The following is a 72089-nucleotide window of genomic DNA, read 5'->3' on the forward strand; positions in this document are numbered from 1 at the left end:
TAAAAACCGAAAACCGAATTACAAACCGAATTTCGACCGATTACGTTAAGCCCATATTTTTTTTCAAAGTATCCAACCACTTTCCCCTTTCATATATAAACTTTAAAAAAAAAACCTAATTTTCAATTTTCCTTTCACAATATCTTACTCTCTCACAAAGAATATTGTTAACAATAAATGATTGTAGGAATTTTCTGGGTGAAGTTCGGGTTTTGGATTTGAATGTTGCAAAAGAAGGGAACAAATTTCGGTTTGGATTGGATTCTAATTTGAAAATTCGAATTAATTCGGTTTGTTTTGGATTGGGTTGATCGAATCTTAAATCGGTTTGGATTTGAATTGAGATTTCCGAAACCGAATTAATTTGGATTGAATTTGGTTTTGGCTATAATCCAAACCGCAAACCAAACTTTCACCACTACTTATTTGTTGACTTAAGAAAATAGCATTATGGGTTTTCCATAACCTAATTAATAGACAATTAGACAAAATATCCGTACAAACTTTGATTTGGAATCAGCTAAGGATCTAGCTGTTTTAAGGTGTAACAATTAAAGACACAACTAGGATTTAATCAAGAGTAACAAAGTACGGAGTAACAAAGACACAACAAATCTTATCAATTTAAAGTAAGATAGATACTCCACCCCTCACATTTTCAAAATAAATACCTCATTCTCTCCCCTTTGCACCTAAAAGCCAATTAACTTTCTAAAAAACATTAGACTTCATTTTCGGCCCTAATGATGCTATGAACCTAGTAATTGTATCATTAATATGAGTAATTGCATTTACATATATTATATTCTCTCATACGTACACCAAACTCATGATTGAATCTCACTTTAATTTTTCTTTATCATCTTATCTTTTACTAAATTATTTTTGCGAAAGAATACCTTATAACATGTAAAATGAGATTACGAGTTTAAATCTTATAGATACCGTATGATCTTTTGTAAATAATATCAAAAATCAAAATATGTCGTATAATTTGAAACGGATAAATATCGTACAATTTACAACTAAATAAACCATTTGCAAAAAGCCAATAACTTCGCTATACTCTATTAGATAATTACTACTAATTTTGTTGAGTCCATCAAAATATTATCTTGATTTTCCAACACTAAGTTATGTATCGATCATTTATTGTACCACGTGTAGTGACAAGAGTCACACGATCAAATTTTGGGTGCGCCAACTGTAGTATTGAGTTATAACAATTGATATGTTTGACGTAACCATATCTCATCCTATGACAAAAGAATTGATAAAGGAGGAATTAGATAGATCGCATTAACATGTTCTTATATTAAGGTTATTATTTCTCATGTTTTAATTAGTGGATTTTAACCTACTTTAAATTTGATTAAGAAGCTAATTTGGCTTTCCGAAGGGTTCGAAGGCTCTATGAACTTTGCCTTGTTTAATTACGTACGTTGAATAAAATTATATTACTTGAAATATCTTGCATGGTAATAGGGTACTCGTTTATTGGGGACCAATGAACATGGTTTGTTTGACCAACTCACTATATTTTCCCTCGTTTTTAAGTAACTTCTTAGTGCTTTACTTTTCACTATTCGTTTTACTTAGTTTATTACAAGAATTTGATTACTTTTTACCTCAAAATAAAGTAAAAGAGGTAATTGTTTTTAAAACTATTCAACACCACAAGTCAGATAAGACTAAATCAAATTTCGAAAAATTGAATAATCAAGATCTGAAGACTGACCTGTTCTAATAGACTGAAATCAGCTGAACTGAAATGAGCTGAACTGAGCTGAATTGAAATGAATATTTTATAAGATAAGGAAATTAGGAGTTGAACTGAACTGAACTGAAAATACACGTATGAGAACAGACCCTTAGACTATTCATTCTAGGATTAACAAACTGATAAAGACAATCCAAAACTCAAGCCAAACTCGTTTGGATTAACTTTAATTTTTCCCAAATTTTAAATTTTTAACTAGTATAAAAAGAAAAATTAAAGACAAATAATTGGTCAAGCCTTTCCTAATTTTTTTTTATAAAATAATTCATAATATTAAAAAAAAAATGGTCATTTAAAAGTTTACTATGCATTATATGACAATAATTCGATTCGTTCTAAAAACGTTGTTTAAGGGATCTTAGATCAAATTGAACTGGAGACCTGACTATTACAAGATATTTACTGGCAGGGATAAATTCAGTTGCAGGTGACCGATTTTTGACACCCCTAATTAACCTCAGTATTAGATATATATATATTGTCCAATAAAAATGTTTAATGAAAAAATAAGTTTTTTTGAAAACATAATTGATTTTTTAATAGTTGCAATTTTGGCATTAGATATATGAGTGTTGTTTTATGCCCTATAGCGGATAGCCTAGACACCCCCCCCCCCCAACTCCCACATCCCTTTATTATTATTTTTTTTAAAAAAAAGAATCTGTAAAGGATGAAAAGATATACCTACCTTTTCACTACCTCTAAATCACATAGGGCATTTTACTTTTAGTCTTCAACAAATTTGATTATTAATTTGTATAGAGTATAGACATATAGTTGTTCAATTACCATTGAGAAATTGAATCACACATATTTAGGTAAACAATTATACGATAAAAATAAATAAATAAATAAATTATACTAAGGATAAAATGACAAGGTGCAAAGGAAAGTGTATAGAACATAACATTATAATTGATATTAAAAATATAGATGTCTAAATGTAAAAAAACACAAATAAGTGATCTATTAAACATGCGACCAGGATGAAGCATCTTACATAATTACTTAAACGAGTAACTAAATCACGAGAATAAAATTATAAATAAGTCATTTATTTTATTATTATTATGAGATGGAAGGAGTATCAATAAAGATTATAAGTTATGTGGATAGAGTTAGGAGGTAACGAAGCTAGACAATGAGTAGTAGGTATCCAACTAAGACATTAAATAAGGCATGTAATCATAAATGAATAATTCAGAAAACAAAACTATTGGGACCTCTGATTAATTTAGCAAAATATGTGGATCTTACTTTACGAAAATACCAACAGGGGGGTTTCCAAAACCCGATTCATCAGTCACATTAACGTTGATGAATCATAGTCAATATTCTGTCATTTATATGATAATGACTCTTACTTATTTTTCATAGGTTTATTTAGCGCCAAAATTACTTTTACTCTTTACTGGGGCCTATGGGTGTCTATTTTATAATTCGGATTAAAACTGAAATTCAATCCAATCTATAACTATAGATTACGTGTAATAAATAGCATAACCTTGATTAAAATACACTCTACATCACAAACTATTAAGTTTGGTGCAAAAATTATCATAAAAGACATCGAAGACCAGAGATTTGTCAGAAAGCATGCATATTATTATTATTTTAATATACTCCGTATTTAACAAATTTTCACCTTTTAATTTAAAAAAAATTTCTCTCACGTATATAATTACTTTATTATTCACCCATTAGCCCAATTAGTAAATCTTATACTACCCCTTGAAATGTAAAAGAGGAAGAAGACGAAGACCAAGCAATCAATCGGTGCAAGACATTCTTTAAATTGTACTTTGGTAAATTTTGAAATTCAACTTCCATCTTTGTGTTTACATGTATTTGGTTATTTGTCTTTTTTTATTCATAATTTTATGAGTTTTCAAAAAAAAAAATTTCATAATTTTATGAAATTAGGATATTAGTTGGTGTTATGATAATTTGTTAAAACCGATGTGTTGTTTAGATGAATTTTTAATTTGTATTGTTAGATTTTGATTTATTTTGTCAAACATAATCCGTTCGTTACAATTTATCATGAACGTCATTGCAAAATAAGTTAGTAAAAGTAATTAGGGACACGTGCTAGGTATATTAAAGTAATTGAATAAGTTAGAGAAGATTAAAAAAATGGTGAAAATTGGTTTAAAATATTAAAATAATAAAAATACATTTATTCTGTACTGTAGAATCTCTGTCCTTCGATATCATTTATGCCATTTTCTGCACTAAACTTAATAGTTTGTGATGAAGAGTGCACCCGATTAAGATTGTGCTATTCTCTTCACCCAACATATAGTTGGTGCTATCGAGGCCAATTTTGCCTTTAAAATGAATTATTGCAAATTTTAATTTGGATTGGATTTGGTGATAAATTCAGATCAAAATTAATGAATTGAAAAAAATATAAAATGGATTTGGTTTTGGATCGGGTTGGCCTAAATCCAAACCGAAAAACCGATTGGACGCCCATCCTTACCTACTCCTTTATTCTTCTCCCACTCTCTTTTAGTGGTAATAACATGTTTACTATCATCATTGTCATTTGTCAATACAATTTCAATATTATCAACCAATGAATGAATTTCACAATGAGGGAGAATAAACTAAACAAACAAGGGAGAATTTACCACAATTTACTTCAAGTAGTGAGCTTTGTTTGAAAGTATTTGACTTTCATTTGATTTATTTTTAGTTGTGCTTGCATTTGTTTCATGATCAATGTATAGTCGTAAAAATAATAAAATTTGATTGATCCTCAAGATTGACAAATTTGCAAGACGAGTCTTTCTAATTTGCAACGCTATACCAAACTACCAACAAGCACACAATTCCTTAATTGTGGAAGATGAATCTTTAAAATTTGTACCCCACGTACACGAAAAACGAACACACAAAACTAAAATACAGAATATTTTGAAGAGAGTATAAAAAGAAATTTTTAGGGTTAGGGTTTTAAGTAGCTAGACGTTTATGTTTCGCATACAAAATAAGTTCACTTTGAAGAGTCACATTAAGGCAAGGAAGAAGATTAGAAAATAGATAATAATACATCTCAAATGGTTAATTGAATTTTATAATATTAACTTCTTTTTTAAGGAGAGAATCAAGCCGCAAATAATACTCCGTACTAGTAATTGATAGGGCTAGTTATGAAGTAAGTGGAGCTATCCAATGAAAGAGTATATATGTTGGTTATAATTAATTAATTAGAGTTGAAATATCTCATGGTTCACAAATTAATTCTGCAAGTTGCACAATATTGATATGATCGCCACGCATTTCAAAATTAATGCTCAATGTAGACAGTTGGGAATATAAGGTGGATCATCAAGGTTAACACTTCACCATTGTGAATTCGATTTGTGGTGTTGATTTAAATTACAATAATAAAATAAACTAAATAGATTTTTGGTAAGTATTGGATGTGGAAAAATAGCATGGAGATTTTGTTTTGATCTTATAATTTGGTATTAATTTGTATAACTTTTCCTTTTTACAATTAAACCTGATCATATATATTTTTCTAAAACCAGATCATATGTGTATAAGAATTATTGAATAGATAAAGTAGATAAAATTTTATTAAGTACACGTATATGCTTGCGTTTGCTTATTGTAATACTCGTAAATCTACTTTCATATTGTACTCGTATTAATTAAAATTATGAGTATATAAAATAATATAAAATGATTAATAATATAACAAGTTTTCCTAGATGATGTTACACCATATCAAATAATGCCAAAAAAACATCCTTATTTCTTGTTATCTATTTATATTTCTTACAACAAAGAAACCTATTATTTCATGTGAAGAAAATATAGTCCAAGTGATTAGCTTATACATGGAAAATCCAACTAAATTATATTGCTTTTAGGGCTTGTTCTCTTCAGCTTAATTTCTGGTCAATTCAGTTTCTAGTTTCTTTCTCTCATAAACAATTCATTTCAGTTCAGTTTTTCAGCTCCAATCAGTTCAATTCAGTTCAGTTTAATAAATCGAATAGGCTCTAATCGTGTACAAACTTAATATTTTGTATTTTAAATTGTTACCTTCCACTAGACTAAATCGCTTAACTTAAAAATGTGAGTGTGAACTATTGAATTATGTTGTGTATGTTGAATCATTATTAGTTGTGTATATATATACTGAGGGTTTCTTGCTATTTTACTAATTATCATTTTCTTTTTATAATACTCGATCATAACATTTACGGAGTAAAAGATAAAAACATGAATGGTATAATCTGGAAGTTTCTAGTAACAAAGTAGCAATAGAAGGTCTGGTAAGTTTAGGACCAGCTTAGCCTTTTCTGGATAACGCGTATGTCTAAATAAGCAAGTTTTATGGCCGACGATAACAGACAAAATATTCTGATTCGGTAGTCCTGTCCTCTTAGATCGCCTCACGCTATCCATCGATTTATTAACTACACCATCTCATAAATTCGCCAATAATGTTTTTGTCACACAAAAACAAAAATATATTAATACTATATTCTCGTACTGTATATGGCCGTATGGGTACTTCTTATTTCAATGTTCTTTCAATTTTTATTTTCATTTTTATTTTCATTTTTTTTTATTTTTTTATTTTTATGAATAGAAGAGTAAGGCCCTGTTTGATTCACCTTAATTTTACTGAACTGAAATTATTTTTACTGAACTGAACTTATTTTTACTGAACTGAACTTAATTTTACTGAACTGAAATTATTTTTACTGAACTTAAATTATTTTTACTGAACTGAAATTATTTTTACTGATTTTCTATTATAATTCTTCTTTAAGAAAACTGAATTTTACTGAACTGAACTTATTTTTACTGAACTGAAATTATTTTTACTAAACTAAACTTATTTTTACTGAACTGAAATTATTTTTACTTAATATTATTTTTTTAAGGTGAAGAGAACAGGGCCTAAATAAATAATTAGTCAAGTTCATTCTTTCAAAAAAAAATAAATAAATAATAATTATTCAAGCACTTTCTCAAAAAGTCAAAATTAAACCCTAAGTCTATAACTGGTCCGAAATAGAAAATACTACATAAGAAAAGTCACCGTTGTCTTTACATCGGTCATTTGAAACGTGACAACTAAATTATTTTAATGATAAGTAATTTGATCCGTTCCTTTTATCACATTACAATATGGACACAGTTTTAATCTTTTAATATCTACAATACAAAGTAAGTATAATTTTTGAAAATTTTAGTCCAAAATAAAGTGTGAGTACATAGTTAAAAAGAAACTATAAAATAAAATAAAAATTACATAAATGAAACTAGAAATGTAATAAATTAAAAAAATATTGATGATAGTATTTCATACCAAAATTATTTTTCTTTCTATTTCTCTCTTCTATAATAATTGTCTAGGAGATAGTGAAAATAAAAGTGTAACAACTGGTAAAAGAAAATGAAGGAAGTACTACCTATGATTTTATAACTAGCAACTAGATCCTGTCATCATATCCAATAATAACAATGTCTAATAAAAGTTCTTTAAATCTAACTATAATCGTACACCCATTAGATTACGTACTCTGTACATAAGCTAAGCATGTAACAACACACGTTTGTATGAGCTAGAGTTGATCTTGTAGCTTACTTCGTGGCAATGTGGCAAGTTAATTCCTTGGCAATGATGATAGAAAAAGAACAATTAAAAAATGGGTAAAAGGAGGAAAAATTAGTAGTGTTCGTACCATGCGTTGGACCAATGCAATGAAGTCTTTTAATTAATATTCTATCACTCGGCAATAAAATGGAAATAGTACGTGTACATAGTTGCACATTACAATAACATACCACAGTCAAATGAGTTTTTATGTAAGCCAAAATCATACGGGTAAATTTATTTGCATCTAGAAAAAATTGAGCCAAATTGTATCGTAAATCAAAAATAGAATTTTACAAATAATGTAGTGTTCTTAATGAATATTAGAATTCTTAAAGTTCATAAGACTCTATATGCATAAATGTATGCGTGAAATAACAAAATTATAGTTTTTGTAGAACAAATGATTTGATAGTTTAATTTTTGATCAAAAGATTGTCAATTTTATGATGATCATATGGAAACAAAGAGAATACTAGCTATATATAATTAGTGTAACTCCTTAGTAATTAAAAAAAACATATTCATTTTTTATATTTCAAATACAATTCTAATTAATTAGTTTCAAAGGATACTTTAAAAGGCCAACCTTTCATAAATTGTTACAACAATAAGAGATATTAGTGATGGAAAACACGTATGTTAATTCCAGTGTGTAGTAATTCATACGCAGCTATTAATTGTATTAAGATAATTAATTAATGAGAATTTATTACATAATTGACCTAATTATGAAAGTTGATGGAAGGAGGCTGGTCCTAAATTCGACGTGTCTTTTAGACTTTCAAAATTACAAGCTTACAACTAATAGAAACACCAAATTTGTTGGAGTTTTTATTAGTACTCCTTGATCCGTTTCGATATCATTACACTTTGATCTTCTTTGTCTTCAATGCACATTTTTGACCATATATATTCATATGATCTGAGTAAAACTTTGAAAAAATAGAAATTTTGAAATCATTTCAATAAAACGAATCCAACAGCAATCCACATGATATAGTTTTAATCTTTATAATCGTAAATATTTATATTTAAAGTTTTTAAGCACTTACTACCAAAGTCAAAATGTAATCATAGAAAAGTAACACAGGAACTAGGGCGCAAGTATGCCTATGTATTTTGGAAAGAATATAAAAGTTTTGAATTCATGAGAAAGAAAAAATCCGGGTATAAAAATTTTAAGAAAATGTTATGAATAAGGAAATAGAAATTATTACGTTACCGAAAAATGTCAATTGTTTTGATTATCAATAATTAAAGTTATTATAATGCTATCGAAGATAGGGGTGTCCATGATTCGAATAAAAATCGAAATCCAATCCAATTCAAATTGGATCCAAACTTTAATTCGGATTGGATCCAAACTTTAATTCGGATAGGATCAGATTGTATTTTTGTAAAAAATTGGATTTTCAGATCGGATCATCGGGTTGACCTTATTTGGATCCTAAAAAATGGGATTAACTGAAATATGAAATCATACTTTTACAAATAATGGTTTGTTTATATTAATCATGTAAGATTATGTTGATAATTACATTAATATAATTATGCAAAACTATGTTTTCAATACTTGCATTAATAATTTACAACTTTATAATTGCATTTTTATTTTTATAATAACTTTAGGCCCTAAAAATTTGCAATTTATTTTAATTCCGATTTTCGGATCGAATTCAAATAATCGAATTGTAATTCAAATTGGATCGAATTGGATTTGAGAATTAAAAACCGAATTTTATTTCGGAACGGATTGGATTTGACCAAAATTCAAACTGAAAACCAAATAGACACCCTAGTCCAAGATAATTAAGATCATGTAGTGCAAAATTAAAACTAGGATCATCATCTTGGAACCGACAGAGTATTTCTTATTATGATTTTTAACTATAGTAACAAATGCATAAAGGTTCTAATCCACCAAGATTTTAAATACACAATAAACAAAATTTTAAGTTTTTGGTATATTGGGATCTCCAAATGAATGCTCTCGGGCATTAGATATAGCTATTCAAAATATTTCTAAAAATGATATTAATCTTGGCATGCATGTCAAATTTACGTGTCAATCGATGTTAATCATGTATATTTCTTTTTGATAAGTATATTTTTGCTCTCGTATCTAACACAAATGCAGGGCTTTCATTAGTTTTTGTCTTTTTCTTTCTCTAATTACTAAAATATCTCAAGTCATCTTCCTCAATTTATAGTAGTAGTGAACAAATTTTATAGAAAATATCAATGATATTTATGAATATTTGACAGTTATATAATTGAAATATTATGTGAAATTTATTTGTATAATTGCAATATTATATGAATATCAATGACATTTATGAATATTTGATAGTTATATAATTGCAATATTATATGAATTTATTTGTATATTTGCAATATTATATGAATATCAATGACATTTATGAATATTTGATAGTTATATAATTGCAACAACTTTAACATGATATTTAATTTTTCTAAATATTTTGAGATGATGACTCGAACCAAAAAAATAAAACATATATATGAATTTATTTGTATTTTAATAGGTGTATTTTTTTGTAAGAACTCAATTTCAGAATTTTAATACAACTCATACAAGGCCCCAAAATATTTGAGACCGTCACAAAATAATCTATAAAGTTCTCATCAAATAGTAAAATTAGTAATATTTTGGAAGCTTTGAGGCAAGAGAGAAAGACAGAGTGATGATATTGACAACATAATAAAATTGATCCTATCGATTCATCCTTCCACAATTGCATGCCAAACGCATGGACGAGCTCAAATATATAAATAACTTAATTATTTGTTGATGGGTCCTTTTTCCCCCTATATAAACACTTTCATTCACTCTCCTTATTTCCTCACATAAATTACAAACCAAAAAAGAAATCAAGTGTTCTTTTCTAATACACTAAAACTTCTCTCACTTTCCAAATTATTGGGAAAAAAAAGGAGAGAACTAAGTGTAAGAAATTACACTAAAAGAAGAAAGAAAGGAATAAAAAGAGATTTTTTTGTTTAACTACCAAATATTAAACCATGCTTACCATTCACCACCCTTGGGTTTTTGCCTTTGGTATACTAGGTATGTACACCATGCATATCTTATCATTTTTACTTACTTTCATTTTTGTTACAAAATTATTTCATATCTATTCATATGTGTATATTTATTTTCTTAAAATTCATCTTCAAAAGACATTTCTTTTGAAACATTACTAGGTTATATTTTTCGGGTTTTCAAATTTCTTTGATATCTATTGCTCTTGTTTAAATTCGTAACTAGTTGCTTCACCATGCATTCACTTACATACTTCTTTTGCTTTTAATTAATTCTGATCTTTAAGCAAAATTTTTTTATACATTTTTGCATTATTTTCACTAGTTTTCTATAAGTTTTGTAAAAATTAGGTTAATTATTTATTACCTTTTTTTATTCTGATTTTGAGATTTTCTTATTGCACTATATCCATCCTTCCCCTTTTCAATTTACATATTTATCCATCAATCTTGTAGCAACGTATAATATAAAATTATACACCCCAAAAAAAAAAAAAAAAAAAAAAGAAAGAAAGAAAAGCCTAGTATTATACAAGGTACTTCATGAAGTATTATACAAGGTTATGACTCATGAAAAATGGTTTTCATGTGAATAACTACCATTAATAATTTTTATACTAATTTAATTTTGTTACTTTATCTTTTTACTATACAACTTTCTATACACAAATCAAATTGCATGAACATTATTCACCTGAAAATCAAAAAAAATTTTAACCTATCATTTTAGTTTAGTCAATCATTTAGCATTTGGACAAGGACTAATCATTTTTGTCACTTTGTGTGACTCAATTTTATTACAGGAAATGTCATCTCTTTCATGGTGTTTCTTGCACCACTGTAAGTACTTTAATCATGCTTATTTCGATTAATCTATGCGTTAAACACTCGCTTTTCCCTAATGATATGCTTAATTTTCTCTGTTGGTTCGACCTAAGATATATTATTATAAGCATAACTAGCACAACTGTAAAGTTTGATGATCTAATTATGTTATTAATTACTTTTTTGATTATTTTACAGGCCAACTTTTATAAGGGTGTACAAGAAAAAATCAACAGAAGGTTTCCAATCACTTCCTTATGTAGTTGCTATCTTTAGTGCTATGCTATGGATCTACTATGCTTTGCTAAAGGGCAATTCCATCCTTTTGATCACTATCAATGTTGCTGGAGTTATTATTGAGACTATTTACGTTGCCATATACATTACCTATGCACCAAGGCAAGCAAGGGTATGTACTTTACGACTATACATCAAATTCTTATTTGAATTGTCTCATAAATAATTCTTGTGTCATACGGTTAAAGGTTTTAGTGAAATACGTGGTTACTGACTAGGTTTGTCGTTTTCCCATCAAAACCTCAACAAATCAAAAAATTTTATGAATAATTTTGTTCAATAAGATCTTTTTTACCAACCTCGTAATATAAAATAACCTGATTTAATAATCTCTACTTTATTATAGTGATAAGATCCGTATAGTATACAAAAATCAAATAGTTTTCGCTTGGGATAAAAGTGAACACTCTAATTTCTTTATTTTTATTTTTTTTTGTTTTTTACTTGTGTCGACGCTACTTGCTAAAAACATAGAAAGTAGCCGTACAAGTTTACATAACCTGAAAATATCATACGCGTAAATATGTTCTCATATATGTGGATACCTTGTTTTTGCAGTTATCAACTTTGAAGCTACTATTGTTGATGAATTTTGGAGGGTTTTGTGCAATTGCCCTCTTTTGTCACTACTTATTTCACGGAGCAGTTCGACTTCAAGTTTATGGATGGATCTGTGTAGCAATCTCTATTAGTGTATTCGCGGCACCCCTTAGTGTCATGGTCAGTACACAATAATACACGATTTCTAATCAAGTGAAAATGATAAGTTATATTTAAACATAAACTAAAAATACGTGACTTAATCCGAAAGGCATTAACAATTAGTGTTTAATTAGTTATTTTTTCCACCTTAAAGTACCATGTTAAAATTAATTTACGTAGGTTAATTAAATAAATTCATTTTCTATTCTCTTTTGATGATCACCATAAATTCAGTGACTAATTATTATTGTCTGAACCTTAAACCTTTTACAGAGGACGATGATCCGAACCAAGAGCGTGGAGTACTTGCCAATCAACTTGTCATTGTGTCTAACATTAACGGCTACCGTATGGTTCTTTTATGGATTTGTCCAGAAAGATCTATACATAACAGTAAGTCAAATTTATAGATCAATATCAACTTAATTAATATCAATAAATATATATAGTACATATACAAGTATGTATTTCTTTCTTTCAAAAAAAAAAAAAAAGTATATATTTCTTGTATAATATGATTACTTAATTATGTTATGATATTATTGGCAGCTTCCAAACGTTGTGGGGTTCGTATTTGGCGTGGCACAAATGGCACTCTATGCATTTTATAGGAAATATGACAAACAAGCTGAAAAACAGAAGATACCAGAATTTGTAAGCCCAATTAAGCAAGAAACAGTTGAGATACAATCAATTGATAATAATGTTACAAACAAAACTGAGGATATTATTCTTCCACATGAAGACCCTCAAGAAATTGAGGGTGTAATTGGTGACAAAGATAATGTTATTATTGATGATGAGGAGGTGGGTAATTTATACGGGCCGCCACACGGCCCATCGACATGCAACGTGGACGAGAAGATCGTTGGTGGGCCCGGAGGCCCGGCATGGGTTCAATGTGCCGTTTGAGCTAGGGCAATTGGTACCATGACCAAAAGTTTTGGGTTTCTTAATTAATTCTTGTTTATTTTAATTTCCCTTTGCCAATCATCCCTTCAAAATAAATTAAGAGTAGGGTAAGAAAAAAAAATGGGGTTATTAGATTTTGTAAATTTGATGTAAATTTTTAAGGCCTTTAGTGGGGTCCACTTTTGGTGATGAAGGGCACCTTATTAAGGTTGATTGGAGGGTCACTCTCCCTAATGTTCCTCCTCTTATAATCCACAAAGGCACCCATTATTGTACTATTGTCTATTTTCTCTCATTTAATTGAGTTTTTGGCTCTTTTACAAATATTCTTCCAATTGTTTGGTTAAGATGCTTTATTATCTTATTTTCTCTATTATGGTTTTGTAGTATTTTGCTTGATTATTATATTTGTGAGTTAAATTTCAAAAGAAGATAATTGTATGAACGGAAAATTGTTGATACTTCGTGTAACGAATCGATAATCGTAAACACATTTGATTGTAACAATTAAAATAAACTTATGCACACTGCCAATAGTATTTCATGAAATTTCAAAGTCTATAATTGGTGTAACGAACTAATATTTTTTTCTTGCTTGTTGGTAATATCACTTATTAGTCGTCTCTATCGACTACTCAGACAAACTAATATTCTCTCAAAAAAAATCCTTCATTTTGAAATTAAAATATTAATTAATTTGTTTTACCACAACTTTAGTTCATTTTTAACAGTTTCTACAAATATACATGATTAATTCAAAAATTTACCATTTGTACAATACATGATTTAAATAGTACTATTATTTTAAAAAATTTACCATTTGTCCTATACATAAAAATTAATTCAAAAAAGATGTGCATGAATATATTTTTTTAATCATATAAAAGCAAAAGGAGTAAATTATTAGCTTAAAACTTTGTATAAGATAGTCTAAGAACCTAAGGGCATAGGTTAAGACTCCAAACAATCATACGTCTCACCTTGTTATTGTTACTAGGTACGTTTTCTTTTTTCTTATTTGTTCACATGTGACATGTTTATGTACTAGAGAGTAGATATATGCTCAAACGAAACACTTTGTCACTAAGAAGCTTAACTTACGTGAATCGTTATTTGCATATACGTTGAATTAATGTGAAAAAGTTATAATACAAGAAGGTTACATGTTGAATTCTACTACGTACGTCATTACTTTCAAGGGTTGGACTTATTATCTTATAGAATTGACCCTAACATTTCATATGCACCAAAAAAATTTAAGTCAAATATGCACCTGTCAGTTTGTCTTTTGCTTCTTTATCTCCCCTCGTACCCCAGCGGCTCACCCCACCAAAATAAATAAATAAATAAACATAACATGAAGGCATGAAGCCAATAGACAACCTATTTTTTTTTTTAAAAAAAAATTGTACAAAATTTAATTGAATAATATTTTTAAACAAATTATTTTAAGAATAGTTGCAATTAACAGGTGAGAATTATTTGCTTCAAAAAAAAAAAAAAAAAGGTGAGAATTATAAATTTAACTAGTTATTTGTCCGAACAACAATTTTTTTATTTTTATTAGTTACACCAAGTTTGTATATATATATATATATATATATATATATATAAACAGATTACCAAAGGTGAGAGAAAACGCAAAAGGATTCTGTCCCTCGTCTAGGGTTCCTCGTTGACTTGAGCTTTTTCGCAATTAAGGTAGTGTAATCTGTTTGTTCTCTTTGTTTTCTTGCCCTTTTGCTGTATCATGGAGTCGGATTTACTCAAAGATTGGGAGAAATTGAGTTTGACAGAGGAGGAGAACGAAGTTATAGGTAGCACGAATGATTCTTTGAACGATAACGATGTTGATACCCAAAGTTCCCTTACTCTGGTTGGAAAATTACTAACTAATAAACCTTTCAATGTTGAGGCATTGAAACGAACCCTAATCTCTGTGTGGAGGGCAAAAGATGATGTTGCGATTCGAATGGTCGAAATTAATCTCTTTGTCTTTCAATTTTTCAATGTTGAATCAAAGGATAGAGTTATACAGGGCAGCCCGTGGTTTTTCGACAACAAGCTCGTTGTTCTCAAGGAGATGTCTGGAGATGAACAACCTTCGGAGGTCACCTTCTTGCATTCCCCGTTCTGGATTCACCTTGAGGATGTTCCTTTCAATAAGCGCACTGCTGCTATTGCCGAGGAGGTTGGGAATTGCTTGGGAGGGTTTTTAGAATATGACGATACAAACCCTATTGGCTGGGATAAGGTAATGCGAATTAAGGCGCTTCTTGACATTGCCAAACCCTTGCGTCGAGGATTAAGGATTGCTACTGGAACATCTTCTTCGAAGTGGGTGGGTTTGAAGTATGAAAGGCTGACTGACTATTGTTTCTACTGTGGCAGATTAGATCACACCAAGAAGGAGTGTCAATTTCTTGACAGTAATGAAGGTGCTACAGAGGAAATTGTTTTTCAATATGGACCTTTTCTTCGTGGATCTCCCCATAAAAGGTCACGCAGCTCTGATTCTGAACGTGCTAGAGGCATCCCGGCCTAGTCAAGAAGATTAGAGAGCAGCATGCTTCTAGACGCCCAAGTTACAATGATCCCAGTGCTATTAAGTTAGGCCTCCAAGGGCTGCTAGAAAGTTGCTCTTCGAGTCCCCTCAACCACTCAAGAGAAGCCAAGTTCCTATTGTCATTAGGCGGAGGACACCTGAAAGTGATGATGCACAACAAGGGAATGAGACTGACCCAAAGCCTGCTTCTGATGTGCCTAATCTGGAACTTGTGGAACATGATCACCCCCCTGCTGGTGCACAACCTGCTCCTGAGATTTTTTACGAAGAACAGCACATGACTATTGAGTATGATAACACACCTGTTGCCAAGTCAGGGTCGAAAAAGGGGAAGAAAATCACTCGAAAAAAGGAGCAGAACACCCCTAGTGCTGGTCTGTATGAGCAGAGTGGCAAAAAAAAAACTACATGATAATCTTAGTGGTGTTGAGGAGATTGTGGCAGACCATGAGAAGCGAGCAAAGCTTGATATGGGAATGCGGATTGAGTCAGAATCTTTTGAAGTAGCGGGTGTTGGTGCTATCCAACCCCGCGAACAACAATGAGTTGCCTATGCTGGAACGTTCAGGGATTTGGCAACCCTCGAGCTATAAGTGCACTTCGTAGATGTGCAACTCCCTTGCCCCGGAACTCATCTTTCTCTCTGAGACAAAGATCGGTAAGTCTGCTTGTGAAAATAAAAAGACCACTCTTGGTTTTGATTGTGCTTTTAGTGTTAGTAGTGTAGGGTTGTCAGGCGGTTTGTGTTTATTTTGGAATAGCAATAAAGTTAATTTTTCTTTAGTTTCTTTTTCAAATAACCACATATGTGGAGACGTGAGCTCCTCGGAGCTAAGTAGTTGGAGGTTTGTTGGACTTTATGGTTGGCTGGAGTCCTCGAATAAATGCAAGACTTGGTTGTTGATCCGTGAACTCTGTCAGCAGTACCAGGGACCGATTCTCATCGGTGGTGATTATAATGAGATACTCAGCTCTGATGAAATTGAAGGAGGGGCTGACACATCCAGAAGGGACATCTCTGCTTTTCGAGACACTCTTGATGCTTGTGACCTGCGTGACTTAGGTTGTGGTGGGACTTGGTGTACTTGGGAACGTGGGAAAGAGGAAGGGAAGGTAGTGAGGGAGAGGTTAGATCGAACCTATGGTAATTAGAGCTGGTTTGCCTTATTTCCCGAAGGTCATGTTGAACATTTAGTCAGGTTTAAATCGGATCACACACCGATTTTAGCTCGACTTAAGAGGCCCAAGCGCAAGAGGAAGAGGGGAAAGAAGTCCTTTAAATTCGAGACAGGGTGGCTCCTTGAAAGTTCATGTGAATCAATTGTTCGACATGCTTGGGATGAGTCAGCTGGGTTGCTAATGGAGCAGAGGCTTGAGCTGCTTATGAGCACGTTAAGGAGATGGAGCAGTAAGAAGTTCAATAGTTTGGATAGACAAATCAATGATACGGAGTTGTTGCTGAAGGATGCCCAAGGTAAAGAGATGAACAATGGAAACCTGAAACTTTGTTCTTCTTTAATGGCCAAGCTTGATGGGTTGATTGATAAGCAAGAGGCAACTGGTACCTTCGATCCCGTGTTCCTGAAATAAAGGATGGTGATAGGAACACCAAGTATTTTCACCATAAAGCTTCTCAGAGAAGAAAGAAAAACGAGATTATAGGATTATTCAATAAGGAGAGACAATGGTGTGATAAGGAAGATGACTTAGAGTATGCCGTGACTGACTTTTATGAGGAGCTATTTACCTCTTCTATGCCCTCTCCGGAGGGGTGTGCAAAGGTCCTCGAGTCAGTTGAGAAGGTTATTTCAGAAGATCATAACTCCGAGCTCCTAAAGCCTTTCTCCAAGGATGAAATTTTTGCTGCTATTAGTTCGAAGCATCCCTGCAAAGCTCCGGGGCCAGACGGTATTCATGCCATTTTTTACCAAAAATTTTGGCACATTGTCGGCGATGATGTGACAAATCAGGTGTGCAACATTTTGCATGGTATCCGTTCTCCGAAGCAAATGAATAAAACGAATATTGCTCTCATTCCGAAGGTCAACTCCCCCACTTCTATGTCTGAATTTCGACCGATTGCTTTATGTAATGTCATTTATAAAATTGCTTCAAAAGCAATTGTTCTCCGTCTAAAGAATATCCTCCCTGGAGTTATTTCTGAAAATCAGAGCGCTTTTGTTCCGGGGCGCCTAATCACTGATAATGCTCTGGTAGCCTTGGAGATTTTTCATACCATGAAGAAACGGAGCACAAGCAGAAAGGGGTCGATTTCTCTGAAGTTAGATATGAGTAAGGCATATGACAGGGTGGAATGGTTTTTCTAGAGCAACTTTTACTAAAGATGGGGTTCTCTTGGGACTGGGTCCGAGTTGTTATGCAATGTGTGACTACTGTTTCGTACTCGTTCATTATAAATGGCGCGGTTTATGGTGATTTAACCCCGTCTCGAGGCCTTAGGCAGGGTGATCCGCTCTCTCCCTATCTTTTTATTCTGATTGCAGATGCTCTATCAGGTATGATCCGGAAGGCGGTGGAGAACAGATCTTTACATGGAGTACGTGCTAGTAGAAATGGGCCGGTGATATCCCATCTCTTTTTTGCGGATGACGGTTTACTTTTTGCTAGAGCCAACCGAGTGGAATGCTCAAAAATTGTTGATATCCTCAACTTGTATGAAGCAGCTTCCGGGCAGAAAATCAATTATGAAAAGTCGGAGGTCTCTTTTAGCAAAGGTGTGTGTGAGTCGACGCAAAAGGAGTTAATTGAGCTATTGGGAATGAAAATAGTGGATGCTCATGAGAAATACTTGGGAATTCCTACTATCATCGGAAGATCTTAAAAGTCAGTTTTTGCAGCTCTGAAGGACCGTATATGGAAGAAACTTCAAGGGTGGAAAGAGAAACTTTTGTCAAGGGCCGGGAAAGAGGTGCTCATAAAGTCGGTGATCCAAGCAATTCCAACATACCTTATGGGTGTCTACCGAATTCCTTCTGGAATTATTAATGAAATTCGATCGCTCACTGCAAAGTTTTGGTGGGGGGATTCGAATGAGAGAAACCATTTTCATTGGCGCAATTGGGATTCTATGTGCACACCTAAATGCCTCGGGGGCCTTGGCTTTCGGGACATGGCAGTTTTCAATCAAGCACTCCTTGGTCGACAAGCTTGGCGTCTTATACATGCTCCTTCATCCCTTCTTGCTCGGGTTCTAAAATGTAAGTACTACCCAAATTCATCATTTCTTGACTCTTCGTTGGGTTAGCTTGGTAGTTATTCTTGGCAAATCATTTGGGGTTCGAAATCTTTGGTAAAAGAAGGATTGATATGGAGGGTCGGAGATGGGGCTGACATTGACATATGGGAAGACCCTTGGGTGGCTGATGAGCACGGTCGTTTCATAACAAGTGACAGAGCTGCCTCCGTCCTTAAGGTATGCGACTTAATTAATTCTGAAAGTAAGGAGTGGGATTACAACCTGGTGGCTTCCACTTTCAATGAGAGGGATGCGAATTGCATTATGTCTATCCCTCTTAGCTCTCGTGAGATGAAGGACTCCTTGACTTGGGCATTTTCAATGGATGGAATTTACTCCGTCAAAACCGCATACTTTCTTGGAAAATCTTGTAACTTGGATGACTTCCACCATGCTTGGGTATTGATCTGGAAGCTCAATACAACCCCCAAAGTACGACATTTTTTGTGGAGACTATGTTCTGCTTCCCTTCCTGTTCGTTCTCTATTGAAGAGAAGACACATGATTGATGTGGATGAATGTCCGTGGTGTGATAGTGTAGAGATAGCCCATCACGCCTTTTTTGAATGCCATACGGTTAGACAGCTCTGGGAGGAATGTGGTTGTAAGGAGCTATGGTCTGATTATGCCGAGTTGAGCTTCCCCGAGTTAATTGCTTCGTGGGACAAGATGGATGGAAAGAAATGCCAGACTAGAGCAGCACTAATGTGGCAGATTTGGTGCAGGAGAAACGACAAAGTTTCTAACCAAGTCGAAATCTCGCATTTGGCTATTATAGGGAGAGTTCAGAGACTTGTTGCTGACTATAACAAATACACCACCAAAATCTATGGTAGCATTTCTAGAGCAAAGTCGAGCAGCCTCAAGAGATGGAGCGCTCCACGCAATGGGTTGATAAAAATAAATTGCGATGCCTCTCTCACGGTGGAAGGTTGGGTGAGTCTTGGGGCAGTGGCTAGGAATGAAAAAGGGGAGGTTCTCTTTGCGGGCTGTAGGCGAATGCGGGGTAGGTGGCCACCCGTGGTTGCTGAAGGGATGGCGGTACGTTTTGCAGTGAACTTGGGTCGAAGACATGGCTTGAAACATCTAGTGGTGGAATCGGACTGTCAAAGTATTATCTCAAGACTCCAAGCTGGGGCTATTTATTTCTCGGATCTCGACAAAATCCTTGATGATATCCTTGTTACTAGTATGCATTTTGATTTTATTAGTTGGTCACATGTTAAACGAGAGGGTAATTATGTTGCCCATCACCTCGCTAAGTTAGTGCCTTTTGGGGTTGAACAAATTTGGGAGAACCATTGTCCTAGTGATGTTGCCCTGTATGTACTTATGGACACCTTGTCTATATATATATATATATATATATATATATATATATATAATATATATATATATATATATATATTTATATATATATATATATATATATATATATAACACACGTTATCAAAATATCATAAATGAGACACATTAATATAGAGTATCTCTATTGTTTCAGACCTTGTAGTTTGCTGACAAATTATGAATTAAATTGAGTTATAATCCATATTTTTAGTAGGAAATGAACAATTCATTTTATAGATTAATGAATGAAGATTCAAGGGAATATAAAAGATTTTCTAATCTTTATATACTTCATATAGTTAAAAAAAATTTAGTTTGGATTTTCTATCTACAATAATAAACTTCAATTAATTGACTATATATGAAAATTCTAATTTACGCAACTGAGCTGAACTGAACTAAGCTGAATAGAGCTGAAATGAATTGTTTATGAGAGAAGAAAATTAGAACCTGAATTGAACTGAATTGATTAGAGCTGAACTGAACCAAACTGAACTGAATTGAAATTAAGCTGAAGAAAACATATCCTTAAATGGTAAAAAATCACTAATTTACTATGACGTTATTTTAATTTTTTCTTATTTATTTATAAAGCAAAGAAAAAATATATTATTTATTTAAAGAAGTTGTACGTTATTGTTCTATATTTTAGGGATTTTAGGCTATAGACGTTTTTATAAAATAAATCATCTTGTTATATACTATGTATCAAGGAAAAAAAAGAAAAAAAAAGTTTTGGTGGGAAAATTTGAATTGTGAACTCGACACGTGTACGTAGTTATGGGATATTTTTGGTTATATTAATATAGTATATAGTATTGATATTCGGTTTTAGTTAACATGATTTGACTTTTTAACTATTGTAATTCTACTTTATTTGAGTATACCTTTTTTCAATTATAGTTATTAGAGAACATAATCATATGTGATCTTATTTAAATCGTCTCAATGTATATATTTAATAATATCAATTTACCAATTTTACTTATTGCTAATTAGAGATAATAATAATCATTGAACTTGTACATTGACCAATGTGATCAAAGAAATGTATCGACTAAAAGAGGACAAATAAAGTACCATGTTCATATATTTTTATTAGCTTAGGTAAGCCCACTATCATGGGACAACCGTAGATCACCTGTGTAGCACCTGAATCCTCGATACTTAAGCCAGACCAATCTGTATCAAATGTATGTGTAGCAAGCATCATAAATAGCTACAAATGCATATAGCTCAAAGACACTAACCTGCACCTAGACACATGCTTGTATTTCAATATAGGAGAAGTGATACACATACACTAGGTGTATGAGGGGTAAACATACAACCCCAATAAAAAGCCGCCACATCAACATAAACTAAAAAATAAAGAGGGAAAAATGAGGGGGAAATTAATTGGGAAAATGGCGCTACAATGCAAGTTAGGCGGGAGTAATTCCTTAGTGCTAAACATGCATTAAAACTACCCTCCACTAACCCACTTCTTTTCAATTGAAAACCAAAAGGCTATTCCATGTATTAATATAATTGGCCGGAGAAGACAACTTTAACATGGAAGCCATTAATAAGGAGAAATTTTCTGGCAATGTGTGTTTTTTTTTAAATGCTCTAAAGATCGATAGTATTTTGAGTACTTCGTACTCATATTAAACTAATACACTCCATACCCGAATTAAACTAATTTTCAGTCCTGTTTGTTCATTTCTAAAGAAAACATTCAATGGTACATAACTTGAATTGTTATTTATCATCAAAGTGTGGTAATCTCTAATTAGTTCAACTATAATCGTTAAATATATATTTGTGTCAAAAATATTCGTTAAATATATATTCCACTTAATTTATTAGTTTTGTTTTGTTATTTGAATCTACTAATTTATTTTTGACAAACTTCTGGAATTATACAAAACATTATTTGATGACAGAGAAACTCGATAAGAACGTGTATTGAGTTCTAGTTGGTTTTAGTAAGATTAATGTTAAGTTAGTAACGAACAAATTATTTTAGTATCATGACAAGGACACGTTATGAGTTTTAGTTGGTCTTATTACCTTTTTAAGTTTATAATATATTAATAAGCTTGATATTAATTTAGTTACAATCCCTCAAAAAAAAATGTAGTGACAAAACCATTATTTTTGTATCCTAAACTATTTTTTCCTTACAATTTAAATGTTAAGACATTGATTTCTCAAGTCCACAATAATATTGTGAATGAACTAGGTTCACGCAAGTTTTTCCCCGACTCCGAAGTATTTATTGTATCTAAATTAGTAACAAAGTAATGTATTTATGCAAAAATACATATATAAAGTAAGGAATAACTCTTATAAGTTGGAGGGCTAAAATCAAATAGTAAAGGGTTATTTTTTTTTTTTTTTGAAAGAAAGTAAATGGTTAAAATTAAATAGTGGAGGGTTAAAATAATAACTATTGGAGTATACATAAAATATAGTAATCGGTTACGAATAAATAAAAAAAGAATTTAAAGTTTGTAACATGTTTACAATAAAAAAAATTATACTTTGTTACACTAATCTTTGCTCTATAATCCTTCTTTTTACATCTTTGTTAGCATTACTAATATGACCGTATTCTTTAATATTGACATTAGATAATTGATTATTATTAGACACTTCAATTAATCTTGTAATATATAAAAACTAATTATTCGATCAATTGTTTTACCAAAAAGTTAAATTATATATGCAAAACTAAATATTTTCAAACTATATATCTTTGTTAGCATTGCTAGTATGATCTCATTCCTTAATATTAATATTAGATAATAGATTATTATTAGACACTTTAATTAATCTTGTAATATATAAAAACTAATTATTTGATCAATTGTTTTATCAAAAGTTGATTATGTATGCAAAACTAAATATTTTCAAAATAAGAAGTAGCCGCTAAAATACTCAATATTGCTTCAAGCACCAATTAAATAACACATTCACAATAAAAATTATATTTTTATACTTTGTTTTATGTAAAAAAATCTCTAACTATTTTTCGTTTTATCATCCTTTTTTTCAAAAGATATGATACAAATGCAAATTAAGTAAAATTTTTAAATATCCTAAAAAAATAAAGTAAAAGTTTTAAATCATATTTACAATAAAACTTCTAATTTTCTATACTTTGTTTATTTTTTGTAAGGAGAAATATTACTACTTTTTTTTTTTACATAATTACTAGTAATGGTCTCATTATATTACATCCGATGTTTTTTAGTTGCAACTTTGAAATATTTTATATCTCTCAAATAATACCCCAAAGTTGCAACTAAAAAAAAAAAAAAACTGAGGTAGTATAATTGATTAATATAAGGCACACCAAGCCAATTATTAATTTCGAATTATTTTTTTACGTACTAAATAGTGAAGGATTAAAATCAAATAGTGAAGGGTTAAAAAAATAATAAAATATCAAATTCATAAAATAGATCTAGGTTACTAATAAATATGGCATTATGTGAAATAAAATACAAATATTGATTTACTTACCCTATAACATTCTCTCCTATAAATACCCCATTAATCCCCAAAAATTTCCCACACAAAAAGGTTAGTCTTATTTTCTCTCTCCTTTGTTTTATTAATTTGTATAATTATAATTATTGATTTATGGATTTTGATTTTATAAGTACTACTTTTGATGGATTTTATAAACACAAAATCCATAAACACTAGTCCATTTCATTTACCTAATTGTTTCTAAGTACTACTTTTGATGTTTTATAAAGAGAGTTTAATCACCCATTAAAAAGGGAGATTATTAGGGGTTTTTATGTAATTTTCAGATTTTTATTAGACTTTGAACTTGCTGCAATTTCATGTATAAGAGTGTATTTTAAGGTTTTTATGAAGAGAATTTAAAGAACTATATATAAGCTTTTAATTTTAACTAAAGGGAAGGTTTTAAAGTGTTGTTTAATTTGGATTTTGAAGGTTTTAAAGTAAGTTAGTATTGCTATAAATTTGATTGATTGGGTATTGTAGACACCCATTTGTGTCTCCCCAGAACCAAACCCAGTGATGAGTACCTTTCGCGTCGAATCATAATCGAATGAAGTGAAAGTGGGGAAAGATTAGTGTTGCGGATAGTTTTAATTTCTTTTCTCTTCTCTCTGTTTTTGAAAACTTATTTTAAGAAAACAGTCAATCCAGTTTGGTTGGTCCATGATATGGGTCCAATAGTAGTGTAGTTGGATGGGGCTTGACAAGAGCTTTCCAACAATATATTATAAGCCCAATTCCGATGAATATGAGGAAGTTATAGCCAATTTACTAAACTGAGCCCGGTTTGAGCCTTATGTGCGGCCCAATGATCTAGAGGAGGGCCTAATATGATTTATCATTCCTCATTTAATTAGGAATGGTTTTAGTCTTCTAGATTCTTCTAGAAGGTTCTTTTCATTCCTAATTCAATTAGCATTGATAAATTGACTTTTGTTGACTTTTCAGAGTTTTAATTAAAATCAAAGAACATTTTTGAGGAAAAGATACGATTTTATCCTCCTGTACGGCAAAATTTATCTGATTTTAGAAAACGCGTCAAAAACAAGATTAGCGCCTAACGCCAGGCATTGGCGCCTGGCGCTAAGCCTGGCGCTTGGCGCTAGCATTGGCGCCTGGCGCTAATGTTGGCGCCTGGCGCCAATCTGTTTTCAGGTGCGCCAGACTCTGTTTTTGTAATTTTATCTTTTTGGCTGATTTCTCTATAAATAACGTATTAAAAACTCCGTTTTCATTCATCAACAACCAGTTTTCAATTATATTCACCTGCAGCCAGTTTTCATTCATCGATTCTCTCATTCTCTTTAATCATTCGCCATCTTTCTTTCTCTGTTTTTCTAAACTAGCTTTCAAATACAAAATTCCGCATTCGCAAGATCTAAAAACAGCTAGCCATATTCGAAGTTGCCTTCGCCCTAGACGTGAAAGGTTTAATTTCTGAGGGTTTGGTCCCAAATCTCTCTTTCAATTATTGAATTTAATTGTTTTGTTTATTATTTTCCTTGAAGTTACTAACGTGTATATTTTGTTATTAGAAAGAGGTACGAGCCATCAAAGTAAGTACTTTAATGGTTTTATTGATGTTATGATGTAGAAATCATGTTTAAATTGTTATTATGATATTCCTAGTATCATGTCTAGGGTAATTTTAATATCAAGTATGATTAAAAGTATGATGCTTCCTATGTTCTTTCTAATATTTATGATTGTTAGTATCATGTTAGGGTTAAAGATTTGATTTTTATTGCTTAGTGACATGCTAGGGTTTGTTATTAATCTCGTTAGTATCATGCCTAGGATCTTGCTATTTTTATTATGCTTTAACATGGTTTATGATTATTTTTATAATTGTTTTGATTATGATTATAACTTTATTATTTCTATAATTATTATTATTATGGTTAACATTATTATTATGATTATGATTATTATAATTATTATTATTATGATTAGCATGATTATTATTATGATTAATATGATTGTTATTATGAACATGATTATTATTATGAACATGATTATTATTATTATTTTGATTATTGTTATGATGATTGTTATTATCATGATATTTATTTATTATGTTGCTTGATTATATTTATTGTTATTGCTTGGTCACGCCTTTTATGCATGTTTAAAGGGAATTTGTATTTGTAATCACGCTTAATAAGATAATTAATAATCTTGTTTAGGGTTAATGTGATTATAATTCAAGTGATCGCCAATAATAGATTTATTTGCACATTAAATTCAACCAACATAGATAAACAGGTTTAGGGTTAACCTTTTGATTGTATGTTAGTCAAAAAGTGCACATGAATATGATCAGAATAAAGTACAGACCTATTATTAGGGCATGTTCAATCTCTTTTAGGTTGGATTTGTACCTTCATCCCCGAACCCTTATTTGGTTCAAGACCTTATGGAGTTGACGATCTCTTGGATCGTTAAGGGGTGTAATCTTCACCCAGTGAACGGTTTACAAGTTCCTAAAACTTGTTGGCGACTCTTTTGCTCTATCTTCTTTCCCTTCGGACGCCACCATGCTTAAGTGTATGATTACAGTGGGGTTCAAGCTAGGGGTTAACGCTTGAAATTTATTCCCTACAGTTATTGATTGAGATGTTATTGTTTGGTTTAGGAGAGGAGTTTATTGAAGGTGATTTCTAGATAGTAAAGTGGCATACCAATTCGTTTGCTCAAGGTATGTACAAGTTACGAAACCTTGCTTTTAGGTGCATGTTTAAGGACGGATCGAGAACTTAGTATCATGTATAGGGATGACTGGGTTAAATTGTTTGGTTATACATTGTGATTTTCCGTATATTGTGTATGAGACATGTTTGAGATATAAGTATATGACTACGGTTGTGGGTGATGTATAAGTGATTTCTTATCAATTGGATATGTTATGATTAATTAAAGGTTATGGATTCTTGGTTGTCTATAAGTGGAATTAATTTTGATAATGGTTCCATGAGGTTAATTTTTAATACTCTTTCATGAATTAATTATATGATTTGAGTAGAAGAAGTTCATTAAAGTCTTTTAAGGCGAGGTTTAGGATTTGAAGTGCCCTATGCACTTAAGATGTTTATACACCGAGGTAATTAAAGGATTCAATACTAAATATTGTTTGTCACTAATAAATCAAGAATTGAATTGGAACTTTGGATTGCTTGGAATGATGTAATATTTGATTGATTATATTTTTTTGCATATGAGTCATCACCAAGTCTAAACTTGTAAATCACGTAAAGTGCAAGGTGGATGAGCAATAAAACTTTAGATTTGTGCACATCTGGAGTAATGACAATCAGGGGTTGGGGTACACAGGGTATTAGCCGTGCACTTTTCTCGAGGCCGTCTGATCTACGAGTCTCTTATTTCAAATACTTTTCAAAATTAGGAGTTGAGATCTCATACTAACTACGGTCACGGAGTCGCGCCCGTGGTCGTTGGATGTTTATTGATGTTTCCGAAAGGAGGCATGGGGTTTTTCTTTTATTGATGTTCCAAATGGGACATGGGTTGGACAACCTTGTCTATTGCTAAATCCAAAGAATTAAATAAAATGAGTTTGCTACTATTAACTAGTGAAGTCTTAATAAAATTGATAATTGAGTCGTGTGTTGAGTCTATAATTTAATGATGCATGATGATTGATTATTAGTAGCATGTTATGGATTTCTTATTTGTTTTGCAGCTTGTATGTACTCAGCTTTGCTGATTGAGTGCTTTTGTGTGTGTCTTTCTTTGGTCATGGCCTTCGCCTTTCAATGACCCTGTGACGATCCAATTTTTACATTTGTAATATTGGGGAGCAGATTAACCACATGTTCTTACATACGCAGCATTTGCATCAGGGTTGTGGGATTTTGAGTAGAGAGTTGGTTATTATTCGCAGTTTATTTCTTTTCATAAGTTTGAATTTATTTAAACTCTGGTTTTATTTATTTACTACTTTTGTGAGGTTTTGAATAAGGGCCTTAATGGTTCCAAGTTGTATGATTTAATTTGGTTTTGGTTATTGGTTTTGAAACTTATTTATAACTGAATTAGTTTTTCCGCTGCTATTTTGTGATAAAGCCTTAACGTTTGAACACGTGGCGGTAGCACGCCAGTAATTCTCTTGGAATTGTTCAGGTTATTTACAGGTTTAAAGAGAGAATTATTGGGGTGTTACAACATAGCTATATAAGAAGTGGGCTAATTTATTTATATCTCCCGTTGAGAAAAAACTAAAATTTTCTAATCATACCATCCGCATCAGTAGCTACAATCAATCTAATATATACATGTTTTATTTACCCGTCGCACTCATTAAATCTATAGACACGATAATAACCTTATATTTGACTTACCAAAACATAAATTTTCCTAAGTTAAGCATTGTGCCAAAAATTATATATTATATAATAGTCATATATATAACCAACATCTGATTAAATATAGTATACAACACAAATACTTCGTATATAGGTATGGATACTGATAATTTTATATGAATAAAATATACGGAGTATATATTACTAAGATTTATCCCTACCTTAATTATAAAATGGTTAACAAAACTCTTATAATAGTGCATGGACATTTATATATCTAAAAATGTTCTTTTTACATATATTTCCCCCCATTTAATTTTAAAAGCCTTAAAATTGTCTATTGAATTCGCTAAATTGATTTAAAAGGTTATGTTTATTTCAATATTTAAAGCCATTGACTATTTTCATTACATTTTGTTTTAATTTTTCTATTTAGAATTTATTAGACTATTAGGTTTCAAGATCGAAGTCAATATATTTTTACCGTACAATCACTAAATCAAAGTCGCTCAACTAAAGTTTTGGACATTGCATAGCTACACACATATCCAACACAATTAATGATTACATGCAAATAATTTTAATAAAACTACGCATTCGATATAATTTATTAAACAATTTAACTATATATACATTTTGATAGGTTTATATCTTTCATATTAACAAAAATTTACAAATGTTATTATTATATTTTGAAAAAAAAAAATTTAGACTTTGGAGTTTTGTATAAGATAGATAAAGGATAAGTTAATTCCCATCATATAATGCATTCAGTTTTGGGTGTTCTATCCGATTCACCCTTTGGGCTAATCCAGATTTGAGGATCTGTTCTAGGCTATTAGGTTCCACTCCCCTTCCGATTGTTGTTGCAGGGGAGCGAACACAGGTCCTCCCTACCAAGTGTAGTCTCAATCACCACTACACCAACAACCAAACACTTGGTATGGAGGACACGTGTTATAAAATATTATATTATATACATATACTTTTTTATATTATAAAAAATATTATATTATATACACATACTATTATAGTTAAAAGTATTATTATGTATAAAATAACATAAATTATTGCACATGATTGTTGTATATCTAGTATAGTACATGAGCAATGCACGATTTTTAAATCAAAATGTAAGTTTTTCTAAAATAAATTCATAAGTAATAGCATTGTTAATACGAATATTACAATTTAAAACACGAGTAATACTTATAATACATTTTATATCTATCATTTTTTTCGTCAAATGTCTAATTCAATTTAACTTTTATTCTTCTTCTTTAGATTGGCTATTGGTTCAGTTTGTTTGTTTTTTTTTTTTTTTTTGTTTTTTTTAATGCAAGAAAAACAAAAGTTCATTGTAAAAGACATTGTATAGAAAATGAAAGGTCGTTTAAAATTAAATTTTTATTCAAGATTATGTTTTTTTTTCCAAGACAACATTTCGGCTTAGCATTCAGTATTTGTCAAGGAGTACAACAAACGATAAAAGTAATTTTTACACTATTTTGTATCTTTATCAAAAACTTTTGTATTCAACCGATTACTTGAATTGAATTTAGGATAACTTGTAGACTATTTTGGGTAACTTTTATCAATAAAGCATAAATAACTTTCATTCATTACAGGGTAGCTTTTATAATAGGTGCACAATATTTTATTGTACATCTGATTTTTTTTAAATGTTTGTATTGATTTCATAATTGACGTCAAACTAAATTCTATAGATTTTATTTAATTTTTCATAAAAAAAAACAATATTAGCCTTTCAAAATACGAAATATTTGTTTCCTTAATTATGTCACTTTAATATTGCTTCAAATTAGTTACAGTATTATTCTTTAACTTGACTATAAATAAAGATTGGAAAGACTTTATGGATTATTTGTAGTATTGAAAAGTATATATTTATTATAAAAAAATTAAATCAATATTGATATTAGGAAATCATGAAAATCTCATACATGTATAGAAACTTGCTTTTATTGTTTGAAGTTTAACAAAAATAACTATGCTTGAATATGTAAACAGTAATTATATAGATATATTTTATACTTAAGATAAGCCAATGAGAGAGTGACATTTGTCATCCTCACATTGAGGCGCTTGTCTTTTAGTATAATATATAGATAGATAGATTTTTACATAAAAGCACTCTAACCGAGGGTGTGTTTTATTCACCTGATTTTCACTGATTTGAACTTATCTTAAGTTTTCTGAACCTTATTAAAACTTATTTTAGTTGTAATTTGTACTTGGGTAACCCTTATTAGAACTAATCAAATCTGATCTGAATTTATCTGAACTTATCTAAATTTATCTGAACTTATTACGCCCGAAATAAGTAAAAATAAGGTGAACTGAACATATCCTTATCTTTGTTTTATAATTACACCTATATGTTCTCCTATTGTGTCAATTGTATAATGTCTATAGTTACTAAACAAATAAAGGGAATACTATTCAAATATATACTATTACTAAACAAATTAATAAAGTAGCACTTGTAAACATATAAGATTCGAACTCGAGACTTGAATACATGGAACTCATTTTGAATGTTGCAGTTGTAACTAAGATTGCGGGATATTCACCATGTTAACAAATTGATGCCCCAAATAATTACAGTATACATCACTCTTATTTACAAACTATAATATAACTTCGAATACTATTCAAATAAATATTGTTACTAAAAAAAATACAAATTTACAATCGTTTCGTTAATAATATACTTGAAATTTAATGCCCAGTTTATGTTTTAATTTCAATTTTAATTATCATATAATAATGGACTTAAACGTTTCATGGATTTAATTTCCTAATAATCTATTATTATGATAAATCAAGGAGCTTCATGTGTTGTCTTTGTGAAGAATCAAGTATTCAATAATCTAATTTTGAAGAAATATAAAACTTTCATGTTTTATAATCTGAGAAAAATGAAGAGCATCGGAATTAACGATAATTCAATTTCATAATACAACCATTATTGAAAAATTATAATCGATTTTAATTTACATTGTTAGGATGACAATATATTTCTATTTGTCTAAAAACAAATTGCTTAATGAAAAAAAAACATTAAAAAAAACTTATTAGAAATCAACAACATGAAAGCAAAAATTTAAGACAATCTGGAAAAATTAAATTATTTTTATTTTTTTTAGTTTCGAACATAAGATTCGTACAAATCTAAACAAAAGAAAATTTTATAAAACAATTTTTTTTGTCAAAACATTGCATATTCAACAGAATCTTTGTAAAAAGAACAAATTTTTAAGCAAAAGATGGAGAAAGTATATAATAAATAATTTACATGTTAAACAAGAACATAAAGAAATCTGTAAAATAGATTAGTTTGTTTAAGCATTTCTAAATTCAATTTAATTTATTGAAGCAAACTTGAAAATAGATTTCGTTAAGAAATTACATAAAAATTGTATTTAAAAAAAAAAAAAAAAACCTAAGTAGAACATGATGAACAGAAGAGAGAGAAGTGAGAACAAAAATGGAAGCAAAAAAAATTACAGAAAAAAATGAGATGAGAGAGAAGGGGGTAGTTGAGAATTTGGAACCATTAATTATATCTTGAAAATAGAAATAGAATTTGAAATTCAAACTAAAATTTTCATTTAAATTTGAAAAAAGAATATGAAATTTTTATTTTGGGCCCCAAATTAACCACCTATTATAGGTTGACACACTCCAAGTGTATATATGGCCCACATAAACCTAGTGTATATGTAGCCTTTACCTCAATATAGGCATACATGCATATTGACTTATTGAGGTTGCCTCATATGAGACTTGTGCCAGAGCATCGGATCTCATATGAGACTTGTGCCAGAGCATCGGATCAGGAATGGTTACTTAGTGACAACACGCTCCAATCAAAAGTTGAATCGAAATTCTTCATCCTCAATTCGTTCGATTAGTAAATTACAATTTCCATGCATTTATTTCAAAAAGAATTTATGAATAACCTTTTATTCAATTCATCATATGTAAGTTTTCTCTTAAATCATCTTTAATTGTGATTTGGACATCTATCAAAGTCGTATGTAGATATCAAATCTTAATTATAAACATACAATTAAAGTCTAGTCTTCTAAAGGTCCAAATCTAGTACTAGTATTTTCTGTGATAACCTAATAAATGTGTACATAAACTAATTAACTTACATAACCAATTTTGTGTAGAATACACAAAGAAGTAGCTGAAAAATATTCAATGAAAAATATTCAATGAGTTGTTCATTATCTTATTACTAGTAGTATATTTTTGGGCCTTGTATGAGTTGGGTCAGATGTAAGGGCTTTGCATTGTATGTGACTATGTGAGTGCTTAATTGATTCAACCCAAGTTTGACGGGCATAGCCTGGGTTTTAGGTTGACTGGGCTAAGCCCAATTACTTTGCACTCTGAACCAAAAGAAAAAAAAATAATACGTAGTAAAAAAATTACACTACACACTCTATTTGACGGTCTCATACCAAGTATTTAATAAAAATTATAAATATATATATATATATATATATATATATATATATATATATATATATATATATATATATATATATATAAGAAAAGAAAAATACAATTTTTTGCCAAAAATGTAATATATAAATTTTAATTTTTAAAAAATGCAATATACTTGTATATACATTTTCTCGAACTCAACTAATTTACGCGCTAGGATATTATATGAGCAAATAATATCTAAAGTTTATGATTGAATCTCACATTCATTTCTTTCTTTCTTATATTAAGAATAGCTTTATATTTACTGTAGTTATTTGGTAACATAAACAAGAGCTTGTAAAGTTGTAATATGACATGATTAAATGTATGTATTGTTAAATCTCTAATTTTGTCATAATCATTGATTTAGGTCTTAGGGATTGAATTGAATACGGGTGCTTAGCTTGATGCTATCTTAGAGATAGAATCGAGGTACTTAGCTTGATAGAAATTTTATGAGTAGTTGCCGTAATTCAAAGGGCATATCTAAACAAGGTCACCAAACTATGTAGTTCATAGCCACAAATCGAGGTCTCACTTTTCTTTATGGCCGTGGAACTTTTACCATAGTATAAGCAATAAATTGTTCCCCATGTAACAAGGCAAAATGGCGGCTAAATGACTAGAATTTAGGCTAGATAAATAGATAATATGAAATTATGAATAGGGTCATTTTAGGGCTTGTTTATATATTCAATTTATCTTGTGTATAGGTTGAATTAGATTGTCTTGGGTCTATCCATGTTCAAATATAATTCAAGTTTGTGATAACTTTGATTTAGACAGTGCTGGTGGATCGAATTAATATTTTATATCTTAAAAATATACATTTTAAAAAATAGCAATAATTAAATATAGGTTCGATTGACATTTAGCACATTTAATATTTTGCCTCTGTATTTCATATATTTTATCCAGCTATTATTATGATGTTCAATTACTATATTACCCATGCGTTGCACGATGGTGATAAGTAATTTTTCCTTATTTCTTTTATATATTTTATTGTTGATATCATTTTAAAATAACTTGGCTTGCTTTTTTTTTTAAAAAAAAAAAAAATATTGGTGTATAAAAATATGTACATAGTCCTTTTTTAAAATGTTTATTATTTATTGTTGCATTATAATATTTACTACAATGTTATGTAAAACTTTTTAAAATGATGATTAGACAAAATATATTTAATGTTTCATCATCTATTGAGCTTATATGTTTAGAGTGGTAGCTTAAAAATTGTATATAATTAGCTATCAATATCTAATATTGTTGTATATTAAAAAGATTCAAAAGTATTAATGGGAGTATACAACAATATTGATGTCAAAGTCAAGTTTCGTATTTTTAGTTTTAAACCTACTTAATCCTAAAATCTAGCAAGTAAAAGGAAGGGGAAAAAAATTTAAATAAAAAAATAAACTGATGACCTCATAAGTAAATTAGGAGGGAAAATTTTTAATGAGAGTTTGACACGTAGAACACTTTAAAGAATTGATGACATTAGCACGTTTTGTTTTAGTATTAGTTAATAGATGTTTAGCTATTATGGCGAGGGATATTTGTAACATTGTAAGTTTAAAACAGCAGACATGCGCTTAAGTTAAAGAGTATCATTTTGCGGAAATTCTCATTGCTATCCCTCAACGTTAATTTGTTGATTATACTTAACAGCAGACTAATAAAGACATGGAATACATACATAGGGGATGATTTAATGTTGTAATGACAATCTGTGGTTGTGAGTGGTTGGGGTGGTGGGATCCAACGGCCAAAGGTAGTGTTTGGTGGTTATAGTGTTGGAGTTGGTTGGTGGTATTGTGTTATAAGGTGGCTAGGTTAGGTCAAAGTGGTGGTTAATCTAAGGCAGATAAGTGTAACGATTTTTTGAGTAACTATGACCGTAACCCTTTAGTTAACCAACTAAACTAAAAAATCTACGGAGTAATATTTAAACTCTTATAATTACCATACCTAGTTAATATCATACACATGATTGTTTATTGGCAACCTATTATGATATACTACCATCATAAATCTCATGAAAAGATGACTATCATGTAATTTAAGGTGTAACCCACATCTTAATACACGATATAAATTTGGTCATTACGAGCAAAAAAACCCTATTATCAAGGAAAAGATGTGTGTATTGTGCTATGCTACTAGTGTTGCATGATTAAAGTGTCAAATCCTTTAAATTTCTTACACCTTCTCCATATAAACATCCACCAAACACCACAATAATAATTCAATACCCACTTAATCTCAATTATCTCTTAACACTATTTTTCTTAATCTATCATGATCCAACACCAAGGGAGTGGATGGTGCATATAATTATTTAGTGCAAATTAAATAAAACAACTAAATGATTAATTAGACATATAATACTATCCTTTTTTAAGATAATATATATTTAAAATTATGAAAATAACTTGGTCATACTTTTGTTACATTAAAATTAATGGAAAAAAGAGGGTTATTGTACGAGGATTTAGGACATTTCTTAGTGTTATTAATTAATGTATATACTAAGATATGTAAGCTAAAGCAAAAATGTCATCCATATAGCTAAAGTACAAGAAAACATAAAAAGTTATAATTTATTATTTATGTGGTGGGGGAAATGGAGGAGTACGTGGACTTAAGGGAGATTCATATCCGAGTTGTTGTTCATGTGGTATAAAACAAAAGTTTGTCTTATAAAATTTAGACCATAAAATAAAAATAGGTCCATTTTGTATTATGCCCAATTTCTTTAATTTAATGGAGCATATTTCTACTTGCCTAAGGTAAATCCGAGTGCAAGTAGCCATCAATTAAAGAGCCTAATTGGAATTTTGATAGGTACAACTCAAAAATTATATTGACTTGTTGTGTTGATTATGGAAAATGACTCCTTTCTAGGTTATATATAGATATATTATTGTATAGTACTCAATAGTACTTCTCTAGTTTCTTTTTATTGTCATATGTGTTTAAATATTTATGTTTTCTTTTGCAAATGAAATATAATACTTTATCAATAACTATAATATACAAAAAATGTATACACATTCAAGTTTTTAAAGGATTCATCTTAATGTATGATATCATATGTGTTGAGAGATATCCCCTGAATCGGCGATCGAGTAGGTACACGATCATGTAGTCCATTGTACACGATTGTGTAGTCAGTGTTATTATGTACTCTTCATATACACGGTCATGTGGTTCATGGTACATGGTCGTGTAGTTCCTTTACTACAAGACTTATCACACGGTCGTGTGGTTCAGGGTACACGACCGTGTAGATTATGGGTGAAATATTAGACCGACTGTGCGATATACACGGCCGCGTGGGTCAAGGTACACGGTCGTGTGGTTATTAATTGGGCTTTGGCCCAAAGTAGTTTATGTTTTGGAGAGTTCTATATATACCCCTTTGGGTTATTCCTAACCATATAAGTTGATCGGTTAAGTGATTATTTAGAAATCTGAGAGTCTTTTGTGTATTTCTTATCTGTGAGATCTGGGAGAGATAACATTAGAAATCTGATAGACAATCAATCTGTTTCCGTGATTGGTCTCAAATATGTTCTAAATTTGTATTCTGTTTTCCCCAAGATCAATAAAACTATTACTCTCGCCTGTTTGTGGACGTAGCCAACACATCGTTGGTGAACCACGTAAATATGTACGTGTGCGTTATTTATTTGTTTTGCATTCTTTAATTTATTCTTTCTCACATCCGTTATACACAATATGTTCAATTATTACGTACTCTATATGTAAAAATAGAAAACTGTGAAAAAAACGTAGATTATGATAATATAAAAGAATAAGGGCCTGTTCACATTTACTTAATTTCAGTTCAGTTAGTTCAGTTCAACTCCAATCAGTTAAGTTCACTTCAGTTGAGCTCTAATCAGTTCATTTCAATTCATTTCATTTTAATTCAGTTCATCTCAGCTCCTAATTTCCATCTCTCATAAAATATTCATTTCAGCTCAGTTCAGTTGAGTTTAGTTCAGTTTAGCTCCAATTAGTTCAGTTCAGTTCAGATTAGTTCAGCTCAATTCAGTAAATGTGAACAGACCCTTAATCCTTTTACTTCTTATATTGTATCAACAAAAGACCTTCCTTACCAAAAAAATAAATAAATAAATAAATAAATAAATAAAATAGATATTTAGGCTTTGTGCAAAATAATGCCTACATAGAACCAATAATTCAAGGGAAAGAAAACCATGTAACCAATTCATGCGGCACTTACCAAGCAAGGCTTGACCTAATGGTAAAATCGTAAAATGTTTGACCTTATGACGACATGACTTAAAGTTATGGGATCAAATTCCACTAAAGACTTTTTGGAGTGAGATTTCCCTTATCATCCCCCCCCAACTCCTCCAACGAGTCTGATCTCTAAAAATGGGTCTCCTAATACCCACCGCTAAATACCTCACTTAAATTTTTAAACGGATAAGTGGATGAGAATTGGACTTGTGAATTTTGTGAAACCAAAAGTTTAAGTAGTTAATATTATGGTTAATGTCTGGGTTAATTAATTAGTGTATGTACTTTTTTTTTACATACATCAACTTTGAAGTAGTTTCCTCAAAAACACTCACAAAAACACACACACACCCAAAAAAAAAAAAAAAAAAAAAAAAAAAAATCGAAGTAGTGTCCTTCAAACGAATGCAACAAACATGATTTATGAATGAAATTGCTTATTTTTACCTTATTATTATGACAATAACTTTAGTGTAATTTTGTCGAATTAAAGTATGACATAATCACGTTTTTCACGAGGAATTGCCAAATTATGTGGTTTTTCGACTTGGTTTGATTTTCTTGTCAAAAAAAAAAAAAAAAAAAAAGACTTGGTTTGATTTTGACTGAGCCTATTGAAATCCTTCGAGACACCTTAATTATACTCCGTATAAGATTCCCCAAAGGGAATGGTAAAATGCTTCAAATCAGGCCGTTCAAGCAATTTTTTTATTACGAGTATTATTTTTTTTTTTTTTAAAAGGTTAAACCGTATTAGTGAAGTGACCATCACCACACATGATAAATGATTAAATAATGGTAATTAATGGGGTAATAATGAATTTGTAGATAGGGCTACATATAAGCATTAAATTTACACTTGAAAATCGTAAAAAGTTAAGAAATCATCAAAATATAAACACTAATAACACTGATTTACGCGTGTTTTTGTCATGAATTCCTAATTTTATACAATTTTCAAGAGTATATTAAATGCTTATATATAACCCTTAGGGCTTTATATAACATTACCCTTAAAAAAATTCAAAAAGTAGTACGGAGTATTAATTTAGAAATGCATGTCAAAATCACGCGTTGATTAGTATAATTAATAATCCGTATTCATTTTAATTTAATATTTCCACTTTTAGTTATTTTATCCAACGCTTTAGGGCATTCGTTAGCTTTTACCTTTTTATATTAATTAGTAAAACAAATCATATGTCGATGTATGATCCATGATAATGGTAGTTCAATTTACAACAAAGTAACTCTTTTTTCTTCTAAATTTTATTAATTGCTCATTATTACCAATTATGTGACAAATGATATGATGTGGCAATATTAATCAAAATCTTTTAACCACAAATCTCCAAACCCTTCAAAAATCCCACAACCTACTACTTTTTACGCATCTTTCATATGAATTAGGATATATTCCTATACATGCATTAGCGTTAGTACACATACTCTAGTTAAGCGAGGAGATTGCAATTTGCAATGGGTTGGGTGTCAAGGACTCAAGAGGATGTGTACATGTGTTCATTGCAAAGTACATACTCTTAAAATTTCTTATATAGATTAGAAATATACATCCTATGCGTTCAATAAAGACAATAATATAGATTTCAATTAATAACTAGTGTGAGCCCCGATCAATGCTTCGTATTGCTAGTTTGTTAGTTTGTACTTTGTATTTTTTTTTAATTTGATAATAGTTTTTAGGCTCGGGCAATTCCCCAGATTATTATAATTTATGATTTAATTTTCTTTGAATGGATATATGTTTTTTTTAAGTAATTAAACCATGTGGTTTATAGTTATATGTACTTCTTTTTCATATTTATAACATGTTTGATAATTAGCTTAGATGACCAAATAGTCAATTTTGAAGTAAGTAGTTTGGGGTTCGAATCCTCCTATCTTCATGTTTTTTATATTTAGTGATGATGTGGCATGTTGAGATGCTGGGTAGGTGACGTGGCGCCATCAAGTGTTTGTGAACTGACGTGGCGTCATGAATTGTTAGTGAAGTGATGTGGCGTAATTTGGAAGAATCTACGTGGCGCATGGACGTTTTTATAAACGCCTTTTAATAAATTAGTATAGATGTACCTATTATAATTACAAAACGCATTCTATTCATAGTGAGGGCGTTTTTTTTTTAGGTAGTAAAACAAGAGTTGTGCCCGGTTTATCTTCCAGGTAAACAAATTTGGGGATATAATTGTCTTTTTAATTATCCGTGGAAGGGTCATATGTCTTTTCATGTACTAGTTAAAGGGTACAAGTGTAATTTCCTAAATACAAGTTGCAAACCGTAATTGGACAGCTCCCAAAAGTACCAAATAAATGACCACGTTTTTTTTTAATATATTTACAGAAATTGCTACCAGATTAACAAAAATTTTTAGTGTGGCAGATAAACTTGTATATTTGCCCGTAAAGTAAACATTTCGCATCATTCTTTTTTTTTTTTTTTTTAGTAAAATAAAAATTTTACATCTAATGAGCTTATTAATTTATTATCAAAGAATTTTTAAAAGTTACATTACGTGGTAGCAACATTTAGATGAGAGGCATATAAAGACATGGAATTAGTATGAATGTATGATGAACATGAATAAAAAGGTTGTAAATAGTATGGGAAAGAGCAAAAAAAAGTGGAGGAAAACTGCCAAAAGAATCAGAAGACAACCAAAGAAATAGGAAGTAGATCAGATAGATTCATTGATTGATTTGTCTCCTCGACCCCTCCTTATATAAAAACAAAACCAATCATAATTTTAAAGATAAAGGGCTGCTCAATCACACAGAAATTAGTCAATCTTCATTAGACTCTAAATTTTAATTTATATTTTTAATTTTCAAAAGCTCGCACTAACATGAACCAATAATTTTGCATTCCTAATAATTCTAATAATACAAACTCCTAAATTAATTTCTCTCTTTTTTCGGAAATAAATTTCTTACAGAAAATTGTTTATCGAGTTAGGAAATTATATATTACAGTGTACTCCATCCGTCTCTAAATTACATTCCTTTTTGTAAAATTACACGGGAATTAAGGAGGAAAGAATAAGACAAATAACAATAATGAAATAATTCAATGGGAAATACAAAACATTAAGTGATGTCTTTGAGTAAAACAAAGATATATTAATGATTAATGATGCCATGTCATCAATCCTTTGCAAAAAAAAAAAAAAAGGACCAATAATATGCTTCTAATTGAAAATTAAGAACCAATCATATTCATTAGGTTAGTTATGGGAAGTACAAACTTAAGAAAAATGATGGAGAGAGAAAATAAGAGTGAGATTAGGATAGTAGGAGTGAGAAAGCATTAAATGTACAACAGAAAAAGAGAGTTGATTTGGGATATTTGGAAAAAAAAACTTACTAAAAATGAAAAGGAGGAATGTAATTTTGGAATACCCCAAATAGAAACCAGGAATGTAATTTAGCTAGCTACATGATATTTATTACACAAATTGTTATATGTGGCTAGCTACATGATGTGGCCAATTATTATATGGGTTACTTTGTCGATGTTATAAAGGTACTCGATTAGTGTTATAGGGGTTACTCGGTCGGTAATTAGAACTAGTTTGTTCTTTACAAGTGGCTGCATGGTAATATGGTATGCACTATGGCTAGCTGCTCCTAAAATTCGTTGTGTTTGTAAGTATATATTTTCTTAATTGGAATTTAAGGCAAAATATAATTAAAAACGTCAATATAAACTATAAATCTAAATAATATTATTTCATTGCTTTGATGATATTGGTTCTTGACCTTCCTGTGTTTTTTTTATTGAAATAATGGATAATATTTACTATATCTTTAATATTAGTGATCCATATATATACCTAACTCTCACAGATAGAAAGACTATTCTATACAAGTATAACTTAAGTATTCAAGGATTTACTTAATGTTTGTTTTATTTTAATTTTTCACAGTTTTAATTCATATAGTATACTTGATCAATATAATTTTTAATACCCAATCAATAAATTAAACATTTACAAAAACAATAGTGCGAATAAACTTGTCTGTGTACTAGGAAAAAAACTTACTCATTACATTCGAAATATAATTATATCACTTTGCTTTGTATTTAATACCTCGTAATTTATATGTATTTGCATAAGTAAGAATTTTCTCATTACCAAAAAATATTAAAGAATATGAAAAAGAGAAATATTCCAAATAATAATAATAATAATAATAATAATAATAATAATAATAATAATAATAATAATAATAATAATAATAATAATAATAATATCTAATTCAACTTTTAGATTCAATTATGTAAGCCCATGTAGCCAATTGTGGAAACGCTCTTTGAGCTTTATAAGTGGTGAGAAGTCTATCTATTCTACTAGGCCAATATCACTCTTGATAAAAGGCAGTGCCAAAAAGAGTGGGAAATTATTATAGCAAGTGTACATGTATTCATTCGCTTTGTTTTGTGCACCAAATATATTTCCACTCTTCTTTCTTTTTCTTGTGACTTGTGACAATTACTAGTGGCATGCCAAATATCATACACCTAAAGTAAAGCCAAACCTTCTCAAGTTCAACATGATAACAATGTGCGATTCTTTTCCTTGAAATTTCTATATTATGCTCGTCAAAATAGAAAAGAAAATATCTCTAATTATTTGTAAATTCTTATGATCTGATGTGCTAAAGTTATATGTACTCAAGAATATACTTATGCTCATTTGATATTTTCTTTTTGAAAATACAATTTAGACTTTACAGGATCTATATCAGCCCTTAGCTAATACTTCGTATATACTTTGAAGAAATCTATAACTATACTAAAACAGAGGGCACTAAAAAAAAAAAGTTCCACGTGTCACTTTCCCATGCAAAATTTTTCCGCCCTTTTCCACTATCCTAATTAAAGCAATTATTTACTAAATAATCTAAGATCTTCTATTTCCTTTAAATATTACGTATAATATATATATAAAAAGATCAGTTTATGTATATATTAAAATAATATTGATTGATCTTATATAATATTTTTTGCAAAAAATAATATGATTTTATTGATCCTATGTAAAAAATATTTTCATTAACCTTAAAAGTAGAAAATTTCACAATATTTTTCCACTTTATATAATAAATAATGAAATATATTTGATAAAATATATAGATACCAAATCTTTCCCTCAAAAAACAAAAAAAAAATAAAAATAAAAATACCAAATCTAGCTGATTATTTCCTAACATTTAAAATATTTTCCTTCTCCACATACATTTTTTTCACCTCTAAAGGTAATTGGTCTAAAGTTATCAATACTCATGACAATATTATACATTAAATTGATCTTATATAATATAACATATTGGCAAAGAAATATACTACCTCCAGTTCGTATTTTATGCAACTTTGGAAGGGGATTTCTAATAATTGTAACGGAAGGGGATTTCTAATAATTACGACCGGGATTTCATATTTTGAGAAGGGGAAAAGGAAGAATAGAAGCAGAGAAGAAGGGGGAAGAGGGAGAACAGCAAGGACGGTCGCTACTCCGCCGTTGTTCCCACCGACGACCTGTCTCCGGCAGCGACGCTACACACAGGTATGCCGTTCTATTTTTTTTTTTTGTTTGTTTTTGATTTTATTAGTTTAGTTAATTTGTTCGAAAACCCTAACTTTGGGTCTCAATTCAACCCCCACGCAGACCACCGTCGCCGGATTCCCCTCCAGGCCGTCTCTCCTTTGCTTTCTGACGATTGTATCAAGGTAAGTCGATGGTATTATTATTTTGTTTTGAATTTTTGTTAATTTGGGCGAAAATCCTAAAATTGGGTCACAAATTTGCAGGGCGTATGTCGCCGGTTTCCTCCTTCTATCTTAGCCTCTCCGTCTTTCGTCGAGTATAATCAGGTAAGTCATGCAATTTGGATTTTTTTTTATTTATTATATTTTTTAAAAATTTATTTTCTGTTTATGGCCTTCTCTCTCTCTGTTTTTTTTAAAATTTATTTTTTGTTTCTGTTTCTGTTTATTTTTTAAAATTTATTTTCTGTTTCCGTTTAAAATTTATTATATTGTAATGGTAGGGAAACACGATTTGTTGGTCTGAAAAACACAAATCTTTTCAAGACCTTGATTTTGAACATGTTGGTCTTTTTCTCCTGTTATCGGACATTGATTAGTACATTTATTGTATTGTCTCAATAATGTTGTGAAAAACTTGGCACTAAACTATTGACATTGATTGATATTTGAACAATATCCCATATAATAGCATTGCATAATCATAGAACTGAATGACTGATGAACATTCAGGTTATGAACCTGAATATTATGTTTGATTTCCTTAGTAATAGTAGTTTGAACTTTCTTATGGGCAATGGTGAGCTGAATACTTGGCTCTTTGGCTAAATTACAATTTGAAAGTATGTTAGGAAACCAACCAAAACAGAAAGTAAAATCCAACCAAAAATATTTTAAAGCAAATCAAAATGCATAAATTAGGTAATTTAAGATGGAAAAACAGGGCAGCCATTATATTTGTTCATTATTTTTGAGATTAAGTTTGGATGTTATGAAATTTTTCTGTCTTGAATCGATTAAATAAGCCATGTAACTTTGTTTGCTTTGAGATTTACTGTTGAATTTGTACATGATTTTATCTAATATGCAAGATTCATAATGACTAGTTAAGAATTAGACATGGTAAATGTGCATTCCAAATAAGCTACCTTATCGTAAATGTGTATTAATACATGGGTTTATCTCATTGTAATTACTTTAATATCAGGCTACATAGTTGAATATTTTCTTTAAATAGTATAAATAGCCTTTTCGGCTAATTTTTGGTTAAATATGGTGAAATTTAAGTCTTGAACTTTCGATTAAAGCTATGTTCTCAGTCTTGACCTTTTGGTTGATTTTTTTTTTAATTTCGTTACTTAATCTGAAATAGCTAATTGTGAGTCGCAAATTAACCCCCTTTGCAGCTCCATCGTCGCCGGATTCCTCTTCTGCCCGTCCCTCCTCCTTTTTCTGTCTTTTTCCATCGCCCCCACTAGGTAAGTCGGCTGTAGTTATTTATTTTTTTCATTTTAAAATTTTTTTATAAATACCCTGCCTAAAAGTGTAACACCACCATATACCAGGACCACCTTCGTCGCCGCCTCTGCTTTTCTGGTCAACTCCTCCGCTGTGTGTTTTTCTTCCCTTCTTATTTAACTACTTCTTTTAATTGTGCAATATGATTCATATTTATGTTAGTTGTTTATGGAGTTGTGATCTAAAATTTTGTAAAAAAACATCCTTATTAGATGCATTTTGATTTCAGTTTATTATTATTGCTTTACTTTGTCAATATGCTACTTGTTTAAGCGGGTTTTCCTAGTGATTCTTAAATGGCCAGTTTAGTATTAGCAAGAGGTTTGCTATTGATAGCTTGGTTCATTGTTGGATTTTTTACGCTTTATTGTGCGTAGGCTAGAACTTGGATGTGTTTTGATTGGAATAGAAATTTATTTTGCTTAATGTCCAATGTAGGACTATTGGATGGTATGAACTCATGTGTTGGATAATTTTAGTTTTCGTTTTAAAAAAAATGATTCTTATTGAATTACAATGGCTTTATCAGAAATATGTATGTTTAAGGGGTTATGATAATATTTTGAACATTAATTTGTATTATGGTTCTATAAAGTATTTTGTAAATTATTTTGTTTTTTCATGAAGGGTTACATGTGGTTGTTTTTTTAAAATATTTTTATATTTTGATTTTTGTTATCAAACACCCATCTTTGTTAACTATACAAATCATATTGCTTCTTTTATTTTATTAATGTTACATCAATTTACTTTGAAATGGTATAAATATAATTTTTTTAGTGTAAGTTATAAATAATTTAATCAATATTGTAAATTATAAATAATAAGTATTTTAGAAAACATGTTGTAAAAATTATAAGTATTTATCAAGTTAGAAGCATGCGACATAACATATGTTTAAATCTCTTAATAAAGAATAATGTGAAATCATCTTTCTTGTTCAAGTCATGATAAGGACCTTTGGTTATCATTTCGATTCTAATTGTATCGTATGCCATTATTGTAATGAATACAAGTTCAGTGTGAATGATTAATGTGATTTGTTTTTCATAGTGTTGTAGAATTTGTCACCATGAAAAGGAAAGTGCGTTGGTGGATGTACGATAGATACGATGGCGGTAATGCTCGTAGACTTAGGCCAGAGTTTGTGGATGGTGTTGAACAATTCATACGGTTTTGTGAAGCTCATCCTGAGAGCCCGGGCATAGATGAAGTAAGATGCCCTTGTCTGATATGTAAGAATAGACGTCTTCATGATGCCAACACAATAAAACTCCATTTGTACAAAAAGGGGTTTATACCTGATTACTATGACTGGGTTTCTCATGGTGAAGGGTTCCCTACATCAAGTGTAGAGCAACCAAATACTTACCGTGAAATGGTTCTCGATGCTCTTGGGAGTAATCATGAACCACCAGGTGACGATAGTACTAGTGGTTCAGACGAAGAGCCAAATGCTCAAGCAAAAGCATTTCAAGAGCTTTTAAAGGCTGTCGAGCAACCACTATACGAAGGTAGCTCCATGTATGTGCTAGAAATGGCATCTCGAATTGTATCTCTGAAGTTGGAATACAATTTTCCCCATAGGTGCGTTGATGGGTTTGCTTCATTACTGAACGAAGCGATTCCCGACAATAATAAGATGGGGAAAACATTCTATGATACAAAGAAGATTCTTAACGGACTTGAGCTTCCACACAAGAAGATTCATGCATGCCCAAAGGGTTGTATGTTATTTTGGAAAGCTGATACTGAGTTGGATAAGTGTAGAGTGTGCAAAAGGGATAGATACAAGAGGACTTCAAAGGTGTCATTGGTTCCAATAAAAAAACTCATCTATTTTCCAATCACTCCAAGGCTACAATGGTTGTTTGCAACAAAGAACGTTGCCGAGGAGATGACTTGGCATTCCAAAAATCTAAGAGTCCAAGGCACAATGGCGCATCCTAGTGATAGTGAAGCTTGGAAGCACTTGGATAGATCCTTCCCCGATTTCGCATCTGAACCTAGAAATGTGAGACTTGGTATGTGTACCGATGGGTTTGCTCCTAATGGCAAGTTTGGGGGTCAATATTCATGTTGGTCAGTCATTCTGACCCCTTATAACTTGCCTCCATCGATGTGCATGAAAAAACCATTTATGTTCCTTTCTTTGCTCGTTCCTGGTCCTAAAAATCTGAAGGGAAACTTGGATGTGTATATGCAACCGTTAATTGAAGAATTGAAAGAACTGTGGGATGTTGGTGCAACAACTTATGACATCTCGGAAAGAAAAAACTTCAATTTGCGTGCAGCAATCTTGTGGACTATAAGTTATTTCCCAGCCTATGGTATGCTTTCTGGATGGGCAACAGCTGGTAAAAAAGCATGTCCATATTGCTTGGACAAATCAAAAGCTTTTTGGCTTGAACATGGTGGTAAAATGTCTTGGTTTGATTGTCACCGACAATTTCTTCCTCCCGAACATCCTTTTCAAAACAACAAAATTGCTTTTTGTAAGAACAAGGTTGAAAAGGGGACATCGCCTCACATAATGTCCGGCGACGAGCTATGGCAACAAGTTCAACACTTTGCTAAGACAACAGATGGACCAGAAGCACTTGCAAGCTTGAAAAAGAAGAAACTAGGTTGGTTTAAACAAAGCGTTCTTTGGGAGCTACCGTACTGGAAGACTCTTCTCCTCCGCCACAACCTCGATGTGATGCATATTGAAAAGAATTTCTTTGAGCAACTAATTCACACAGTGATGGATGTGAAAAAACATACTTCAGACACAGTTGCATCTAGAAATGACATAGCCAAATATTGCAAACGACCACAACTACATGTGACGGAGGATGCGAGAGGCAAAGACACTTTGCCGAAAGCCCCATTCTCACTCGACAAGGCTCAAAAGAAAGTGTTATGCGAGTGGGTAAGGAACTTGAAATTTCCTGATGGTTATGCTTCTAATTTGAGTAGATGTGTAGATTTACAATCATGTAAGCTTCATGGTTTAAAGAGCCACGACTGTCATGTCTTCATAGAGAGATTGTTGCCAGTTGCTTTGAAGGAATTGCTCCCGGTCCATGTTTGGAAAGCTATTACTGAGATTAGTCTTTTCTTCCGTGATCTTTGTTGTTCCACCATCAAATTGAGTGATATGGAAAGATTGGAACACAACATTGCAGAAATTCTTTGTAAGCTCGAGAAGATATTTCCACCAGCGTTCTTCAACTCTATGGAACACTTACCAGTTCACTTGCCTTATGAAGCTAGGTTATGTGGTCCTGTCCAATATCGTTGGATGTATCCGTTTGAAAGGTTTTAATTAGCTCCTACAAACTCATAGCTGCCATTTTCGTTTATACAGCTATAGTTGTTTGCATAACATATACCTTATTCAATATTTTTTTATTATAGGTTCCTTAATCATTTGAAACGTAAAATTGGCAATAAGGCTCGTGTGGAAGGTTCAATATGCAATGCATATCTAACGGAAGAGATAGGGTATTTTTGCTCTAACTACTTCCAACAAGGAGTGGATACCAAAACACGGGACTTAGGTCGTAATGTTCATGATGATGTTGAAAGCACTTTGGATGATATGTTCCAGAACTTTTTATGGTTGATCATGGACATGCTTCTACTGGTGGAGTTCGTCGCTATTTGGATGAAAAAGAATTACAACGTGCTCATTTATATGTTTTGGGAAATAGCGGTATTCTGGAACCATATGAGAGGTATTAAATTTGTAAATTATCACACTCACTAAGATTTCATTGAATTTACATCGTATCCAATGTCGACCACCTTCATTAATACTCTTTCTCTGGTTATATGGAAGGGGGTTTGAGGACCACATTGTTCAAATGCAACCCACTATTCGCAAAGAAGATGTGTGGATTAAACATGAAGCTGAATTCCTCGAGTGGTTTAGGTTGAAATTGAGTATGATACGCATTTGACATCAACACGTTTTCTTACTTTGTTTCTATAACTTCACGACTAATATCAATTTATTAATATAATTATGCCATATGAGCAGGTGAATCAAGAAAAGCCAAATGATGAAATATTGTTTGCTTTGGCTATGGGCCCATCTAAGCGAGTGCGTACTTGGAGCCAATTCTATATGAATGGATACAAATTCCAAACTTATGGCCATGGAAAACATAAGTCAACAATGAATTATGGAGTAAGCGTACCCAATGAAGATGGTGGTGATTATTTTGGGTTTCTAGAGGATATCATCGAGTTGGAGTTCACTGGTGCCCTAGGGACTTATAAGACTGTTCTTTTCAAGTGCAATGGGATGGATTCCACTAGGGGTATGAACATTGATCAATACAAGCTTGTAGAAGTCAATCATACCAAAAAATACCCCAAGTACGATCCATTTGTGCTTTCTTACCAAGCAAACCAAGTCTACTATGCACCTTACCCAAGTTTGAAAAGAGACAAGGCTCAATGGCGGGCAGTGTTCAAGACAAAGGCGAGGTCTGTTGTTGATGCACCAGTTGACGAAGACTTTCTACAAGAAACCAGTGCTGACATTCCAACTCTTTGTGCTCCGGATGACATTCCAGACTATGAAGGTGATGAAGATGGATTTGGAGATTCGGATACTGAAAATGAAGTGTTGCCCCATGCCCCTCCAGACGAGTCCAATTTTGAATCTACTAATAGTGAGGACGAGGATGAGGATGACGGATTTTGGGATGACGATACCGATGCTGATCTTAGTGCTGATGGGGAGGACGATTCAACTGAGATTTAGGAGATTGATTGTAACCTTGTTTTGACTTTTTAATTATGTAATCTTAATGGATTTCAATTTATTTTAAAAGACCATCCTAGTTTCAATGTGATATACTTGTGTAAATATGTTATTATTTATATTTTGCAAAGCCAAGGTTATGTGTGACAGTAGCTTATAGATCGTGATATAACATGGCTATATGATTTTTACCGATGTTCATAATGTTTTTCTTATTGTAGGTTGTCATGGCCGGTGGTGGTCGTCGGAAGCTGGGACATGCCACCCCGAGAGAATTGTTTCCGTCGACAAGCCATGCAAATACGAAAACTTCTCCGGAAGTTACCCCATCCCCTGAGCCATGTGTAGGTGGTTCTGGGACATCTACTCAGGTTCCTGAGACGCAAGACGGTAACTCTCCCATGGGTGAGGTTCCTACCCCCGTTGCGAGAAGGACTTTGCACCTGACGGGGTTATGGTAAGTTACTCATGGTTATCTTAATTTGCATTCCAACTTGAACAGTTAGATTTGTATGTAATGACTTCATTTGTTTACTTATTGGTACAAAGGTTCGATAATAACACTGTGAGCACCTCCATTACAAATATTTTTCAAGCACATTGGCACGAACCATGGCTTAACTATGAAATGGTTGACAAGGTTACTAAGACCCATTGGTGGAACTCGTTTACGGTATTATAAAACCCCCAATTTTAGTTTACTCATCTAACTTTGTTGTTTTTTGGTTACATATTACAATAAATTATTATACATTTTATTTTTCTTGTTTGTAGAAACAATACCTTTGGAATGCTGATCTTGATGCCCTCTTGAAGAAGGAGTATGAAAAGAAGGCACATAAGAGGCTGAAAGAGATTACATACAATATTTCGGTCAGAAACAAGTCAGTTCCCAGATGGATGGGAGAGTGTATGTTTGAGCGAATTATGGAGAAAAGAAAGGATCCGGTTTTTCTGGAGAGGTCAGAAAAAGCGAAGAAGAACAGGAGGGGCGACTCCCTGTATAATCCAATTGAGCCGTCACACTTCCAAGGTTCTATCTCTGCATCAAAGCATGCAAAGAAAATGGTAATACTTAATGGTATATAATGATAATGATAAATTTTAGTAGTTACATACACTAAGCATTTAAGGAGTTATTTGATTTATGCAGGCTCAGAAAGCCGGTGGAGTGCTTCCAACTGCCCATGAGGTGTTCCTAAAGACACATTTCAAGAAAGTTCCAGGAAAAGGAAAAGTTGCGGCTAACAAGAGGGCACAACAAATCTCGATAACACATCTAACTTTGAAAAACTAATGAAATTATTTTTTAAGTAAGCAAGCAAAACATAGGCACTTATACTTATGATTGAAATTTGAGGAACCTAACTTTGGAAACTAATGTGTTGTTTGAATGACAAAGTCTTAGAATATATCAAAAACAAAGAAAATGGGTAAGTTAGAAGGCCATTTAAGCCATTTTAGCCAAGTTGTGAACCTATAGCCTTGTAAATTCTTGAAAATGTCTATGATTAACCAATTTGAACCTATAAACATGTTTTGTATGCTAAATATGAGTTTTTTGAATGAAAAAGTCTTAGAATATATCAAAAACAAAGAAAATGGGTAAGTTAGAAGGCCATTAAGCCATTTTAGCCAAGTTGTGAACCTATAGCCTTGTAAATGCTTGAAAATGTCTATGATTAACTAATTTGAACCTATAAACATGTTTTGTATGCTAAATATGAGTTTTTTGATTGATAAAATCGTAGAATATATCAAAAACAAAGAAAATGGGTAAGTTAGAACGAAGGCCATTTTAGCCAAGTTGTGAACCTATAGCCTTGTAAATGCTTGAAAATGTCTATGATTAACCAATTTGAACCTATAAAAATGTTTAATATGCTAAATATGAGTTTTTTGATTGATAAAATCTTAGAATATAGCATAAACAAAGAAAATGGGTAAGTTAGAAGGTCATTTAAGCCATTTTAGCCTAGTCATGAACCTATAGCCATGAATATGCATGCATGAAAATGTGGAAGTTTTTGCAATTTGAACCTATAAACATGTTTAATATGCTAAATATGAGTTGTTTGATTGATAAAATCTTAGAATATATCATAAACAAAAAAAAATGGGTAAGTTAGAAGGCCATTTTATTTTTATTTTATATTAATTTTGAAATTAATTCACATGATAACAGGTTATAGGTTCAGGTTAGGATGGCATCGATAATGCAAATTGTAGTTATATGAAAATTGCATTATAATAATATCATATTTGCGACCGTCTTTACCTGTCGCAGATTTAATAAATTGCGACCGTCTAAACCTGTCGCTGACTTAATCAATTGCGACCGCCCAGCACAGTCGCAATTCTCTGAGGAATTGTGACCATTTACCTACCTGTCGTAATATTCTAAATATTGCGACCGCCATGACCCTGTCGCAGATCCCATGATTTTGCGACCGTCTTAGGCGGTCGTAATATTCTGACTATTGCGGCCGTCAGGGCCTGTCGCAGATCACAGGATTTTGCGACCGTCTTAGGCGGTCATAATTTTGAACAATTGTGACTGCGTTGCCTGTCGCAAATAACCAATTACGTCAGTTTAAAAAATGGTCGTTGAAAATACGAAAAACGGTCGCAATTTTATCTGCGACCGCCAAGTGGACACAATTTTTTTTTTGCGACCACCGGTCGCAATTCTAAATAGCTTAGGTAAAAACTAGAATAGACCCGGTCTACAATAACTTATTGTAGACCCAACCTTCTAGTATACCATACGAATGTGATTATATCATACGAAATGTGATTATATTACTACAAAAGTGATTATATCATCCTGAAATTGTTATGTAAATGTATCACTCAAAAAGTGAATTTATCATTATAAAAAGTATCAAATAGTAAATTACATCATTCAAAAGATGATTTTTAAATTTTATCATCCTAAAGATAATTATATAATCTCATTAAATGGTTTAATATGAGATTATATAATTCAAAATGTGACTCACAAAAAGATAATTATATCATCTAAAAAGTAATTATATCATCCAGAATGTGATTATATTATTTGAAAGTGTCAAATTTTAGGTCTACAATAATTTATTGTAGACTGGGTCCATACAAGACCAATTGAATAATTTAAGTTGTATATATATGTACATAGTAGTTCATTATTATTCTTAACATAAAAAATCAACATATCAAATAAATTTGTCAAAATTAAATATCATTACACACGATAGTTAATTATTATAACATGAATATAGTTTTGATATTAGAATATATATACTAGAATAATGATTATTGATCTTATATAATATTTTTGCCAATCTAGATATTTATGAAAAGGATAATACGCAATTATAATATAAACTTGTATACTTATGGCCATCGTTTTATTTATGGGATCAAACTAAAAAAATATGGTCATCGTTTGCTATTTATATACAACAAAATTTTCATGTATAGCTTACTATAATCATTTTAATGTATACTCAATATTATCCATATATCAAAATATCAAATTTACATACATTCATACATGCTTACAATATTTGGTGAAATATTAACGTTGGATATCTCATCTTCACAAACGTAAGTGAATATAACAAAAAAAAAAATACAGAGGTAGTATGAAACAAATGCTACTTAAATATTTTCCCAAAAGTAGGGATGACAATTGGGTGGTGTACCCTAACCCCTGTATTCGCATCTGCCAAATTTTTTTTATACCATGTGACCTACCTACCTACCTACCTGACACCCGCAATGGGTAAAATTTTGAAATGGGTAAAATTTTGATATCCATTACCCTGTTACCTATTATCCGCTAACCTAACAAAATTTGTTTGATAAATTTCCTATAGAACAACATGTCATTATGCTATCTTTTAATTGTTGTAAATAAATACTTTAATAATATATTATATAAGTAAGTAGTCAATTTATATATATATATATATATATATATATTGAAACAAGTCAATTTGTATATAAGTAGTCCTTCATGGTTACAAATACAAAAAGAATTAATTAAAAAATTAGTGGCAGTAATAAGTCGACAGGTTGCTTGGGCAGGTAGGTGTTTAACTGGTGAATAGGCGGGTAATAGGGGGGCTATGACATCAAATTCGCCGCTTATCCACTACCTACGGTGGGTATGACTTTTGTACCCATACCCGCCTACTTATCCGTTAAAGTTGGACCCGTACCCGCTCTAACTCTGACCGGTGATATGCGGAACTTACATTTTTATACCCACTTGTCATTCCTAATTTTAAGTCTATAAATAATTTAATAAGTAAAATAAAATTACAATAATTATGCATATAACAACGTTAAATCATGCTATGATATTTCTAGGAGTTATATATGTTAGAGTGTAACTTTTGATTTCCACTTCATCATTATTAAAAAATTAATTTGACAAGTAAATTATAAATATAAACTAGACCTGGTTGACTGCGGGTCGGGTCAAAAAGGGTTACATTATATAAGGTCAATAGCGGGTCGGGCCAATGCAGGTCGCATGTCAATAGTGGATCAATAATGGACGGTCCAATAAAATATCAATTAAAATAAATATTAAACAAAACCATTATTAAGTATATATTAATCAAATTTATTTATGTAATTACATTTACAATATTATTTTGTTTGTCTATTAAATTGGAAAAATATTTTGTCCTATATTAACCTTACCCAATAAAGGATCTACTATCCATTAAATGCCATGTCCATTAAAAGCCCTTTAAGCTTGCCTTGAGCCTATTATCATTGGGCTACCTACCCAATAACCATCTCTAATATAAACTTATTATACCGTGCAATTGCACGGGTACTATACTAGTTAAATATAAGACAGGCATTGCACAACTACACAAGCAAGTATATATATATATATATATATATATATATATATATATATATATATTATTGACAAGAAGTTCTAACAAAAATAACAAAAATAACAAAAAAAAAACAAACAAACAAGAACTAAAGACTAAAAGGACCATAAAAGCACACGCTGACGACGAGCCTGAACCGCCAACCAGTGGGACGGAATAATCCACTGACGAGGAACCTTGCGAAGCTCACAAGCAGAAAATTGCAAAAGCAAAGTCCTAATATCTTGAAGGAGCCACAGGCAGGAAATATATCTTGATCACTTCTATCCCAAAGAAGTATAAATAAAATCGAGCAATTAGTTTAGATTAGCAAACGCCTGAAACCACGACGATCTGCAGCTCAAAGGGCCCATTAACAAGCTGGTAACTTAGAATGGAGAGCTGAAGAACAAATTAAAGCCCGAGAACCACCGCCTATCACAAAGTCTGAACAAACATCTCAAAAGATCCAACCTACCCCTGCACTGCCATCCTGAACATTTTAGGCCCCATCAAAAATTAAGCAGACGTCGAAAGTAGAAGTGAGGGAAACCTTTTAGACAACAAGATACAGAGTTTACCAAGACTCCATGAGGAGGTCTCACATAAGAGTAAATAAGCGAACCAAATTCCCGAGCGGATGAACTCCTAGAAATCCAGTCCTGCATCATATGAAAGATCACAGCTGGAGACAACACAACTTAGCAAAAGATGTTATGATTATGTGCCAACCAAACAGCCTAGCAGAAGGAAACAAATGAAACCAAACCATCCCGAAAGTCTAAGACCGTGTCGCAAACCAATCAATAAATGGCTTGTCATGCATGAGCTGAACCGAAGAGGCAGTCGGAGCAGAAGCCCTGAAGTAAATGAACAATCCCGAAACAGGTGATCTCGCGTTTCTTGATCCTTGTGGCAAAACACGCAGGTCGAGTTGTATTGAAACATTTGTATTTTTACAATTTTTAGCTCATAGGTAGTAAGCTAGCCATCTATTATGAATTTATGATTTTTACTAAATATTCTTATGCATGCTAGTCATACTAGCTAGACTTATCTAATATTATAATCCCTCTATCCCTACATACTTGACAATTATTTATTTTTATTATTCGTCCTTCTGAAAATGTACATTAAACTAAACTCAACAATATCTTATATACACATGTACAACTACTTTACATACAAGAGGATTAGATCATTAAAAAAAGGTGTGTGTAATCTTCAAAATAGCTAGGACTCTCATCGTCTCGAAATAATTGAAATACTTTTCTTTTGGTTGTTTAGAATAATCAACACATTACCATAAATGACAAAGGGACCAACATTATAAATTTATATTTACCATACTCACTATTGTTATGAAATTAACAAAAATAGAATGTAATTTTCCTAATGTTACGATGAACCAAACAAGCAAATGTCGCAACATGGTGATCATTTCCATAAAAGACAATTCTGCGCTACCTCAATGCAGTAAACGTCAAGCTAAGCAGTTGCCGTCTAGTATTGATACGACTTCGAATTTGTGTTCACTCACAAACATGAATGGAGCGCAAAATATTTCCCAAAAACGAATTTGAGAGGAGAAAATGAAGGTTTTTTATGTGTTTGTCTAATCAAAAGCTATGAAACGAGAATAAGTACCAAGACCAAGAGAAAGGGAATCATATCAACCATCCATGGAGAGAATATATATAACGGATTTTTCACGAAATACCACTGAGTTTTAACAAAATTCACCAAATACCACCAACTTTTTTCAAATTCACCATATGCCATTCGATTTTTACACATTATCACACAATGCCTATTTTCTTAACAGGCGTGAGACGTACTGTCATTTACGATACTTTACAAATTCACCATATACCAAGATATGAACAAAGTCATCATCAATCGATCAAGAAAGGTTCAATAAGAAAGCAATAATAAAATCTTGTCTAAAAACTGTTATCCTTTCGGGCCCTTTTGCTTCTCCTTGGTTCCAAAACGAAATCATGAATAGTAAGAGGGCAGGAGGGACAATAGCTCAAGTAGTTGAAGTACTAGAAGATGATACATCATTCTTAGTGCACGGAAATTTCGAAGGAAATGTTTTTTTTTTTTTTTTTGGCAAGAATTTAGCATCTCTTGCTTCAATGATATTACTAGTTTACCACATGCATGCATAAGAGTTAGAAATTTTAACAAGAAAAATGATATGTTGCACTTTGAAATCCACTTGAACAGTAAAAATAAAACCAATATCTTTGCATTGTTTTTTGTTATCAGTTTTTTTTTTTTTTTAAAAAAAAAACCAAAAACATGAAACAAGAAAAAAGTTTTCTACTTTTTTGTTGTCGGTTTTCTAAATTATCAAGATTTTAATAAATTTGACTAATTTTTTATTCATTATATGATATGTCATATAATTTTGACAATAAATAAACCAAAAAAAAAAAAAACCACAACAATGTCATCCCTCCTAAGTATTCAATGATTTTTGTAAGTAACATACCACAAACTACAACCAAGCCCTTATAAGCTTATCCTTATATCTTATAAGTAGTAATGTGGACACATTCTTGTGGTAATAATTTTGCCAAAAAAACAAAATTTAGCACTGGTCTCCTAAGATCCTTTGCCTATGACCACCACTAAAATAAATATAATTTAGCAATGGTCTCCTAAGAACCTTTGCCTTAGACCATCAACAGGTTTAACCTTTTGGAAAATCCACCAAAAATTATGTGTACGTACATATATCCCCCCAATTTTCCTAAGGGTAATATAAGTATTAAAATGGGCTTTCTTAAATGAAATATAGTTAAATCTATGATAAAATCACATGTAAATCGGTGTAATTAATACTTATTTATCCTTAATATTTTCTTTTTTTGCTTTTTATACATAAGGCTAAGGGCGATGCTTATTATTTTCCTTTTCCTAAGAAGAAAATTTAAAATGGACACCCTAATGGACTTTAGGAGTACTTGATTAGATATTGTGAGGATCTAGTACTAAAGGGTAATAGGGGGTGATTGAACTAGTACCAAATCGGTAATCCAAAATTCGTGTCCATACTGGATTGACCATACAAATTCCATTCTTATAAGTTTAGGGGGCGTTTGGTATAAATTCTGTAAACGGAACGGAAAAGATTTATATAAGTAAGGGAAAGGGTAATGATACCCGTTATCTTTGATATATGTTTGGTATCTTTATAAAATGAAAACAAATTGAGGAATTTATGATTGAGGTTGAGGAGGGAAACACATTTTGTTTCCACTAGCTGGATAAGGGTAACAATTTGGGGGATTTTGTTACCTTTTGGAAACGGTATTTGTTACTTATAGCTCATACCAAATTAATAGAAACGGAAACACTTATTTGTTTACGTTTCCTATGTTACAAATTTTTATACCAAACACCCCCTTAGTGTGGTAAAATTTTACAAAATTTTCAGGTGATAAGGTGTACTTACGGAATAACTAGTACTCATCACAATATTATGGTTTGGCAATCCAATTCAAAGTAAAATGTTGGATGATGTACCATATAATTAATGACTTTGTAGTGTTTAGCAACATATATAGTAATAAGGTTTGAAATAATTGATAGAATATATAAATTAATCATGAGTTTTAATCATTAGCTTTAACTATTAATTGAGATAGTCTATTAATATGGTATCAAAATTCAGAGTGGTACAAAAGTCATAGGTTCAAATTTCAACCACTCCCACTTTCAAGTAGAATATTTCGCGATATGTATGAGCCGAGGGATCCATGTTACATCCACACTTCAAGCCCCAAAGGACTCTCATGTGAGGGGGCGTGATAAAGTATATAAATCGCAACCACATAATTAAATAAGGCATAAAGCATTATACGCACGAGGGAATTGAAAATTGTGTTATACTTTAGACACGAAGAAAGCAAACATTATTATCAATAGGATCAAATACTTAGTTTTAATTTTAAGCTTAGTTGTTGTGGATTTTACTTGGGGATTCAGGCTAGTGTTTTTTCTTTAATAGATTAGTCGTATGTCACCCATTATTAGTCTATATATCAAGGTGAGTTTTGGCCAATGCTAGATATAGTGGGGCTTTGAGTACGAGTAAAAAGAAACATGTTTTGTAAAATTGCCTAAAATATAAATTTTGTTTTACTACATTTGTCCTATAATTAAGTGTATGACGTTGCTAGGTAAAATAGTCATCTAAACAATGTGTTCAATTAGAAGGGTGAAACTTTCCACTAGTTAAAGTAATAGAGAAAATAATCAAAACACAAGAGGAAAGCCAATTGAAAGAGGTCTTACTTTTTAATCTTTGATGAAATCAATTGCAACAATAAGCCAATCAAACAATCATATTAGCAACGTGTGTCTAAAGTTAACCCAAATTAATTTAATCAAAATTATAATAAAAAAGAAAAATAAAAATAAAAACAAAAAACCCATTAATTTTATATAATGGATAAAAATTCATATTCAAAAGCTAAGCCAATAATCTAAAGAGGTCTTACTTCTTCAAATTTAGTACATACACTTTAATTGACATTAAAATAAAATTTAAATAAAATCTACCACGTATAAATGCATAGTTGTATGATTTACCAACAAAAGGAAAACAATTGATGCGATATGTTTGCTTCCGTAATCAAGATATCTCCAATCATTTGTGCTTTCATCTGTTCATCATTACGATGCCGCCACATTTCTAATGGAGATCAAAATATTTAATATTAGTGACGTAAATTATTTCACTATCAAAAGTTTCAACGTCCAAATATCTTGATAATTAAATTATTGTATGTACGTATGTCAATTGCATGATGAAATTATATGTTCCTCGTGATATTGTAACGTAAGTAGCTTGCCACCTGTGTTACTTTTTTATTAAGATCTACGTACACTTATTGTGGGTTATATTGCGAGGTTATGATTTTGGAAAGGTAACATGTAGGTCCTATTATGAGGGATCCTTGATAGTGTACATGACTTGTGGGAATCCTTAGTACAATGCACCATTGGTTTGGATTAGTTAACCGAGCCCCATAAGTGTGATTGGATTGGAGAAAGAGGCGAGGTTGATTTAGGTTGTCCCACGTTGGCAATTTGTGGCCGGTGTCAAGCACTAGGTCATGTTGGCGTGCGTATGTAATGGTTGGTATTTTTAGAGAGAGATTGAGATATGACGAGATTTGGCAGGAGTAGGAAAAGAAAAAGGAGGCGTATATGAGACCGAAAGCATATTAGGGTAAAGATTACTTAGCTTTTTTTAAGCGTTAATTATAAGTATGGGAGTAAGAAATAACTTTTTACACTTGTGTTGGTCTGTTGGATAATATCTAGAGAATTTTGTGTGGGGGTCGACAACAAGTCATATGAATTTAATTTTGTGATGTTTTATTTGAATTGGATTTGGTCATGTTAGGCTTATTATGTTATGTAGAATTAGGGTTGCAAATGATCTGAGCTAAGTTGAGCCCAGTAAAGTTCTAATTTGTCCGATCCTAGCTTGCTAAGTATTTTAGTGATTAATTTATTTTGATCATTTACAGATTTTGTTCAATCAAGCTTAGCATGTTAAGAGTTTGGCTTGTTTCAATTTTTGTTTATGAACCACCTCGTTTGCATTTTAAGTCTAAGCTCAAGCTCAAGCTCAAATGAGCTTAAATCAGGCTTAGTCAAATAAACAAGCATTTATCATTTTAAAATGATTTCTTTTTAGCTTTTATGCATTGATTTTATTCATATAAAATTCTTTTTAGTGTTTTGACAGAAAAAGGTAATGTTCAATTTTTTATGCCTATATAATAAAGTAAATAATTTGTAATTTTACAAACAGGTACAAATAAAAGATGTATAAAAATAATAATGTAACTTAAAAACAATTAAGCAACACATATTTGCTAGAGTTATAATGAGCTTTAACGAGTTATATAATTAACCATGACTCATGAGCAAGCTTATAAACGAACTTAGACGACTAGTGGCTCTATTTGTAGTTCGTTAACATTGCTTATCTACACCCCCTATATAAAATATATATTTTGACATATACCACGTATTTGTATCTTGATATGCTCATTATTTACTCAATATGTAGATCCAATAGTATTGTGATTAATTTCAAGTGGGTTATATTTTAATTTGATACAACTAACCCACTTAAAATAAATATCTATGTTCCATTTTTCTTTTTTACCCTATTTGACTTTTCATAGTCTTCAATGTGCATTTAAAAATTAAAATGTATACATATTCATATAATACATCTAAAATTAATAAAAACTTGATAATATATATGAACTTTTGTGAAAAACTACCTTATACAAGTCAATTTTTGTGAAAAACAACCCTATTAAAAAAAGTTGTAAAAAACTACTTTTTAAACAATAGAAGTTATAAGAAACGACTTGTTGTGAATAACTACCTTATATACATCAAACTTTGTGAAAAACTAACTTATAAAAAAATTGTTATAAAAAACTAGCTTATAAAAACTAAATGTTGTAAGTTGCTACCATGTGCTTAATTATGGGTAATAAGGTGGCTATGGAGAAATTGGGTGGATAAAAGAAAAAAAGTGATTGAAAATGGATCATTAAACTTATTCAATGCAATAATTTGGCAAAAGGCAGCTTTTTACAACATTAATTGTTTTATAAGGTAGTTTATTACAACATCTATTCTTTAAAAGGTAGTTTGTTACAAAAAAATAATAATTTAATAAGGTATTTTTTTTCACAAAAAATGACTTGTATAACGTAGTTTTTCACAAAAAGTCCTACGGAGTATAAGAAATTACCTTACAAAACAATTAATGCCAGCTATAAAAAGCTACCTTTTGTCAAATTATTGCATTGAATTAGAGACGTTTAATGATTCATTTTTAATCATTTTTTCTCCCTTTCCATCCCATTTCTCCATAGCCCCCCTTATTTCCCTTCTATTTCATTGTTAAATTAAGTCCAGGATAGCAACTTACAACATTTAGTTTTTATAAGGTAGTTTCTTACAACAACTTTTTATAAGGCAGTTTTTCACAAATTTTTATGTATATAAGGTAGTTTTGAATCCAGCAACATTCACATGACTATATTATCGTATGAATTATACGTATATTAATGAGAATTTATGGTTAAAGTTTTTACTTTTGACCCAAATATTAACAATGAGGCAAAAAAAAAAATAGGGACCTATGAAGTATTTGTTACGATTGAAATGTAAAAGTATAAATTACTCTTGTATAGTACATATACATTAATTATTCAGTTGTCATACCCGCCTTTGTTTTTTTCTTGACATGTGCTTATAGCGGGTTAGCCGCACACAAAACGCATTGTTTATAAGTACACTGTTTATAAGTACGTTGCCTTAGCTTGAAAACAAACTTCACACGTATTGTCCATGTATGATTTTTATGAATTCATTATTTTTCACTCTTGAGTCTTAAAAGCCACAAATTGATTAATTTGATATTGTCAGAATTTATATTATAAGAATTTATATTATGTTATATTAAAACTTTTAACGTATCTAAAATTCTATTATTTTGTTAGAACTTGTCTCAAATTAATTGATAAAAAATAATTATAAAAAAATCTGTCTAAATTTTCTAATTATATAAAAGTTTATTATATTGTGCATTTTTATAAGAACTTTATCTTTACTTCGTAATTTATTATTTAGATTTATAAGATGTATGATAAAATAAGCTAAGTTAAAATAAAATGAAACAAATAGACCCTTAATAGTGTTTTATCTTACATATTGTTTATGCTAATATACCATATTACCATACACAATGCACTGTGCACCTTCCTTCCTGATATTTGAAAAGTAATTTATATTAAGGAAATTTAATTTGCCGCAAGATTTCACAACATTTTTTTTTATATATGTTTACTTCAAAAATAAATAAATAAATAAAAAAAAAAAAATACGAGTATAAAATTGAAGATTCCTAAATTTAAGGGTTATCTAGTTTAGTGGTCTCATGGTTGATGGCCACACTAAACTTTTAGGAAGGAACAAAACACCATGGACACTTGTGAATCCATGAGATGAATCACCTATTGTGTACAAAATTTTTAAAATATTTCTAAATATAGGTTGGTCAAATAATGTGTGTATTTAATAACTACAACTTTGTAGCAATATCTCACCCACCATTCTAGGATGTCCTTCTTGTATCACTCTAGAACTTTCTAGAGCTTAGGCTTTATTATTCTCCGAGCAAACTCTATCAATTATTGTACTATATATATATATGTATACCTCCATCATATGAAATACAAGCAGAATACACATTTCAATTCCCTCGCAATCTTTATATTTCTCCTTATTTTACAACACGTTATCAGCACCAAATCTCTAATCAATATGTAAATTTTATTGTTGATTTCTTAGGTTAATGATTAATTCGTTGTATACTGAATGTGCTAAATTATACTCATTATTATCTTGTTGTGTCGCATCTTGGGAAGAAATTAGAAGGAGATTAATCTTGATCATGGGTTTTGATCTTTTAATAATGAAATCACACGTTTCAAGAATGTCATATCATTCCCAATCCTCATTAATTAATTTGGGACTAGTACGAGTAGTCTCACGGTATTAATAATTTGGAATGTTAATGGTAGTGCCACTTTATTTAATTACAAAGAACTCTCGTATTATTTTTCGGTTGCATTGGTTTGTTTATCTTGAATTATTGTCATACTTTATTTTCTTTTCATTGACGTTTTCATGAGTTACAGGCTAGCAGATGACGTTGACAACATGAATTTGATGATAAGGCTGGTTTTTATAGTGGGAAAGATTTTGATATCAGGAAAGTTCATTCTCAACTATCCTGTTATTGTTAATTTTAAACCTTTACATAATATGTTTATATTGTTTCCCAAATTTTCGTATTTTTATTATTCCTAGAGTTCAATGAGCAATTTGGAAATAGTTGGATTTGATGCAGAAAATAACTAATTAATAGTTTTATTTTAACTATGAGTTTTGTTTAATTTGAATCTAAAAGGGTATTTAGAATTATTATTGGTGTTAATTTTATGAACGTATGGTTTTCATGAACTTGTATTACATATATTTGCTAGATTTTGGTATTACTTTTCCTATCCGTAAATGAGTTTGGTTATTTCTCTATGCTTCATAGCAAATATGAATGGTTTGATTTAGCAATTATTTACCCACATAATTTGTTTGTGAAATCCTATGTCTAATGCCTTGAATGTTTGTAAATTGTACGAAGTAAGCCTAAGGCACTTGTGAAACTATTTATAATTAATGTATTGAATTATGTTTTATATTTCAAGTATGATATGAACCATGTGGTTTTCCACTAACGTGAACGTGTTAATGTTAATTTGCGTATGATTGATTTTGTTTATATACTTATATACATGAAGTTGAATTGGATTATAAGAATAATGAATAAATTGAACATGAAATACTTACACATATATATGGACTTGAAGTTCCTTAAATTTATAAAGGTTTTAAAACTTAAAAATGATACAAAGATACGTATATGACCTAGAAAATTCTATTAGTTTCTAATAATGTATGTTGCTAAAAAGCACCCACGGGTGATTAAAAGGAAGCATATTTTCATTATGTTTTCGTAATTACAAATCATTGAAAAGCTTAATTAGAATTGTAAAGATAATTACATATTAACTATTGGACCAAGAAACAATATTTTTAAGTTTATAGATAATCAACGTTGTATTATGCCCATAAATATAAGAGGTTTCGTTTTTTTTAAGATGAATGTAATTGGGCATGAGGAACATGATAAGTGTTCTATAAGTATAATTTTATATAAGCATGTTTTTGTTAAAAGGAACACGTTACTTGATACATGACATAGCCAAAGGATTTTAAAGGTTGTTGGATTGATTCATTCCATACCCCCATATCAAGGATAAGGGGGAGATTGTATGTAATTCTTGCATATAAATAATAAAATTTATTGATGGTCAGTTTGGAATATACATTAACTTAAATATTAACTATTTACTTAATAGGAGTGGCCACATGCATATTATTTAAATATTTTTAAATGATACCATCTTGAAGATGGATATAAATGATTGATCATATACTAATTATAAATGCTCCAATTAAATTATTGTCCCAGAAGGACAATATCGGTTACTAATGAACCTAAAGCACGTCTGAAGCGTTGCAGTCTAATAGAGTTAAAATATAAGAACTTTTGGAAAAGGAATGGAGCATCTATTGACAATGATGACAAATTTGAGGAAATGATAAATCTCATTACATTCTTAGAATAAAATCACTTTTAGTAAGATTCATATATAAGTATCAAGATTAACATGTATCAAGATTATAGTCAAAACTCCAGCAGAGTATATATAAGTAATTATTAGATAAAATATTAATTAGTTGATTGTCTTGCCAATTGTATAAAGAAACACATGTTGGTGTTCTAATATCACATCACATTCATGGTCATGCACATAGTAAGTTTAATAAAGTGATCGCTAGTGTTGAAAACTGACCCAGAGTTCAAATTTAGAGAAGTGATTGGATGTGATAATTAAATTAGGTCATCCGGGATTAATAATTATTACCCGTAATGGAAACCTGAAGTTTCATTTGATAATGTGCTGACGCTTTCTCAATGTTAAATATATAAAATGAATTGAATGGCAAGACGTAACATTGAGATTGAGTTATATTTGGATTGTGAGTTAAAATAATTTGTATTGATGAAAATTTCAAGATTTAATATGTTTTGATTTTTTTATATAAAGGAGTAATGGCTGACCAGAAGTTCACCAAAATAACTTATATATTATTGTCAACTATCAAGTGATCAGAAGCTCACCAAATACACTATTTAAGTCTCTAAAGATCCAGAATATCATCATTTACTAGAATTACGAGCAAGTGATTTATGCTTGTATAACAATTCTTTTGATTGGGGCTATTATATGTCAGCACATATGAAATAGGAGAAGAAAGAAAAACGTACAACTGCACAACATATGTCTCCCCATTGACATTGATCTCCAGAAGAGAAAATATTATTGAAAATTTAATAATAAATACACATGAAATATAAAGTTAATGAATTAATTGATTCTTCATCGAAATTGTTCTTCAGAAGAAATAAATTTTGATTGTGATCCTCCCAATGAAATGAATTTTAATGCAAATTTATATACTAAGTTAATATAGAATTAGAATCCCCTATAAAAGAGATATTTTACCAACTTAGGGGGAGAAGAAATAGCAAAAGTTGGGAAAATAAAAAAAAAAATAATAAAGAATATTTATGATCCCTATAATGGTAGTTTGAAAACTTATATATATGCCAACTTTTGTACTACCTCCGTTACATATTATTTACAACGATTAGACATTTTTCCTCTCTACTTTATGTCAAATCGTTGCAAATAATGTGTAACGGAGGTAGTATATATATATATTATCAAGATATGTTGCACATTTATGATTTGATTTGTATTCAGTTATGACTCATGTTGCATAGCGTTGAAGATACATTTTGGTCATATTAATTATGTGTATACATTGAGATAAAATCTTGCCAATTGTACTTGAATCACTACACCTGAAGTGTAGGTTGTATATGATCGGTTCCAAAATAAAGATATGTTGAATAGATATGATATTTGGCAAGATAGTGCAGTTGACACTAATAGTGTATTAGTATATAAATACCATAGTGTATGAAATACCCTAAAAGTGGTATAGATATCTGAATTATTATAATAGATGGCCTATGATGTAAGAAAAGTTATGATGGTACAATGAGAAATGTATTCAGATATCATAGTAAAATAGCATGCGGAATGTAAGTTAAAGGAATTTTATGATACCGGTACATAATAGAACCGATGAATAATATACATATGCATAATGGAATGGACTAATAAATAAGGCATCTGAAATATATGTACATTTTGATGTCGACATAATGATAATGATCATAAGTTTATCATGGACCCAAAGTCCAATGAAATATGGAATTTTAAATCCACATTGTACAGTGTCTTGCATCATTTTGAGTCTTATATTCATGTGTAAGTGAGTCATAGGTTAATGGTTTATTTCATAAGTAGGAAGTTAGATGCATTACTCATTGTATAATTTGTTTATATGTTATCATGTTTTATATATCTCATATTGCATAGATTAATTCCTTACAATGGTTGTGGTGTATGTGAATGTTCATTCAAAGTATAGTAAGACATATTTTCAACTTTGATGAAAAATTAGAAAGAGATATTTATATTCCAATGGGCTTATAATTGTAATGAAATTAGTGATGACACTTATTTAATAACATGTTATGAATCATGTAAAAGGAGTTTCTGGAGAACTTATATACGACGTATTAAATGCCCAACCCTACAAATTTTTATGTCTTGAATATTGCAATTATTATCAAACTCTTGAAAAGTCTATGTGACTACATTATTGACATCTCAACCTGAAGTTTGAGCATATGAGAGTTAGTAAGATTTACTATTTGTATTTACAAGAGAGCTCCTGTCAATCATGAAACATCTAAATAATATCAATGGAATACTTATGCGCGAGAATGTTTTCTCATGGTCCAGAAGAACCATGATTAGCGTACATAATTACATATGTTATATTATAATTCATATGAGATTGATGACATTAATATTATCAAGTTTTGTCATCAAATTATTATTAATGAATGTTAAATCAAATAATGATCACCAATATTTATTATTAACGACTTCCAGAAGAAGTCATAACCGCATGAGTTTAACCTTTTTAATCAACTATTAAATAGAGATTTAGAATGGTGATATTAGAGATAAACACATGGCCAATTGACCAGATTGGTAAATAAAAAAGACCTTTAGCGACAATTTGGAAAAAAAATTTCTCCGGCGACAGTTTGGTAAAAAAAGCTAACAATGTGCGACAATTTGGTAAAATTAATAAACTCCGGCGGCATTTTGACCAAAAAATATATTATTTTTTTTTCCGACAAACTCTTTAAAAATCCTTTTTTTTTTTGTGTTCTTAAATTTATTTTTTTCATTTAAAATATTGAATTTACATGTCATCCCTTTTATTTCCAACCCCTTTTTAAAAAAAAATCGTTAATAAGAGGTATGAAACTTAAGTGAAAATTGATACTTAACGTTTTTTTTCTTCAAATTGTTATTTTCGTAAAAAAAAGGGTGGTAAAATAACAAGAAAAACGAACTATATTAAGCATTCGCGAGTAATTTATCGAAATTTTTTGTATTTTTTGGGTTAAGTGTCGCCTGAGATTATTTAATTTACCAAATTGTCGCTTAAGGTTAGTTTTTTTTACCAATTTGTCGCCGGAGTAAGTTTTTTTACCAAATTGTCGCTAAGGGTCTTTTTTTGGGATTTGTTAAACGTCGCCCGCAAATCTCAACATAAAGCCCACAAATATTTTTACTTTGACTCTTTTGCCCATTTTCTAATTTTTACCGAAACCGTAATTCCCTCTCACGAAGAATGTGGAGCTGGAGTGGATCGCCGAGAGACACCGAAGAGCCGTCATCGTCGCCGGAAAGCGAGATAATCCGGGGGAAAAATTACGAAAAGTAGGGGTGGCGTCTGGTCAGGACGTCGCCACCATGGCTGTGGCGTCCTGGCCAGACGCCGCCACCATGGTTGTGGCGTCCTGGCCAGACGCCACCCCTACTTTTTGTAATTTGTTATTTTTTTATTTTTTTTTTTCTTTTTTTTTGTAATTTTATTTAAACTTTTTGTAATTTTTTTAAAATTTTATTTAAAGTTTTTGTTTTTTTAAATTAAACATTAACACAAAAAATTCTGATTTAAAAAAAATATATATACATTAGAAATAAAAACATTAACACATAAAACAAAAATATTAAACATTAACAAAAGAATTCTGATTTTCCAAAAAAAAAATATTAGACAAAAAAAAAAAAAACAAAAAAGTGGTAGGGAGCCTGGCTAGGACCCCCAGCCCCTGGTGGTGGCGTCTGCTCCGGCCGCCGGGACCAGGGGGCTGGCGTCTGACCTGGACGCCCAGCCACGGCGGTGGCGCCTCTGGAAAACGCCACAACCGTGGCTAGGCGTCCAGGTCAGACGCCAGCTATCTGGTTCCGGCGGCCGGAGCAGACGCCACCACCAGGGGCTAGGCGTCCTGGCCAGGCGCCCCACCTCTTCTGGTTTTTTTTAAATTTTTTTTTAAAAAAAAACCCTGCCACCGTGAGGCGTCCTTCCCTCCGCCGCTGTGGCCGCCAAGTCCTTGCCTTGCCGCCTCAACATTGCCGTATTTTCGGGTGATTAGAGTGTGGGTATGGGTTAGATTTTTTTATTTTAGGTTTAGGGCAATAAGGTAAATTCAATATAGATTTGTGGGCTTTATGTGGAGATTTGCGGGCGATGTTTAGCAATCCACCTTTTTTTATTTACCAATCTGGTCAACTGGCCTAAACACATTTATGGTGAAACGAAAACACTTCACATGTTCACGTGAAGACTTGAAGAATTGAAGATGCAACTTCAGTGTAGGAGATTCGAAGATCAACGTATGATATTTTACTTACTACATATGAAAAGATATCCAAACATATTTGGATTTATTGTTGCGGCATTAGAAGATCTCATGTTATGTATTCATCAGGGAGAGAAAATACGCGCTGCACTCTTTTTCCCTTGACCATGGTTTTGTCCCACATTGGGTTTTCCTGTAAGGTTTTTAATGAGGTAGCATCTCGAGCGTATTACGAAAAATGTTGTACTCTTTTTCCTTCATTAGGTTTTTATCACACAGGGTTTTTCCTAATAAGGTTTTAACGAGGCACAGTCTTCGATAATGGACATCCAAGGGGGAGTGTTATGAAATATTGAGTGGATTACCATTATGCTCCTTATATCATTCTGGATTATTCTAGATATATGATTTATTCTTATCTAATTAAACATATTTGTGGATGTCCATCTTGTATCACTCTAGAACTTTCTAGAGTTTAGGGTTTATTATTCTCCAAGCAAACTCTATCAATTATTGTACTATATATATATGTATACCTCCATCATATGAAATACAAGTAGAATACACATTTCAATTCCCTCTCAATCTTTATATTTCTCCTTATTTTACAATATTAATAATTATGAGTTTGATAGGAGTAAAGAAAATAAGAAAAACTAGGTTAGATCTCATGCCATGCACGGTGATCTATAATTATATATAATTATAGTTATTTGATTGATAAGTATAAATTAAAATCATAATTTAGTCAAGAAATAATAAAAGTATGTGACATGTTGATTTGGTAAAATCTCAGCAGTATTTTTCCTTCTTGTAAAAGAGGAATATTATTTTTGGATTTTTGGTTTATAGTTGACCAATTTTTTTTTTAGAAAGATATATGGAATCTCTTTATTTTTAATATAATAATTACTACGTATTATATCGAATATGAAATAATAATAATATTATTTTTGTAAATAACATATTTCCTTTATCAACAGGTTTTTTTTAAAAAACAAAAAAAAAAAAAAAAAACTTTAACGACACTCCAGAAAATGACACGTGTCATTGCTGGTATGTCTTTTAGTATATAGTTATTGATGATTGTCAGGAACTACCTGCCTAATAGATCATTTTGTCAACAACTATTCGCTTAAAATTTTTATAAAAAAAAACACCCAGTAAATTTAAAAAATTTTATTAGTACTATCCATTTTAGTTTTCCGACAACAAAATCCAATTAGTGGGGTTTACTTTTGTTTTTCCTTCCAAAATTAAAACACGAAATGATGAATCACTCAATTAAGAATCCAAAACAAGTGAATTTAACATCAATTTAAAAGCATTACATATTTCTTAATTAAAAACACAACTACTTTCGCCCTCTTTAATTGGAAAAATATTGAAAATTTTGTCTTTCTAAGGTGAGTCCTTGAAAAAGAGATTAGGTTAGATGTTAATACGAGGTTTAGGCTTAGGTTTTGGAAGAAAAAAAATAAAATTCAGCCACACTTGCCGGATTTTGTTGCTGGAGAACCAAAATGAGTAGTGCTACTCAAACTTTTTAAATTTAGTGGGTAGTTTGTTTGATAAAATTTATAAGCAAGTAGTTGTTGACAAAATGACCTATTAGGTGGGTACTTCTTAACAATATTTCCAAGAAAATATAAAATTAATAAGGCACTATAACGAAGTATATAATGAGATTTCTCCAATTAAATTGAGGTCTTGTTCACTTTAACGAAACTAAAGTTGATTTAATTAAATTACTAGTGTTCAGCCCGGGCGATGCCCCAGGTCTATCGTTAAATATTCTTAACTTCGTATTAAATCCTTAATACTTTAATTATATATTTAGTTGAATAAATAATTTGAAAAAAAAAAAGTTGTGGCCTATGTTAACTATATTTAAGAGGAATAAATAAGCAACAGTATAAGATAGCAAAGATGGTATGACTTCTTATTACATTCCTAATGGACCCGAGTTCAATTCTTGACATAAATATTTTTTAATTTGACATGTACATTTGATGTATAATTTTCCTTGGTGACGTGGCATCTTCTTGGTAGAATATGGAGATGGGTGACACGTGGCGCATATCCTTGATTATGAACACCTTTTAATATATAGTATAGATATTTGTTTAATCTATTATCTAAAATTTATTTTTACAGAATTACTATGATATTATATGTTCTTTTAAATATCTGAATTTTATTAAGCATATATTATTTCAACTAAACTTAATTTATTTCTGCTAGATTTAAGTTATTTTTATTTTCTAGACTAATTTTTTCGAATATAACTTAATATTTGTAAAAAAAATTATTAATTTAAGGTAAAGAGAACAAAGATTAGTATTTATTATTGCTAATTTAAAAATAGATAAAAAAAAATGGAGGAAGTATTGTTCCTTTCACCTTATGCAAATAATGTTTGATAAAAATAACTAAATTTAATAAATATAAGTTCACTTTAGTTTTTTTTTTTTTTTACAAAAAAAATCTTACTTTTCTTTTTAATTTATCCCATTTGAATAGTAAAATTAACCTAAACTCCCCTCCCCACCACCATCTCACCTCATTGGCTCGTATCCTTCCTCCACCAACCGCCCACAAACCTTAAAATCCACCCTATACACCCGAAACCCAGTGCGCATCCACTTGGCCTGGGTCTCCCCTTGAAATTAAACCACCCAAACCCTCTTCACCCACCCCATGCACCCCAAAGCCACCCTACAAACCAACCCGCAAACCCCCTCACCTATAACCAACAGAAGAGATGAAGGTAGAAGGGGAGGTAGTTGTTTTTGTAATTAAAATCATTTTTTTTTTCAAATTGTGACAATTAATCTATTAAACATGTTATCATCAGCTGCTCATGTTATTCTATATTGAGCAAATGTCCGTCAAATTTCCTTTTATTCTGGAATAATCAAAAGGTAGTCTTATTTTCGGAAGATTGGCCAAATATCATTTAATTTTTGGCAATTTTTTAAAGTATATATATATAAATATATATATATATATATATATATATATATATATATATATATATATATATATATATATATATACATATATGTATTACTACTACTACTACTACTACTACTACTACTATTAGTATTACCAAAAATTTACAAAGTCAATCAATTTACAAGAAATTGGTGGGGAGCCGATATACAATATGGGCCTCTACTCCTCTAGCTATAGTGGACCCGATTCTGCTGAAGATGCATGTGAGCAACTGCACGAGCACCTATATCCTGAGTCCTTGTGAACGCCTGAACCCTCTTCAGCAACGTAACAACATCGTTTTCTAATTCCCCCAAAGAAGAAAATGAGAAGGGAAGAAAACCATAACTAAGCTAATAGCTCTACAACGCGCCCCATATTTATCCCGTTTCCGCTGAGCAGCAACCGTCACAACACGACCAGGAACAAACTCAGACAACCTTGACTGTGTCATAGGAGAAGGCCCCGTCAAGTTAACACACACATCAAGGCCTCTATGTCCCAAGAATAACACAACACATCTGTAGGTCAAAGAGCCCCGTCGTTGCCTCCAGTAAGCCCAACGTTAACCTCCTTTCTCGCAGAAATCCCAAACCGAAAATAAATATCAACAAGGGTGTCGCAAACCGATGTTTAATACCCACCATCTCAACATAGGACACTAGATGATCTCCAAATATATCCCCATTGAAAACCCTTGAGCAAGCGGAACATGGTGCCAAAACCATGAACAACAGAACACTTAATCTGTGACAAAGAAAAGAACAGTAAGCCTTACCATTCATAACCTAACCTAAC

The 72089-nt window shown here is 31.0% G+C and overlaps 4 protein-coding genes across 4 annotated transcripts; all 4 read left to right on the plus strand.

Moving 5' to 3' along the window:
• Positions 1 to 10269: 10269 nt before the first annotated feature.
• Positions 10270 to 13546, plus strand: LOC110703936 (bidirectional sugar transporter N3-like). Its single transcript, XM_021881736.1, has 6 exons — positions 10270 to 10500; positions 11279 to 11315; positions 11499 to 11709; positions 12156 to 12317; positions 12573 to 12692; positions 12849 to 13546. The coding sequence occupies exons 1-6, from the start codon at positions 10455 to 10457 to the stop codon at positions 13209 to 13211; spliced, it is 939 nt and encodes a 312-aa protein (XP_021737428.1). The 5' UTR covers positions 10270 to 10454; the 3' UTR covers positions 13212 to 13546.
• Positions 13547 to 16383: 2837 nt separating this feature from the next.
• Positions 16384 to 18104, plus strand: LOC110703870. Its single transcript, XM_021881649.1, has 3 exons — positions 16384 to 16921; positions 17006 to 17251; positions 17326 to 18104. Exons 1-3 carry the CDS (start codon positions 16384 to 16386, stop codon positions 18102 to 18104), a joined length of 1563 nt encoding a protein of 520 aa, XP_021737341.1.
• A 24325-nt stretch (positions 18105 to 42429) lies between these two features.
• Positions 42430 to 50668, plus strand: LOC110703939. Its single transcript, XM_021881738.1, has 7 exons — positions 42430 to 42611; positions 42714 to 42775; positions 42857 to 42919; positions 49091 to 49326; positions 49419 to 49542; positions 49644 to 49937; positions 50023 to 50668. Exons 4-7 carry the CDS (start codon positions 49097 to 49099, stop codon positions 50164 to 50166), a joined length of 792 nt encoding a protein of 263 aa, XP_021737430.1. The 5' UTR covers positions 42430 to 42611; positions 42714 to 42775; positions 42857 to 42919; positions 49091 to 49096; the 3' UTR covers positions 50167 to 50668.
• Positions 43959 to 48981, plus strand: LOC110703938. The gene is made up of 6 exons (XM_021881737.1): positions 43959 to 44070; positions 44158 to 44203; positions 45164 to 47413; positions 47513 to 47832; positions 47937 to 48040; positions 48138 to 48981. Exons 3-5 carry the CDS (start codon positions 45183 to 45185, stop codon positions 48032 to 48034), a joined length of 2649 nt encoding a protein of 882 aa, XP_021737429.1. The 5' UTR covers positions 43959 to 44070; positions 44158 to 44203; positions 45164 to 45182; the 3' UTR covers positions 48035 to 48040; positions 48138 to 48981.
• Positions 50669 to 72089: the final 21421 nt, after the last annotated feature.

The sequence above is a fragment of the Chenopodium quinoa genome, unplaced genomic scaffold (genome assembly GCF_001683475.1).
Source record: "Chenopodium quinoa cultivar QQ74 unplaced genomic scaffold, ASM168347v1, whole genome shotgun sequence".
NCBI lineage: Eukaryota > Viridiplantae > Streptophyta > Magnoliopsida > Caryophyllales > Amaranthaceae > Chenopodium > Chenopodium quinoa.

Bases quoted from the DNA above. Each gene is read 5' to 3' on its own strand.
- LOC110703939 (XM_021881738.1), top strand. From the start codon at position 49,097: ATGGCCGGTGGTGGTCGTCGGAAGCTGGGACATGCCACCCCGAGAGAA. The intron at 49,327-49,418 runs GTAAGTTACTCA...ATTGGTACAAAG, and splicing joins TTGCACCTGACGGGGTTATG to GTTCGATAATAACACTGTGA. The intron at 49,543-49,643 runs GTATTATAAAAC...TCTTGTTTGTAG, and splicing joins ATTGGTGGAACTCGTTTACG to AAACAATACCTTTGGAATGC.
- LOC110703870 (XM_021881649.1), top strand. From the start codon at position 16,384: ATGTGCAACTCCCTTGCCCCGGAACTCATCTTTCTCTCTGAGACAAAG. The intron at 16,922-17,005 runs GTAATTAGAGCT...CACCGATTTTAG, and splicing joins GAGGTTAGATCGAACCTATG to CTCGACTTAAGAGGCCCAAG. The intron at 17,252-17,325 runs GTAAAGAGATGA...TTGATTGATAAG, and splicing joins GTTGCTGAAGGATGCCCAAG to CAAGAGGCAACTGGTACCTT.
- LOC110703938 (XM_021881737.1), top strand. From the start codon at position 45,183: ATGAAAAGGAAAGTGCGTTGGTGGATGTACGATAGATACGATGGCGGT. The intron at 47,414-47,512 runs GTTTTAATTAGC...TTTTTATTATAG, and splicing joins TGGATGTATCCGTTTGAAAG to GTTCCTTAATCATTTGAAAC. The intron at 47,833-47,936 runs GTATTAAATTTG...GTTATATGGAAG, and splicing joins ATTCTGGAACCATATGAGAG to GGGGTTTGAGGACCACATTG.
- LOC110703936 (XM_021881736.1), top strand. From the start codon at position 10,455: ATGCTTACCATTCACCACCCTTGGGTTTTTGCCTTTGGTATACTAG. The intron at 11,316-11,498 runs GTAAGTACTTTA...ATTATTTTACAG, and splicing joins ATGGTGTTTCTTGCACCACT to GCCAACTTTTATAAGGGTGT. The intron at 11,710-12,155 runs GTATGTACTTTA...TTGTTTTTGCAG, and splicing joins ATGCACCAAGGCAAGCAAGG to TTATCAACTTTGAAGCTACT.